The following is a 69,616-nucleotide window of genomic DNA, read 5'->3' on the forward strand; positions in this document are numbered from 1 at the left end:
GGCTGCTGCCATAGCGATGCGGGAGCGGGCGGCGGCGGCGGCGGCCAGCGGCACCGGCACCGGGACGGGCTGCGGCGCTTCGGCCCCCCGGCGCCCCCCAGGTAAGGGCGCCGCTCCGCGGGGCGGGCCGGGTGCGGAGAGCGCGCTGTACAGCTCCGCTCTTTTTTTTTCTTTTATTTATTTTCTTTCTTTCTCTTTCTTTCTTTCTTTCTTTCTTTCTTCTTTCTTTCTGCTCCCCTCTGCTGCCTTCCGTGTTTCCCCATCCTTTCCGCGTGCGCGGCTGCGGTTTCTCTGAGCGCCGCTTTCTCTAGGAACTTTTTCTGCCGCGAGCAGCGTCTTGTGCCGTCCCCCCTCCGCCCCCCCCCTTCTTTTCCGCGTGGAAATGTGCAGCGGGTGCAGCAGCAGCAGCGGTGCGGAGTTGGCCGGGAGATCAGGACAGGGAGAGGGTTGCGGTGCCCCCCGCGGGGCTTTCGTGCCGTCCGCGGCGCCCCAGCCCCGCCAAACCTGCGGGGGAGCCCGGCTCGGCCCAGCTCTCGCCACATTGCAGCAGGGCAGGCTCACGCTGTGACAACTTGAATGAGAGGGATTAAAAACCGATGAGGGAGATTTCAGGCGCCTCACTGAAACACAGTAAAATCCTGTTATCCCCAGAAGGGAAAGCAGCTCCAAAAATCCTCATTTTAGAATGAATTCCGAAGAAGGGGCTAGCCTTACCACAAACGGATGCAGTCTTCAGAACTCCCGAGAGTTTAATGCCTTTCGCATTTAGCGTTCGCTTAGCATTTGAACCGCACGCTGTGTATCCTGCGAGGCCTGTTCGCCCGTATCCTTGCGGGGACCGAAGCGCGGACGGGCCGGTGCATCCGCTGCGCGCCGTCGGGATAGCGGCGGTGCCCGCGCGGGAGGGGGCGCCGCTGCCGGCCCGGGGCTCGGCCCCGGGGCCCCCCGCTCCTCCCGGCGGCTCCTTCCCTCGGGTTTTGTCTCTGTTTTGGGGAGAAGCCCCGCAGAGGCAGCGGCAGGCTCCTGAAGGTGCCGCGGGCGCTTGCGAAGACGGGACCGCTGGGGAGCGGGAGTCGCGGTGCTGCTGGCGAGGTGCGCGGGGCTGCGGCCCCCGGCTGCCTCCGCGGGGTGAGGGCTGCTGCCCTGCGCGGGGCGGCCCGGGSAGGCCCGTCCCGCCGAGCCCCGACTCACCGTTTCACAAAACACCCGGAGATTAACTTTTGCGGCACATCCCAGGCTCAGAGGCTCTGTGTCACTCTCCCAAATTCAAGTTTCATGTCACGCGATCAGCACAGGATAGGTCATCCTCTAGCATTTCATGCTTTTGTATCTTGTTTTCTTTGGTTAGGGAAAAATACTTGGTTGTACCTTTGATTTAACTCTTAGGTTTACCTGCTAGAGGACAGGCAAGAGAGTTGAGGTCATGCAGGTAGCCTTTCAGCAGCAGCAAGCTGTGGGAAGAGGAATATATATGTATCCTTTTACTATTATTTGCCTGCCCTTTGAGGATTAGGTGGCACTTGATGGACATGCTCAGTTTGCTGGATGTAAGCTTGTTCTCATTGTGTGTCTTGGATCTCAGTGTTTGAGGAAGCCTGGGCTGTTGGTTGCTGGGGTTCTTTTATCTCCAAAATAATGTGTCTGGGGATTTTGTTTAGTCTTCTAATGTAGATGTGGCAATAATGCTACTGAATTTAATAGCTTATTAGGCATTAGAAAAACAAGTACATATTGAAATTATACTGGTCTCTTAAATTGCTAATGAATGCCATTAGACTTTGAGAGAGTTATTAATGTCTTCTCCTCAGCACCATAACATGCCTTTGTTCAGCTAAAAAGAATTCCTTGATTTCCTGTATGTATTTATTTCTGACAGTGGGACTCAAGCTTCTCTTAATTGGGGCCTTTTAAGGAAATTTGTCTAATGGCTGCCTTTGTTTTCTTGATGCAGGCAGTGCGGTCTGAGGAGGTCAGCTCACCCAGTCAATGTGAAAGCAAGACAAAACAAGGTGCAGCAAATGAAGGACAGGCACCAAGGTCTGCTGACGAAGACAGTGATGTAGATTTGAGCTATCACAGCCTCCGTCTCCATGCATACAGCATTGAGAGTATGACAACATTTCAGCATGGCTGTGGTAACAGCACCACCGTTACTTGTATAGTTATGGATAATAAAGAGCCCAAAAATCTGACTGCCTCAGTCAGTTATAATGGTGGATACAACACCAGCAATAGTCATGAAGAGGAAATACAAGATGATAAACTCAGCCCTTCAAAAATCATACGCTTTTTCTCAACCCCTAGGAAACGGGCTAATTCCAACTCAGAGAGGCCTCGTTCTCTGATTTTGATGGGCAACTCTTCTACATGGAATGCTTTGTCTTCCATTAGAAAAATGGGATCTTTCAAGAAGTTAAAATCTTCAGTTCTCCAAGGAATTCAAACTAGGGAATGTTCAGATATCTTAAATGAGAACAGTGTAGGAAAACATGGTTCAAATGGGGCAGTGGTGAGAGTTCAGACTAACAGGTATTCCTATTCAGGGCCTTTACATGATTTCCAGAATGCAGTGGATGGTTTAGCTTCTGATTGCTCCGATGCTGAGGAAAGTGATGATTCTTTTCTGAGGAATACTCATCGCTCACGCAGCATCAGGCGGGCTTATGGTGTTGGCCGCATAAATTTGCTAGACACTGATAAAGCTCAGAGTAATCACAACTGTACTAGACCAACATCTCCTGTCATCTCAGAGCCAAAGATCTGTGAAATTTTAGTGAAAGATTCTGAAAACAACAGGATCATCTATCGGAGAAGCAAAAGTTCAGATAATTTAAACTTCCTGAAAAAAAGCTCATTCAAACGAAAGTCCACCTCAAACCTCACTGACCTCCAGGTTACAAATGAAAAACAAATGCCACAAAGGACAGTAAGTGCTACTTCCGCTGACTCAGACAAAACCAGTGGAAACCCTGAGAGGAGGTCCAAACGATGGAAGAGCCCTATCAGGGCAAAGGATTTTGACCGAGTTTTGAAACTTGTAAGTAATGTTACAGATGTGGCATGGAAGAAGGATGGCCCTAAGAATACAGCTCCTTCTGCCAGTGACCAGTCCCAGAGAACAAGGCCAAACAGCAGACTGCACGATGACTATTCACGCAGGGTTTCCAGTAGCACAGATCACGACAGAAAGAGGTGCACCTCCCCAGCATCTAGCCCTGACTCCACCTTGCCTGGAACACCTTCTCTGCAAAGCCCCACAGTTCCTTCAGATAAAGAGGCTGAAATGAACGTAGCTGGTGCTGAAGACAAAAGCATCAGGACATCATCAGGTATCCTAGATTCTGTTAGCTTATCACCTAGTCCGAATGACATTGGTCCATTTCCTAATGAAGTGTTTTATATGGACTCGGATGAACCAAAATCTGCTCACCAGTTTACATGTGAAGCTGAAAATCCTCACGTTCCTGTCAGGCCAACTGCTCCAAAACCTCAAAGTCCCAGTGCAGAGAAAGTCAAGTGCAATATGAATTTCCAGTGCCCAAACCATCACAGCACATTATCCCTGAGCTCAATGGAAAGCGAGGAGAGAATGGAGGTACCTGGGCCGAAGCTGGGGAGGAATCCTGTTTGCTTCCAGGACTCTGTGCAGACTGTGTACTATGATGATGGAAATGAAGACAGTGGCATAAGCAGTCACTCTCAGCTGAGCCTCAATTTAGCCTCTGGTGCTGAAGAAAAGAAGGAAGAGGTAAGAAAGAAAGCAAACTCCTTTAGAAGTTATAGGTGTATGTATCAGGTTTTGTCTTTATTAATGCAAAACAACCTGAATACTGATGGATATTGCAGCTCGTTATTGCAAAATTATGCTGACAGCAATTATTTCTCTTAATATTCTCTTTGGAAGCTAACGTCAAATTATTTTCCTTTGTGCATTAATATCAAAGAAAGTTTTGGCAGCAAAGCTATTCATGTATGTTTTCAAGGGCAGTTTATTACACCCTGCAGTTATACCATCTTGTCATGTGGTCTTGACAGATTTTACCAGCCTAAGCAGGGTCTAGCTGTGTTTCTTCTGAGCCAAAAGATCTCTAAAGGAATGGTAGATGTTTAAAGTGGTATTGATTCAACATAAAATACTTTTCCTGTAGAATCCTTGCAGAACGTGGTAATATTTGTAGAGCAGCATGGTGTGAAAGATACAATATAAATCAAACATTCAGTTGTTACTGGTGTTTTCCCTGTGCAYTGATGGCCATGCTGAGTGTAAGCCATTTGGATACTTGCCTACATATTTCAAACAGCAGTACTTTACATGATGGGCTTAATATGTTGCCACTGACAAGTTGGAGAAAATACCAGCTTTCCACTGTCCCTCATTTCTAATTTCATGCTGTGAGTAGATGGCAGATGTACTGCAGCAACTCTGAGGTAAGTTCAGGGAATAAACCTGTGCCCTCCTCTAAAATGTTGTGGAAAAAAGCATGTGGGTTGGCACTGGAGCAGGTGCAATGATCTGGCAGTGCCAGTGAAGAGCTGCCATAAGTGCCCTGCACTAGTTTAAATGAACATGGCTCACCTCWGCCCTGCAGTATGGAGTTATGTGGTTTTGTGCTATTTAGAGTGATCCAGCGCGGAAGGGTTTGCTGTTCACTGGGAAAATTACACCAGGAGAAAAATCCCCCTAGATCAGTTTAAATATGAAAACCATTTACAAAATAAAATGTACGACTCTTTTAAGCCACCTCAGATTGACTAAATGTATCTCATATCTTGGGTATGAATGAGAAACAAAGGCTGTTATTACTACTGTTGCTCAAACTTCAGCCTTTCATGCTGTATAGTCTTATGATGTGTGTGAAGCCATCTTACTTTTTAAAGCCTGGCACAGTTTTTACAAACTAAATATAAACAGTTACAGAAGTTATAAATATTGTCATTCTGCTGGAGAAGAGCAAGTTTATTTACTATGATGCCTGCGACTACAGTAAAATTTGAAAAATAAACCAAATATGCATCAATGTTGGGGCTCTGGGATTATTCCTCATCTTGAGTCCCAGAGTTGCCACAGCTATCTGTCTTTCTTTAAAAACTTACTTCAGGAGTATATGCAAGGAGATGCTTTTACACTGCCAGAAGACAGGAGAGCCCTAGTGTGCATATGTATGTCAATTGGATTTCTCAGGAATAAAATGGGGTAGTTCTTCACTGGTAGAATTAATGCTACTCATCTACCATCTAGTGGTGATCTGTGTTCATGACACCATCAAGCAAAATCCAGCTTGTCCTTCCCCTTGTCTCCCAATAAATCAGTACTGCCTTTCAGAAGTTTTTAAGTGGGTACGTACACTGGTTGGATAAAAGTTTCCACAGTTTAGTTTTAACACTACGTTCTGTTATTACCTAGCATGAGCTTTAAACTTCCTCTTTATATTATATTTTAGACAAGCTGTCAGTACCTTGTAGCGCTCTCTTCAGTCACGTCTAAAGTATGCATTGTGCGCTGGTGGCAGCTCTGTGTTTGTATACGGGGTTCATGGCAGTGCAGGATGGAGCGCTTGAGGGGCTGGAGGGAGATGGCACCCGAGGGAGGGAGTCCTTCCATGCGTAGGACAGCAGTGAGGGTCCACTGCCCGCCATCCTCCACCGCCACCACGAGCACCCCGCTGAGTGTCTGCAGTCTGTGCCAAAATGACTGCACCGACCCATGTGGTGCACCTGCATCCAGCCCTGGTCCCCAAAAGCAACATCGCTTTTGGAGGTGGATGCAGGCATGGACTGGAAGATGGAGCTGTGCAGGACCGTGTTTACTGCTGTCTTACTGTGCAAGGAGTGCGAGCTGCCTGCTCTCTCTGCTGTCCAGGTGCGTCCTTATGCCACGAGCAACCCCAAAGCTGTGGCCCTCAGGGTGGATATGAGCTAAAGAGTGGTATGCTTTCTCCCTTCCATTTCTTTGGAGGGTTTCATTGCTCACTGACTCTTCCTTTACAGCATGCTTCCCTCAGCATGGAGGTAGCTTGGTACCAAAGATTCAGTCTCTTTATGCCAGGAATTTTTTTTAAATGAAGTTTATTCAGCCCGCAGGCACTTCTATGAATGCCACATATTCACACAATGAAGTCACTGGGGTTTGAACTTTTGACTATGACTTGTTTTTAACTCTACCTTACACATCCGCATTACAGAACTGTTTGCATCCAGAAAATTGTTTTTGTGACAGTCATTCTGAGCAATCATTTGAAATGTAATGCAAGCAATGCAAATCCAAAATTTGTAAGACTTTATCTGAACCTGAAATACACCATGTTGACAGACAAATCTTCACAGTTTCCACATTTCACGTATCTTCTTTTTATATGTATTTCATGTAAAAAACAGCATGTACTCCAGTACAGCCACTAAAAACTCTCGGTGGCTTGGAGACCTGGTTTAATGCAAAGGTTACAGCGTGCTAGTCAGGCTCAAACCTGTTCTCCTTTAAGGACTGGCTGCAGCAGTTGGACGCAAAACTAGTTGATTCCCTTACCCACTTATTTAGTAGATCAGTTGGCAAATGAAGTCTTTGAGACTTTGTTAATCTCTGTGTATTCCCAAATGTGGAAACTAAGTGTTTCCACCCTGTATTTCCCCAATAGCGTAAAGCTGATTTTGCAGTATTCACACTAGGGCATATATCCATTTGCCTGAATTGCTGTTACTTTTTTTTTTTTTTCCAATGTGRTTCGGGCTTGCGATCCTGTCCCTGCTGTCATTTTGTTGGTTTCGCCAGAATGCGAGATGTACCGAAGAAGTTCAGGTGTTCATCCTTCCCGGGTGCTGGTCCTGCCAGAGGTTGCTTCCCAGAGAAGAGCTAATTAAAGGGCGCAAGGATCCATGCCTCAGCTCTCCCTGAGCTGCTGAGGCGTGAGTCACCAGAGCTCCTCTGCCACAGCCCATGCCTTCTCAGTCTCTGCTTTAGGCCCGTGTCACTTACATGCAACATGTTGATTTTTAAATAGCACCAAGAGATGATTAAGTACAATTTTTGTGTTTAGACTGTTTTCTGTTGTCTTTACTTTCCTGAAGAAGATCCCCATATTACTGTGAATAATAAAAACTTAAACCCTTTGCTTTGACCCGGCGTGTGTCAGCTGCTTAGGCTACCTAAACAAAACACTCTTCTGAATTTGTTACAAAAAAGATAATCAGATTTTTTTATATATTGCCTAGTCTTTCAMAAGCTCTTAGAGCACCTGATATTTAAGTTGCCTTGTTGGCATCTGGCTTCATGGTACACCAGACTTTTTATAACTTAAAGACAGCGTCTTATCTGCATGACTATAAATGAATGATAAATTTAAATTATAGTGGTAATTTAGAGAGGTAACTCCACTATAATTACAGTTAAGTCACATTTTGCTTGCAGACTGTATTTTAAGTGTTGTGAGRTCTATCTGCTGACTTATTTATGTTCATGACATTTGAAAGTCAGTAGCCCCAATTAACCCATGTAGTGCCATCCCTGAAGTTCAGCTGTGTCCAGAGCCATCTGTCTGTCCCAACACGCTGTCGCAAACTGCTGGGCTTCAGCTGCTGCTATGCTCGTTCCCATACAGGTCTCTGGACTTTGAACACTGAGTGCAAATGGGTTAATTTGGGGGAGAACTTATGGAGRAAAAGAGGAAGAAGAGCTGTATGGATGGGAATAGAGAGAGGATTCAGCTCTATCCTCACTACTCATCCTCCCTACTTCTTGCTTCAAAATATGTCCTCACAGTGAAGGAGCAAAAGGGGAAGGCTGGGTATGATCATGTTCAATGCACACAGTGAGCGTGTAACAGCCAGAAGCTAAGAATGGGCATACTTGGTACATGATGCAAGCTCATAAGGACTGCAGGACTGGGCATGAGCAGATTTGCTGATGTTTAGCAGTTTTTACCTCTCAGAACTGTTTTTTTTTTTCAGATGTATTCATCTCCAGGTTGAGTGATTGCCTTTCTTGAATGAAAATAGGTGACAGGCATATAAAAAATACAGGAGAACACTTCATTTTAGGGGTATGAAGCCCATAATACATGCAAGAAACCTTTGGAGTAGTTTTGCGTTTGCCCAACTTATTTCCCTAATGCAATTTAGAGTGTGGCTTAATCAGCTTAATCTGTATAGCTGAAAATGTGATAAACTGTGAAGGGTGGTCAGGAAAGGTAAAGAGGGGTGGGAGCTTCTAAAACTGCATTTGCTACTACTGGGAGGCTTGTAATATGGAATAGCATCACTCAGTGCCACTCTAGTTAGTCTTAGCAACCCCGGGGTCTGGGAAGAGAGCAGAGGAGCACAGTGATCAGCTCTCACCACCATCCCTGAGGGCCAAYGAACGTTTAATTCAGACTGAGTGACACTGGATTCACACTCAGCCCTGAGCTACTCTGTACAAACCAGGGTGCACTTAYGCACTCTTTCCACCCCTCACAGTTGCTCAGAGAAATACTTCTAAGAGAACTTGCCCAGAGCAAAACCAGAAACCACCATGCATTGCTGCAAACCCAAAYGACAGAACTGATCACTGAAATGATGCAGAACAGAGCCCTCAAAGGACATTGTATCTTCCTTCCTGTCACAGCAAAAGACTCTTCCAACCAGCAGTGCCATCTCCCATTCAATACAGCCTGTAATCATTTGTTGCTCTGTCCTGCACTAGGGAAAAGAAAAGCCCCAAGGCAGTGGTGACGGCCATCTGAATTCCAGATCAGCTTAAATTTTAGACCAGTAAACGTGCAGTGCTGAATGAAACTGGCCGTTCCTGAGCACCAGGAGAGTAAAATAGGGATTACTGCTGTCCCTGCAAAGGGTCTGTGGATGCTAAAAGGGGATATTCAGAAAGACTCCATTGCAGTTAGCTTGGAGAATGCTACTCCCTTTCCGTATTACTTTCACGCTCCTCTGCCTTTCCAAAGCGCATTTGATATTTGATTCTGCTCTAGCTCCCCGCTGACATGTCAGTAATACCCAAGTGCTGCTCACCCTGTGATCACAAGCAGCAGTACCCCAGAGAGCGGAGCGGCGCTTCTGGCAAGGTAATTCAGTTTACATGTAGAGCAGGGTGTTGAACTGTCAGTACTGAAAATCCATCTCAACTTTAGGAGGTTGCAATGTCCAAATTGAACACTGGCAGCTTTACTGTTTTCCTTGAGCCACCTGCGCTTTTGCCTGCTGGCATCCGGAGGCTGCTGTGCTGCTCAGATTACAGAGGCTGGACTACTTCTGAGCGGGGTGTTGTGGCATGCTGGAAGAGTGGCCGAGCATTGGGAGTAGATAGAGCACAGCAGGCTCAAATCTTCCTAATCCAGGCTCAACCACAGCGGCCTCACCCTTATGCCATGGTATAGGAAGTGATAGTTTGCAGATTAAGCCCAAGGCAACTCCACCCTGGGCATGCAGACGGCTGCTGGGACCTGCTGGTGGCTGGGCTTGGGCTGGGATAAGGAGGCTGTACCCTATGCGGACGGCAAGAAGGGGAATCAGGGGACCTCGGCACTGGAGACATGCACAGACATTCAAAGGACTGTGGTGTTTTGTGTGTGCTTTTTTTACATAAAGTTCCATTTTCAGCCTGTAGTTATCATCTGGCTTTTGAGGTTGCCCAGCAGATGTTATAAAAATAGCAGGCAGCCTGGAAAAGAAATTTGTTTTACTAAAWAAAAAGGAAATGCATTTTTTAGTGGTGTTACATGATTTGGGGTATTCTGAGTCTTGATTTAAAATTATTTAGGGATTTATTCAGGGATTATTCATGTCTATACATCTTCTAAAAAGAGGCAGTACTACTTCACTCAAAAGAGGCAATACTACTTCACTACATTCTACATGCTTGCTGTTCTAATTTAGATACCAAAGTAAAGAAGAAGCAGGGTTAGAGCATCATCCAGCAATCCTCAAGTATCAGCCATCTGAAAACTAGTGTGAACAATTTTCTGGTTTTAACATGACTGCGTTTTCATATGACTGATGAGACTATTTCTGCAGAGCAAATTTATTGCTTGCAAACTCCCATATGCCAGTCAGAAATATTTCTTAGCTACACTTGTTTTTGGAAGCAAGTTAAATGACAGAAGCGAGGATGAAGGAAATCCTTGAGGTTCAAGAACAGATTTGAGAGTCATGAGATCTGTGTGTCATTTCCAGTTCAGCTGTATGCTTCCTGTGTGACTTAAATTATTTAACTGCTTTGTGTCTGCTCCTTATCTGTGAAATGTGAATATTATGAAGGTGAACTCGTTAATCTTGGTAAAGCACGTTGCTTGGATGGAAAGCATTATGCTTGTTGATTACGATAAGCCTGCTTTCAAGGATCAGGTTAAATGAAGCAAACCTGCATTAAAATTGCCTTAGAAATCAAGGGCCACATTTTGTTTGTGCTTGTATCCATATAACACTGTTTTTAAATGACGTTTTATAGGTCTATTGTTAGTTAAATCACTGCAATTGTTTTTATGTCAACAAATTCCAAGAGTAGAGCTAGATGTGTTTTTTTCTAAACAAGGCAACTTCTAAAAATGTGTGTTTTACAACAGTAGCTTGTTTTGCTAATGGGGACTGATTTTACCATATTGCAAAGCATAGTTTTTCCTGCATCGAGGATAGGGGCTCATACTAATATAGTGTAGCAATATTCCTGTAAGAGTCCCCCTTTGAAGCAGTGCTTTGCAAATTTTTAAAATAAGGGCCCACCCTATTTTGAAAAAAATGCACAGATTATCTTGCTATAATGATTTTAATGCCCAACCAAATAAAATTAATGCTAAATTTTGAATGTAGTTTTATTATTTTCATTTATTCTGCTTTGCTTGTTTATATAGGTATAAATGCATATGGTATACATAAATACATATGGGATAGATAGTCAATAAACTTATTTAGTGTCTTCTCAAAGGCTAATAAAAAGAAAAGATGTTGATGGCAGAGGAGGCACAGGAATGGAAGGAAGGAGGATATAGTGCAATTTGCATTCAACTAGAAAGGACTAGATGACAATTTTCTTCCTGTAAGTGAACTGGACTGATTTAATAATTCTTGTTAGCTTGTGATAGAAAATGCAAACACTGACTGGATCAGTGCATTTTTCTACCATCATTTCTACGGTAACAGCTGTTATGATGATACCACTGTTGAAAATTGTTAGTCTTGTCGGATCAGCAGGGAAATACTGGGTTAAAGTGATAACACTTTAGGATGTTTTTATGAAATTTGGAAGGAAAGCGATAAATATTTGTTCTCTGGAAGGCTGTATTGTAGCCAGAGTCTGATAATCTCTGTGTCTGTCACAATAGTGTGCAAATGAAAATATTGATCATGTCCATGAAACATATAACAACCTTCTGACCTCCACCAGTGGTGATGATAAATGAGCTTCAACTCATGTTCCCCCACTGCTATTTAACAACATGAAAAAGTGCAAAGGTTACCTTTTATCATGTAACTGGGTGGAGGCATGTTGCCTGAACTTTTAGTCCATTAAGTGAAGGTGATAAAATTATTTATGACCACTAGGTCATGATTGCTTGCTCCTATACATTTTTGCTAGCTTATATGAATTGAAAAATCCCTCCTGATATTCCTACTGATTTCCTAGTGTTTGTCCTTTCCTGTTTTTTACAGAAACACCAGCTATTTAATAGTCACCAATTATAATACTGGCATATATTTGTCATTGCTAACATAGTAAGTTCATATGTTTTTACATAGACTCCTGAATGCACACAAAAATGTATATTCATGTTATGAAACATAGAAATATCTACATGAAATAATAGCACAAATACTGTTTTTTTTCCTATTAGTACTCCAATTTCTGCTTTTAAGCCTTGTCATTTTTGGAAGAACGTGATTGATTATCCATCATAAGTTTTCACTGAAAATATCTAGTAATCAAGGCTGAAACTTCTCAGCCTACTCTTTTTTTTTGAATTATGTGTTTATACAAATTGCATTAGGAAGTGAATATGTATTTTGTGTAAAGACATTATTAGATTGTTATCTCCTTTCTTTGAATTAGAAAAAGRCTGCTGTAGTTAATGAGGGGACACTTCAGCCAGGTGACTCAAAAGTAGATAAAGAACATACGAAGGAAAATACACAGCTACCAAAGCAAGAAGCAAATACAACTTCTTGTGGAGCTAAGGGGGGTGGGGGGAGAGCAGAAGACGGGCCCATTGCTCTAGTGAACAACAGCTTCAGAATATGCTTGAGCAGCAGCTGTGCAGCCCCYGCTTCGCGCGTGGCAGCTGCCGCACTGCTTGCTAGCAGTGCACTGCTGCAGAGGGAAGGGAGGAGGATGCTCTCTCCTAGGGGCACCTACCTGCGAATTCCTAGCAGATGGCCAGGTAGAGACTTTGAAATTCAAACAATAGCCTGTACCATGAGGGCCACAGATACATGGCTTTAAAAGAAAATCAGCTTTTTTGAAGTAGGACCATGAATAAGCCTGAGGAACTGCTAATAGCCATAGCATAGACAAAAAAAGGCCCTGGCACATTCACCTATGTGGCAAGGAAAAAGACTTTCTAAAGAGATTAATGTGTCCCCTCATACTGCAAGACTTGTCCATGTTTATAAGTAAGTTATGAAATGTTAATTGTGTTAGCACAGAACAAAAGAGAGAAAAAAAAATTAAAAATCCAAATAGATAACGGTAGTGGTAGAAATGCAGATTTTATTGGGTGTGGAGCCTCAGTAACGTACACCAGCATGAGCACGTTTATAGAACTGTGATTTTATTTTCAATAGGGATTTTATTGGCATAACTACATTAGCAAAAGGTCGCACAGGCGTTGTTAGTTGCCAGCATAGTGATGGCAGCAATATATCAGCCCTCACAAGCAGCAGGTTGACCAGCAGTAGTCTGTGTGCAGGGTCAGATTTATGGCTTGGGCTTTTTCTGCAGTAGAGTATGTCTGTCAGGTGTATGATGAAATATCATTCATGTTTGATATAACTGTGTCAGCAGAAGTCCCCCCAGGCAATTTCAGGTACTGGTAAATTTTTGCCATTTCACTGATAAAAGTTGCATCCATTTAAGGAGCACTTTATCAGTATTGTATAGGTCAGATCTTATGCTGATCTAGAGAAGTATCCTTCTCTCCTTGGGCAAAGCTCTTTTAGAAGACAATTTTTGGTGCCGAATTTGTAAGATACCTAGTGTAATCTAAGAAATAATTGCAGAACTTGGCTCTCATCTGGCTATAAAAGCTGAGCTAGGACTTCAGTGGTTAAACATCTGATGCTGATCTTGCTTACATTGGTATTAATGAGTAACAGGGAATGCCAACAGCAGTAATACTCCATTAAATGCAACAGAGTTGTACCAGTGCCAGATCAAGTTGAGTGGGATCATAATCAAGTCCTTGAAGCTGCTGTACCTTGGTTGTGAAATCAGCCTGTGTCCAGACAAGGGGAGATTGGGTCCAGCTGGATTGGAGTCCCAGTGGTGTTGCTGGCTACTAGTAAGCTACCCATGAAAGCTCCCATCGCAGCCATAAAGATGTAGGCAATGAGGCAGTTTCCTAAAATCAACTACCTTGAGCCTTTGGAGATTTCAACTCATCTCCAGCTGCCACTTCAGAAACCTGGGGGCTTCTTGGGGGGCCGTGCAGGTGTCTCGACAGCCCAGGGCATTGCAGGTAGCAGCTGAAGGGAGCCCGAATCAGCAGTGTCAATGGGGCCCAGAGAGCACACCCTAAACTGCACACCCAAAAGTGGCACCTGGAGCTGAATTCAGGTTACCTAAAAATAGTGGTCTAATGCTGTTGGAGGTGTAGGGTAGCCAAGACAGCACGCACAGCTGAAAAGTATGGCATGAGACTGGTGGGAAAGCCCCACCTTGCTGGAGTGGCAGAAGGCACCAAGCAGGATTCCCCTCAGCGCCTAAATTAACGCTACAACATTTTGACAACTGATTCCTGCCCTTGGTGCTGGCTGGCTGAATTGCTCTGTAGGCTCCACTGACCCTAAAGTCTGGGGGCTCAGTTCAGTTTCCTGAACATAGGCACCCAGTGCTATTCAAGGTGCCCTAGGCAGTTCCCCCTCATCTCCAGATGCTGCTTCAGGAGGGCTCGGGCCTCCTGTAGGTCCTGCGTCATACTTGCATGACATATGACATGTGCAGATGTTTTAGATCCCCTAGATTATTTGAAATGGCACCAGGTGCCTATGTTGAAGCAACAGAATCTCACCCTGATTTTCTACTGACTACGAAGAGCTTTAGCGTCTAGCTAAAATATAGACACCTGTATTGTAGACATCAAAATTTAGGTGTCTGAATCTGGAGCTGAATCCTACCCTAAATGTTAACAGTGAGTTATTAAACAGGAACAATAGCAAATGAAAGTGTACCCTGGATCTAGGTAAATCTTCATTTAAAATGATTGTATTTGTAAAATACTGCTGTCATGAAAAGAAAGCTATGGAAATACAACAATTTAACCAGTACCTCATCTTTGGAATTTAGGTGTCCAGATAATCTTTATTCATCTGCATATAGTGCATATAAGTAGAGCTGTCTGTGTTTGCAGTCTCATAAGAATCTTAAATAGATGCAACTGAAAGGACAAGATGAATAATCTCAGTTTTCAGCATAGGTGATACTGTGCTGTTGCTGGACTAGCAAGTGTGAATTTCAGAAAATCCAGTGTGGACCCAGCTTTAATTAGACCTTTACTTCTCAGGAATGTTGAAATTCCTTGAAAATTTTGATCAACACTTTTAGTGTGTGGGTCAGTGCACATTTTGATTTTCATCTCACATGGAGTGCCATGTACATCTCTACCCGCGTCTACAGATGTTACTGGTAATTATTATAGAACATAAACCTCATTTCACTTATAGTGGATTAATCAAGAGGAGGTCATTTGAGGTCAGTGAAGCTGTACCAGTATAAAGTCAATGATAAGTGAAAATATCTTGAAAATTATTTGTTTGTCTGAATTTTTTCATTGATGTCAAGAATCACCCTTATGTTTAAATGTTTGCAATATTGGAACCTATGATTTCGATGCTGGATTTATTCCTAGTAGTGAGCAGTCACTTGAACAGGTCCTCCTGCGTGAGGAGGTAGGTGGTCACTTGTAGGAATGTGAGGTTATCAGTGTGGTTTCCTCCAATTTTTGCTTTGAGAGGATTATGTTCTCTGTTTTATTAGTATTCTTCAATGCAGACTATATATCTAAGCTTAAAAATAGAAGTCCTTCAGATCTGTTTATTGCAAAGCAGAGATTAATCTCGCTGTCATTTGAATCAGCCACTGTAGGTGGAGTGCTGCAGATGGAGAACAGTCCTCTCTTTGCAAATGTTATTGCTCAAGATAAGCGTGTAAAAAGCAGATTAGGAGATGTCATGTGACATGTGCTTTCCTCAGTCTAAAAGTACAAGATCATGGGATGAACTTTGCCTGACTGGTTATACAGAGAGTGTGTTCACATTTGTAGTTCCTAAACAAAAGACTTTGCAAAGCAAAAATATAAAATGACTCTAGTGAACTCCATTCTCAGCCACTGTGTGTGTGGAGATCCTTTACCCGTGTCTGATTCTGAGGTAAGAACCTTATTTAACCTGTGATTTGCTGCTCTCACCACTGAGGGACTGTTTTTAGAGGCTGGCTTCGGTGGAGCTGTGTTAGTGCACCAGCTGGGTAGTTGCTCTACTGAATTGCTTTAACTGTTAAAACTAGCCATGAGCTAAAATCTGCAGAAGAGTTGAAGCGTTACTGGGTGACAGGTGGATGCAACAGAGTTCAGAATTTATGCAATTGTTCGATTTAGAGTAAATTTCATGTTGTAAGTAAAATAATTTAATGTAGAACAGTGCACGGCTGATAATTTTTCATATCTTAATTGCAGTAATTATGTTAAAATGCTGAATATTTAATAACTCTGCCTACTAAAGTAGTGCATGCAGTGAAATTTGTCCTAAGCTGTCAGTCAAGAAAACAGCAAAATCTGCCCCCTATGAGGTGGCTTTCTAAAAAAGGCTAATCAGAGTTGAACTAGCCTGGTTAAAAATGGTATGAGGAGAAGAAGGTGACAGAAGATAAGGCATCTTTTACAGGCCTCATTGTAAAAGGCTGATTCTAGGCTATGGCATTGCTGAATATGCAGTGCTTGAAATGCCTTGATCTGGTCTAAAACAGATGAACAAAATGTATCCAAGTGACAATCAAAATGATGCCTCTATTTTTGGAATACATATTGGCTTTGAACATTATCATAAATGTATTTGGGCAGTCTAAAGATATCTTAATAAAGAACTGGTTTTTTGTTTTTTTATTTTTAAAACTGCTCAGCAGTGCCTTGGAGTTTGTCACTCATTCCATCAGGCATTCATGCAAACTGCTACCCAGCCCAGAAGCACCCATCTTCCTCTTTCTATTTCTTTTCTGCCCTTAATAGAGGAGCCAGGAAAAAGTCAAGGAAACACTGAGATTTTGGAAATTTGAGGGAAAATTGATTGTAAACTTTTCTGTAGAATAATTTTTCTCAATATAAAAACTTCAGGAGTTTTGCTAGAAAAGTTTAAAATGAGTGCGAGATCCTTTAAAATGTTCTCTCTGACAAGTATTTCAGTTGTGGTTATTTTATTTTCAAACTTGCAGTATTAGCAAAGTTATGACATCTATAGGTATTAACCTCTGCAGGCCAGATTTGCTGTTTTATAGAAATGACATGCTCATTTTTCAAGAATTTTGTCTAAAAACATTAGTTTTTGTCTGTATTTGTTTTATAATATTTTGTCAGTGGTTCTACTCTGTATGGCTAGAACCTTTCTGATCTGACAGAAAACTAGTTTTCCCCTTCCAAAGTGGCTCAACTCGCTAAACCAACTCACCCATGGCCACGCAATCTCTAGATCTGGCCCAGGAGAGCGCAAGTGAGTGTGAGGTGGGAGGGAGTGGGACTGCCCCTTTTGGCACCAGCTTGGAGTTACACAGGATCATCAAACAACTAAACTGCAGCCTTAAATTTCTGCAGTGCTATTGATTTTCATCGCTGAGCAGAGCTAAAGCAGAGGAATACCTGCTGGTTGAATTTTTTTTAAGGATGTTACATGTAGCATACTCCTTATGCACATGAGCAAAGTCCATGAGTACCAGAAGAGTCTTTATAGGACATTATTCAGTGAATTCAGTGTTTATGATAGGGCTGGTTGCTACTGCAAAGGTAGTAGTTGACTGATAGTCTTGTTACTAGCAATGCTATTTGCCTAAGACATGTTGATGATCAGGTGTTAACCTTAGCACAAACTGCATGTCTTTCTTTTGCAGAGTTACTCTCTTCCTGAATTGTCAGTTGCATTTATTATATTTATTGTAGCACTTTCTTTTTAGCAATGTTAAATTGATCTACCATATCAAAAACTCACAAATGCTTAAGTGTCAGAAAAATCTGTGGCTTATTTGACTTGTTCACATTTAAAAAGGTTGTTTCTGATGACCACTGGAAGAGGTCCCCAACCCAGGATGAAGAAAAGAGAGACACACAAAAGGTCACCCCCAGGAGATGGGGCTCTGGAAAAAGATCCCGGCCCAGACCTCTCTCAGACTATGGCCAAATGTCAATCAGAAGTTTCTCTATACCAGAAGATGCGGTTGCTGTGGAGTCTCAGAAGACAGACTGCATAGATGGAGAAAATCAGCCAGGATTGGCTTCTGTTGGGTCTGTGGTCCAAAGCAATACAGTAGACTACCACAGAGGGCGAAAAAGAAGACCCATCTCTGTGATAGGTGGGGTGAATTTCTATGGAAGCGGTCCGGCAGAAGAAATAGAAGGTCTGCTGACACAAGTAAGATAAGAGATGTGCCCTCTGCAAACTACACAAGACGCTTTCACTTCCTYGTCTCTGTCTTCAGCTTAGAAAATAGAATGGATGATTCCTTTTCTTTCTTCCCTGTTGTCAAGCTGACGTCATATACTTACACTTCTGCTTTCCTTGTCACTAATTACTTTCTCTTGTTGCTGAAAAACCAAACAGCATGGAATAAAACTGATACTGACTTTGAGATAATCTTGTTCATATTGTAAATTAACCTTATTTCTTTCTTGGATTGCTCATTATTTCTAGCATTGGTTTATAAGCTCATCTGTGTATAATGCAGCTGTGCATTTAGTCACCTTACAGTGTTTAGGCCCTGAGGAACACATGACTACAAACAATACAATAAATATGAAATCTGATTATTTAAAATTCTCCAAAAATAGGCCTGGTCAAAACCTATGGTGTTAGCTGTGGTATTCAAAATCTTGGTATTAGCATATCAAGCACACTTAAAACTAACAAGGAAGTTGCTTGAGAAAATCAGTAATATGAAATTAAGAAAATAATGAAATAAAGAAAGAATCTAAGAAAACTGATAATATAAAAAAGAAATGGAGTCCTTCCGGGACCAATGTTGCTTGCTCAAATATGCCTGTTCGTATACTGCTAAACTGACCTTATGGAACATAGGTAGCCTGTAAGAAAATAATTAGTGGTTCAATTTGTAATTGACAGGTACCTGTATACTTACTTGCCATCTCTGTTGCCTTGGCTAAGACACCAAAAAATAAAAACTTTAGATAAAGATAAAAATAGCTATATATATATATATTTTTTTGCTGGAGGCAGTTTTGAGCTGGTACAGTGCGTAGAGCAACGTCCTTTTCTGTTGCTAGTGGTGGATCTGTCTTGTAGTCAGTTATAGAGCTTCAGTCTCAAGGGCTTTTTGTAAAGTTGCATCGATCAGAAGTTCTCTGCTTTACCAAAAAGCTGGAGGGCTCCTACCTAAAGCAACTGTTAAGTTGATAAAGCAACAAAAAAAGAAACAGTATTTACATCCTAAAAAATTGTGAAGCTGTCTGATTCCAGTGGTTATTCATGGAATTTGAATCCTCTTAATTTTCCTCATGCTGCTCAGCCTCCTGCTGGGAAGTTCAAGGCAGTATCATTCATGGTACAGTACTCCCCTGACTGAAATCAAATGCTGACACAATGATAGGATTTTTAGTCTCCTGTGGAAAGTAATTTTTAACATGAACATTTTTTTTTGTCATATTGCACATTTTTTCTTTATAATTCCTTGATGAAAAATGGATCCTGAAGCAAAACTCTAACTCAGGCCAGTGAAAGTTTTACCTAGGCAGAAGCAATAATTTCAGACCCTATGTAGCTGGGATATTGTTTAATTAATTTTATCAATACTTATGCCTATAGTGAAGAGAAAGGAAAACTATTATCATAAATTATAGGCCATCTTAATCAGAAATAATAGATAGATTTCAAGGGAAGCTCTTTCTGAGATTGCAAGATCAGTCAACCAACTTTGAAAGCTGTCGCATACATTTTGACCTGCATTAAGAGTACCAGCAATATATTGTCTTTAAAACAACCCAAACAATCCTTGCTGTACTGTCAAAGTTATTAAACGACATCCAAGCCCTTAATTTACTGCTGAAAACAAATTAGTCTCTTTTCAAAGCTTGCTCACATTGGTTTATTAACCAAGGAACACGCATCAAGTCAGCTAGTTGAGTTGACTCTTTACTCATTCTGATGCTGCCATGAGGCTGGGGTTTAAATTAACACATTGCTGAAACACTATGGTCAAGGACAAAACTATGGAGCATCCCCACCAAGGGCACAGTTTCATGCCCAACGATGGCCATCCAAGGCCTGCCACTGAGAAACAGCAAATCCTTCTCGAGCTATGGAAGGAATCTGGACTGAAGCCTTACAAGAAAATTTTAATTGCCCAGAAATAAATATATATGTTGTTTAAATTAACTGGCCACTTACTTGCCTAAAGTAATTGGCATTGCTCCTATTAGCTATTTGATGCAATATATTGAACTTATTTTTTGTGTTGTGATTCAGTGATAGGATCCTGATATATTGCTAAAACACTAAGGAAAGGAGGTTTAGAGAATGAGGTTATAGTTAAATCATATTAAAATACACATTGAGTTTTTTTGGCAGTCATGTTAGAAAGTAGATTTGTAGCTAAAATGTAAAAAGGACTAATGAAGTAGGAATACACACTACAAGTATTTTATATGGGACTTTCAAAGACTGATCTTCACCTTGGTGATTTTTTTCTTAATAGCTTTGAAAACCCAGGGGAATATTTAAAAAGTGTAATGTTAATTCCTTTTTTTTATTATGTTTTGTTATGGTCTGACAGCTTAGGTATGAGAAAAAGTTTTCAAACAATACTAAATCTTTGGTTTCATAAGAGAGCCTCAACAGATAATTCATAAAAATACCCCTGATGTTTTGGGTTATTTCCCTGAAGGGTCTATGAATACTAACAACTAAAAGACTAAGGGAAGATCTAAATAAGATTTTCTCTGCAGTTCATATGAAGAGGTTTTGCTGTTTAATGTGGAATATTTATGCAAGCTCATTAAATCTGGCTAATAAGAGAGTGGTTCAGAGACAATGTAAAATTAGACTCAGTTTGCAAATAGCAGTGGTAGGTTCTCTAATCATAATTAAACAAATGAAAGGTTTAACTAAAGAAAATGGCTTCCAGATAAAGTTATGAGTAAATTTAATAGCATCTCTTTTTAATGAGACTCCTGGGAACTTCCAAGCAGAGGATCATTTAAACAACTATTTTTGGCTTTCTTGTAAAACATACTTATTTTGCTTAAAAGCAAGATATTTATTTGAAGAGAGAAAGYATCCCAGGAAATGAACACAACATCCCACTATAGACTTTTTGGTCATTTTTTCACTTTGAGGTTTCTCTTCAGTTGCATATTTACAACATCAGTGTGCATTGTGCAAACCGTTCTGGAATCAGATCCCAGAGCATTTAGGCATAGAGTATTACAAGCTGAAAAGTATTAGAGTGTATCCAATCATAACAGAAGGCTCTGGAGTTTTTAATAAAACAGAGAACCATAATGTTATAAAATATTGACTGCAATGATGATGGATATGGTGCGCAGTGTTTAAACAATGCTACAGGTGCTTGAAATAAGGATGTTTACTGCCCGTATAATTAGCTTAAGTATCTGAAGGAACCTCACTTCACACTGGGGTTTTTCCCAGTTGGACTTGTTCATAGCGTTGGTTATTAATACTGGATTTTCATTTTTTCTCTGTAGCCAGCAGCACGGCCACCTGTGCCAGCACACCAGGTCCCCCCGTACAAAGCGGTTTCAGCCAGGTTCCGGCCRCTCACCTTTTCGCAGAGCACCCCCATCGGCCTCGATCGAGTTGGGCGACGGCGGCAGATGAGGACATCTAATGGTAAGATGTGCAAGTCTTTATAACTTTCTAGAACTCAACTTTGTAACCCAGCTTGGTGAGGAAATACATTATAGCTTGGCAAAAAGAAAGGGTGCAAGCATATGCAATGACAGTGTAGTACACAATTTAGTTGCCTTTTCTTTATAACTTTCTCGTTAGTAGCTTTTCTTGCCGTGTCCATATAAAACTCATTTATCACATCCACTGATTGATAAATTTCTATGATTTATTCTTCTGTACCGTTTGCACTCCTGTATTTTCCACATCTATATGCATATACTTGCCTACAGATAATAATAGAATATGAAGGAAATAAGGCCTAAAATGCTTTAGTTCATACCTGAACCATGGACATTTTACCACTACAAGGAAGTAAGCTCACACCGCACAAGTTATTTTAACTTTTTTTCATTCATTCAACTTAATTTCATAGATAGGAAAGTGTTAAATAATCAAAGAGTTTGCTCCAGAGAATTGTATGCAGTTGCAGGTGCTTACTTAGGGGTGAGTATAGCCCAACCAGGTTTCTGATACATGAAAGACAGATTCTTGGAAAGGATTGCCTTTTTGGAAGCAGTACCTTTTATCTGACCTTCTGATATGCCCTGTGTATTTTTTCTTTATTCTGTTTACTGTTAACAAGCCATGCTATGTTGAGTTAATAGAAAGGCATATCTAATATTGGTGGAACATTTCTTGGCAGATGATACTAGAAAAATCTGGGTTAATACCATTTGTCTTCTTCTGGACCACAGTGAGAATCATCTGAAGACTTATTAATGTTTCACTGACAAGGGCCAGAAATAAAAGCAAAATTTTCTCTTTAGATCCTTCACTGTTAATAGTGAACAAAACACTGATGGGAACCTTGATTCTGCTTCTCTGTGTACAGAATCAGTAAGGAAGTCTTCAGTTGCCATGACTGAAGTGGGAAACTTAAATAGCATTTTCAATGTTTCTTTACTAAAATTAAACATATATATGCTTACTAGTCAATATTTGATCAGGCTTATATGATTCTAAGCCAAGTTTTAGCGGTAATGATATCCAGATTCTGCTCAAATAATCCCTCAGTCACAAATTAATTAATTTATATGAGAACATTTTAAAACTGCTTTTTCCAATCCTCAGTAGAGTACGAAGATTAGCCAGTTTTCTTCAGAAGGTACTCTTCAAGGAACGCAGTTTGAGAATTTCTGATTATCTCAATAAGATACATTATCTGTACTATAATAGTATTTTATTTTTATATTATATTAAAATGTTGGGAACTACTTTAAAACTCATGTCTGGAGTGTGTCCTTTTTGTATGTACCTCAGTATATTTCAGATTTGGATTAGATATTAAGATAAATTAGACATGTAATTCTGCAGCTGTTGCTGAGAGTACTTGGTATCTCGRTCCCTGATTCCAAAAGCACTGCTCACTGAGTAACATGTTAATTCACCAGTCTGGAAAAAGGAGACTCTTTAAGTACACAGAGTAGGAATTTCTTTTTCATTTTGAGCTATCCTTTCCGTTTCATGTTTGGAAATAACATGAACTGACATTAGTTAACCTAGACAACTGCCTGAGACTAATTTATTTCCTGGTATTTAGCTTTAGAATGACTGTTTTCCTAAATGTAAGCATGACAGATAAAGAAAGCAAGGTTTCTGATCCTTTTCAAGGTAATAATGTCAAAGCAATATTGATTATACTAGATGTGACTTTTGTAACTCATTATAATAAACACAGAAGTTGAATAAGAAAAGCTTCTTAAATCAAAGCCCTGAGAGCAAGTGGGGAATAACATGGACTTCATAGTCTAATGGCAGTTGCAAAGATCTTTTGAATAGCTCCAGTGGAAAATAACATAGTTAAGTGACTAGTGCCACACATTCTGGTCTCTTTCCTTTTTCCCTTAAATTCATGAGGCATTTCCTTGTCTTTGAACATGTGTGAGTTTTTTGTTTGCTCATTTACAGTGAAATTTGATAACACAAAAGCTATTTATTATAGAAAGAAATTCTAAACTCTAGCATTGAAAACCAGAGGTATCTTATTTTAGTTGCTTGATAAAGCCTAGTACAGATGCTATCTGTCTACTTTTATAACAACGGGAGATAGAATTGGAGATCTAAATTGTTAGAAAAACAGCTATTACAAAACAGTAAATCATGATACTGTAGGAGATGAGTAACAGCCAGCCAAGGCCTGGGGGAAACTTCCCTTGAGACTAATACTGCAACTCTTGTGCTTGAAGGGTTCCAAGTTTTCAATACCAGGTATCAGATGGAGAGCTTACCTGTCACAGTAGAGCAATCTTTTATAAGTACCTTAAAAAGTAACCCATTTTTTTCAYGTACAATGGTGCAGGACTCAAATTTGGTGAAAATCATTGGTGAACTCCTTTAGATAGGCTCAGCTCTGAGTGAGCGGGTTGGGATTCAGCTCAAATTTAAGCCACCTAAATTTAGTCTAAGTCTAGGTATCTACATATGAGCTAAACATTTGAACACCCATTACAGGCAGTGGAGGGCTAGGGCTAGACTCAGTCACCTGCCCCAGGTGTCTAAAGCTGTGGGGATGCTCGAGATACTGTCGTGGAGCTTGCCCATATGACAGAGGACCTATGGGAGATCCATTTTCCTTATTGAGTGGCAGCTGGAGGCCGGTGGACTATCTGAAATACTTAAAATTGTACTGAATATCCATGTTTAAATGACTGATCTGAGCCCCTGTCACGGTCCACGAAGCTCAGAGTAGGTATCTGCTTTAGGATGAGATGAATTGCTCTCTCAGCTGTTTTGTTGGTGGCAAATCTCTGTTGACCACAGTGAGTTTAGATGCGTAGTTCAAATGTGGATTCTAGCATTTGGATTCATAAAATTAAATGTCTTTAATTCAAGCAATATCCTCTCCTGGATGTGTGCCTGTACTGTTAAACTACCACCAAAATTTTCCCAGTTCATCCAGGTTGGGTGCCTGAATAGATTTCAGCTTGTGCTGAGCACAGCTCAGAAACTGAGGAGCAAACAAACTGACTGTTGGGGAAAGGAGGTTTTCAGGTTTTCTATCCCTATCACTGACCAAAACAACGACAACAAAAACAAACAGATAGATTATTGGCCATGGAAATGAATAAACAAAAGTTATTAATCACTCCTCTAAAGAAAACAGTTCCCTACTTGCTACCTTGTCCATGCTCCCCCTACCCAAAAGAGAGAGGATGAAAGCAGGACAAAATGCAGGAAATGCTATTTCCAGTTTACTGCATTGAGTACCATATTTACAATTACTAGCAGGTGGATGGCATGTGTGTCTGAGGCCAAAGTGGTGTCTGAAGAGCTCAGGAGGCAGAAAGACTCGGTGATAGGAACTTAAGGGCATCACAAAATCTACCAGCACAGACTAAGAAGTTCCAGTATTGCTGAGGATGAGAAAAGTGTCTGGCGGATGATGGCTGTGTGATCTCTTCAGGGACAGGAATCTCAGCTGACAGGGAAGTGTAGAAACTCTTGTGGCGAGTAATGCGATTGCCGGTCACTGAGACGGCCAGGTTTGTGGTGCAGACAGGACCAAGCAATCTGCTGGGAGCAGCTGGGAGCAGCTGGGGCATGAAGGAGATGAGCTCTGGAGGCAGAACTGAAACTGTCAGGTGAAGCCTAAATACCAGGAGCTCAATGGTAGCCACGTCTGAAATGCTCCCCATACCGTGTGCGGTGTCAAACACAGGCCTTCATGCACTGTTAAGAAAATTGTGTAATTAAGAAGGAGATTTAGATTATTTATGAACTGGGAAATGTTTCATATAAAAAGATCCTTTATTTAATAAAGGGCATTTTCTAAACCAAAACAAAAGCAGACTGCTGACATGCAAATCAAGAGATTATAGAGTAGTTTCTAAATGAAGAACTAGGGAAAGGCTGGCAAGGTGAAATAATACACAGTTTGGGACAGTGCATCCTTTAYGGACAATATCAATAGTCACTGCATCATCAGATGAAGAATGGGGCAGAAGCTGACAAAGCTCACACAGCAAATAGTCTGTAGCAGCTGAACAAACCCTGTTTAAAGAGGATGTAGAAAAACAGGCAACCCTGCCAATCACAGTGGAAGTTTAAAAGGTAAGATGGAGAAATACACCTATTTTTAAAGAAGCTAGTTGACATAACAGATATATCAGAAATTTAGTGGAAGGATGATAACCAGCAGAGCATAACCAGCATATTACCATTGTGCAAACTGTGCAGGAACAATGAAAAAGGTTGTACCAGTGAAAGAGTATCTCTTATATATTAAAGAAAAATACAAGTCAGATCAGATAAACAAGTTGACTGTATCAGCAAGTGTCACAGGATCCGTGGACTGGAATTCCATGCCTACACAGGGAAAGTATAGTATTAGGATTAAATTACAAACCACCTCAGATCACCAGGATGGTGTTAGTAAATGTGCCATACTTAGGAAACCGGAGAGGTTGCAAAGGCAGCAAGCACAATTATAAAAGGAGACTTAAATTGCTGTTGTTTGTATTAAGTGTTGTCATTGGGCACAATGCTATGTTTTTAGGTGCCATAAAAGACGACTTCTTGATGCAATTAGTCGAGAAACCTACAAGAAGAGAAGCGATTCTTGACTTTTTTCCTGTGCTGTGTGTAGGATCACACATTAAAGAGCTACTCCATAAGGGTGGAAGCTGTCTTATCAAACTGTAGATGTCTACAGCTGAGCTAGTTGATTGCTTCCATAGTTATGGCTTCGGTGCAGTTTATTGACTGAATATAGACAGATAACGAATTTCACCCTCTGTGTCCCTAATGCACKCAGAGCCAACAGCCTTGCAGGAGTGAGGAGAGTCAAAACATCCAATACAGTAGGTGTTCATTTAAAAGATGGAAAGTAGATAAAAATGAGAAAGCTTGTTGCAAGGAAATTTAAAGGAGTAGCCAAAGGTGCTGTATGCTGGCAGGCATATTAGACACTTAGAGCAAATTCATATCATCTATCAAAAAAGACTTTGGAAACACCAAAAAGGGTTCTGTCATTAAACAGCAGGGGAAAGGAAACTATTAGAAGGAAAAAAAAAGGCATCCCTCAGATTGTTGAATTGTATCCAGATAGAAAAAATCATAAGCTCTAGCAATGTAAAAATACAGGAAGGTAGAAAGAATTTGCTAAAGGTATAAACACTTAAGTCCTTTTTCAGAAACATTAGAAGTGAGTAGGCCACTAGACAGTTTGTAGGTCTTGTAAGTGACTGAAAAAYAAAAGCATAGTCAAGTTAGATAGAGTTTAGAGGTCTGCTTCAAAATGAAATATCAGTTGAAGTTTTAGAATAACTAAATGAATAGAAATAAATTGCCAGAACCAAGACTTCTAAAGGTATTTAAGAATGAAATTGCTTAGCTACTGTCTCCAGCATGGAATTTATTGTTTAAAATTGCATCAGTACAAGAAAACATGAAGGCAGCAGTGTGATGACCATTTTTGAAGAGGTATCAGGAGGGATCCAGTGAGCAGCAAACCAGTGAGCCTGACCTAACAGTACATAGAATGTATAAAGAATATATATAGGACTTATAAACTGTAACAGAGAATAACATCAACAGACTGATGGATCCTTATGATAAAGAGGAGTCAATGTGCCCTTTGTAGAGGAAAGTTGTGCCCCACAAATCTATTAGGTTTTCTGAAAAAGTCACTGAGGTTGTGAACAGGATGATTCAGTAGTGTACTTGGATCTTCAAAAGGCCTTTGACAAGATTTCTTACAAATGTCTTTTAATAGGGGCTTGGGATGAGAGGAGAGATCTCATGCACTAACAAATGTTTAAGCACTAAGAAACAAAAAGGAGGAAAGTAGTCAGTTTTCTGAAGGAGAGAGTGGAGGCCTGTGAGGGACTCTGCTGGTCTTCAGATGTTCAGTGTTTTCACAAATGATGTGGGAGAGAGAGGTATAGAATGAAATTATGATTTTTGCTTATGTGCTAAATTATTGAGGGTAGTAAAATCACAAGCTGAGAGTYGCTGAAGGATTTCTCAGTACCGAGACATAGTGCAGTGTGGTGGCAGGTGAAATTCTGTGTTGATAAATGCAAGGTAGTGCACGTGGAAAAAAACATGGCTAGTATGCTTACAGAGGAATGGACTTTGAACTGGATATTGCCATTCAGGAAAAAGATCTTGCAATTCTGGTAGGTAATTAAAATGTCAGTTTAGTGCTTAGTAAATAGAATGGCAGGAATTTCTAGGAAGGGAATAGAGAACAAAACAGCCTGTAATTTCATGGTGTGGTATGGGGGGGCATCTCCCCAGTCCTTTCTACCTTAAAAGGACTTTAGTAGCACAAGAGAAGGTACAGAGAAAGACAAAAAGAATAAGGAAAACTACTCAACACCTCTGTGTGAGAAATGTAAGAAATGACTAACCAGGCTAGGGCTCTTCATCTTAGAAAAAAAGGCAGTGGGGGAGAAACACCTATAAACTGATGGCATAGGAAAAAATGAGCAGGTAATACTTATTCGTTGTTTCTGATAATGTAAGAACTAAAGAGCACCAACTGAAATGGTCAGGTAGCAGGTTCAGAACAAAAGATAGTCTTCATATGTTGTAAAACTAAATTATGAAGCTAATTGCTACACATGATATTTCAGATGCCAAAATTTTACAGGAATTCAGAATGTGATTTGAAAAATTCAGTTCATTAAACATAAAGATATGACCTCTGCTCCAGGAAGAAGCTGAATCAGATCTGTGAGTAGCTGGAATTTAGGAAAGTATATCTGAAGAATACCATGACATGCCTCACCTATTTTTATGTTCTTCCCTAGCCACCTGCTACTGGCCACTGTCAGAGAGTACTGGGTTGGAGGAACCTGGTCTGCCCAAGGGTGGAGGGTCCTATGTTACTTTTTTCTGTAAAGTCCCATTAGAATATTGAGGAAAGGGATAAAATAGGTTTTATTGCACATTCTGTATGATAGCAGACTATACTTACTACAGTCTAAGTTGTTTAAAGCAAACAAAAAGTACTATTCAAACTTCCCCACGTTTGTTGTCAAACCACTGAGCAGCGGGCAGTCACTAGAGGGGTATCTAGAACCAGATTTTGTTGAAGTGGTAAAGTAGCTTTTAGCATTACTATTTTAGTATCTGCAGCCTTTTCAGAGTGCCCTACAAGTTGGATAAGCCAGCTCAGCACGCATTTGGACACTATAACTGTGGACTGCCACTACAAAGGGAAGTCTGCTCTTTCTCCTGTCCCTGGCTGATCCAGCAAGGAAACAAACTCACCACYAACTTGCCCAAAATAAGCACTTTTGCGATGGTTCAGCTTATGGCTGCACAATTGCTGGATGTGACTGTGCAGAGGAGGGAGAACAGCTCTCCCCTTCTGGCAGCAGCCCACAGTCATACTGCATTAGTCATCGTGCAAAAGCACACATTCCCTGCCATTCTGCAAAAATCATACAAAATGACTGTTTTTCAGAAAATTTTTTTTAATGTCTCTTCTATAAGAATGATATGGGTTTTGATCTAGCTTTCCTTTTGCAATACAGCTATTTTTCCCCTACAAGTAGGAATTTGCCATGGCAGCAGGCTTTTGCCCTGGCTGATTGAAAGGGTGAGCCCTCTGCTTGCAGGTCCCAGGATCATCAGCACTTCCATCCCCTACATGAAGGATTTTTTCCTTAGCTGGTTTCTGTTTGCTGGGGTTGCTTTTATTGATTTATGCTGTGAAGAATAGGTGGGTATCTGTGTATAAACTTCTCATAATATGCAGTAGCTTATGTTTACCATGCTATCCAACAAGTCTCCTTGCAGCAAGAAATAATAGGGAAGTTCGGGGATTCAGGAAAGAGCTCCTATCGGTCTCCTATCAAGTGCAGCAGAGACTGGATCTTAGTAGGAAGATGGCATTAATATTGCAGCATAATGTCTGGCATTTCATTCGCCTTCTGAGGCAGCGCTCCGGGAAACCATGTGATGTCAGTGGGTGTTGAGAGATTGCTGTGTGCAAAATGCCTCAAGGGTTTTGTGAACATGTCGCTGGAGGAGGCAGTCCCCAGTTAAAGGGCAGGCTCAGCTGAGCAACACAGTTTGCAGGTAAAGAATGATCCATAAAGGCTATAGAGCTCTCCAGATCATAAGCRTAGTGCCATGCTTGGAAACAGTGCAGACACAGGTTGCAGCAGGCTTTGTACTCTGCCTCTGGGAGCAACTCCTGCATTTGCTTCCAGTGCGTGAACTGATGCAGTTTCCTTGCAAAACTGTGCAGGATGCAAGGGTGGTAGACGCTGAAATCAGGTGAATGAATGACCAGTGCTCTGACTGGGTCATTTGCGGTGTGTGAATGAAAGCTGAACTATTTGGTTACCTCCCTACTTCATTCTCTATTTTCTGGAGCTGGATTAAGTTGGTAACTTGAGAAATTATCTCCATCCTTTCTTTTTCCCCTCAGTCTGCTGCAGCCTTAATATTTAGGCTGTCTGTGCCCTTAATAAAGATATTCCATTTACCTGTGAAGCAAGAGAAGTTTTAATAGCTATGCAAAAAATAGCTTCATCTTTTATTTCTCCTGGCATTTTTGCTGTTACAGTATAACAAAGCTAGGCTGCTATTCAGAATGGTGTTGCAAAACAAGGAACTCCCTGTTTCCTTCCCTGTGAACTGCAGTGATTTGAATATAGATCGAAATCACATTAAGCTGCTTTAATGAAAAACGAATGCACTCCTTGGCATTCTGCGTTAGTGACATTTAGGTGCTCTCGACACATTCTCTGCAGTCTCCGCAGCTGCTGTGCGGGAGGCTGCAAGCCCAGCCTGGCTGAGGCTGTGTACGCAGGTTTTGTTTCTTTTCTGCAACTTCCTCCCTAAGGGCACCCCATGATGTCAGCGAGCCACCACGAGCCCGGCCAGCCGGAGCGCACTCGGCTGTCAGTTCCCGAGCAGGCTCGGCCCCAAGCGCGCGGGCAGGAGCTCCAAGAAATGAATAAGCTGTTTCTGCCTTTTCAGTAGCTCAGAGCCTTTGTGATTCTCCGTGAAGCCTTTAGGACTAAGCTATTAAAGGTCAACCCCTTGCCCTGTCTATTGAGCCTGACGGCAGCATGGTAGCCAGGGGGGGCATGGCGCGATTTTGGAGCCTGGAGAGCCTTCAGATGGGTACGTGTGAGTAGAACATGTTCGCTATCTTTTTTTTGCAGCGTTTCTAGATTGAAATGGTAAATTGTGACAGTCAGGGAGCTTGATTGTGATCGCAATTATATTCTGTGACCCGCCGGAGTCAGTAGAGTTACACTGGTGACAAAACTGTTAGGGGATCAGAATTGGTCCCACATTGTCTTTTAAGTTTTTGCATTCCGTTAGAGCATCCAGAAAAGCCCTAATATGCTTCTTTCTGTCTGTAAACAATAGAGGAATGGATGCAGAATGCAAGGCACAGGTTTTTGCTCGAGTCTAATTACCAAGACAATGTAAGCTTGTTGATTTAGGAAAGAATAATGAACAGTTATCAGTCCTGAAATTACAGTCATTTTTCATCTGTAGCTAAATGAATCAGGAAATTTTGGTGTGCCATCCTTACTGCAACAAACCCAGAGGCAGTACTGATGTTACAYTGGGGCTGTAGAAAGGACCACCGCGATGAAATTTTGTATCGATTTGTAAGCTAAAAATTGATTTCATGAATTGTTTCTTTGCAGGTTTTAAATAAAGGATTTTCAGTTTTACAGGAGTATTTTAAAGGTATATCTGTGTTCAGATTTGGGAGCCTTTTGGGGAAAAAAATCTGTTTTCTTTAATAGGAATTCAGCATCCTCTCTGGTTAGATAGATTATGCCATTAAAGTGAGTGTATATTTAAAATGCTGAGGAACAGAATGGAGTTGTGTAATAACCATGTTCTTTTATATAAAGAACAGAAGATTCTTCTAAAGAACAGAAAATTCTTTCAGTGTTTTAGTTAATCTGTGCTGCAGACAGCTTTGATTTCTCTTGAAAATTAATACCTAAAATGAGCAAAGATGCTAGCTGTGCTATAAGCGCCCACAGGGAGAGGGTTGAAATGTTTCTCCCTATATGGTAAACGTATATGATAAATAACTGGTATGCTACAGTGTGTGTAGGCACCTACAGTTGTGTAGATGTGTGGAGTCATCTCACACATGCCCAGTTCAGAGCCAGGCACATAGCCGGTACCCAGGCTTAAAACAGGCTAGAGAAGAGGCAGGGTCACAGCCCTGCTGCTCTGCCTTGCGGTAAGTGGAAGTGGGAGGTTAAAGAATTCAGCTTAAAGATCCCTTCCCTTCACTTGGGAAAGGAGAGAGACACTGTGCTCCCTCCCGCAGGCCGCATGGGAACTCATTCTGGGACACACTAACCGTTAAAAAAGGAGTTCAGTGCTAGTAGCCCATTGTGAATCTTATTTGTGATTGGATTCAACATAATTAAAACTATTTTTGAGCACTGTGTGGTTTTCAAACTATTTGGTATTGATAGCCTGGGCAGGTTGTAGGAATATGTCATTTGGGATGAATAAAGGAGGACCAGAGAGTGAACTCCACCACCGGACCACTGGTTATGAATGTTTCTTGGTTATGAGCTTACCCTCAGTTCTGTTTTGGACCCCTACAGCTGGCTTTCTAAGGCAAACCTACTACCGAAGGGTCTGACACTGAGCAGTGTGGACATGAGTCAGTATTATTTGGCCTGGTACTCTTCGTTTACCAGTGCAGAGATAGCCAAAGGTGATCTGCCTCTAGTGATGTAGTCCCTAATGGGCTTTATGAAATTTTATACAGTAACTTCAGGTTTGCATAGTGCTAGTCACTTAAACAGCGTTCCTCTTGGTCTGTGTGGATGCATAAATAAGATGAAACTCATCTTGGTTCTGGCCCGTATTTCTTTACAAAGTTACTTTTGCAGTCAGAAAATGTACAGTTGTCAAACCAAGAAATTTTTCATGATTGGGGTGATTAGAACAATTTGTTTTTTCAGGAAGTTCTGTCATGTTCAGCCTGCACTACCTGTTCCCTCTGTCCACTCCGTCTCTCAGTGATTTCAAAGTCTTCCTCAGCATATAGGACACCTGGGAGAACCTGGATCGGAGTAGTGACTGCTTTTTGGGCTGCCCACCCCTCTGATGGTTACCCGCGGTCGGGGGGCCAGTTACAGTCTGGCCTGGGGAAAACATGTCGAGAACGTCACAGCACCATGCGGGGAACTGAAAACAGCCCCTCTGACTGCTGGTGGCCTATTACAGCTCCCACATTTACAACGTGGGAAACTGCATTAATACCTCTGTTCTGATTCAGATTGTTTTAGATTTACCCTGGGAAAAAAAATGGTTGTAGTTCTATTTTTCACACACAAAAGAGGAGAATATCTCAGTTTCATCATATGCTAAATGAGGATTTTACAAAGAAACATAAAAAGTATATCAGGACTGAAAAGCAGTTTTCCTGAGAGCTCTGTTCCCATATACATTTGCTGTTATATTCATAAGAACAAAGGCAATTCCTAAGTGATTCTACTTTTACTGTTTATGAATGTGCACTGGTATAAAAATGATTAAACAAACAACCGTTTCACCTTTGTTCTAGCTGCTGCAGATGGTGGGACTGAATCTTCGGCTTTGGTGGATGACAATGGCAGTGAGGAAGATTACAGTTATGAGGATCTCTGCCAAACCAGTCCGAGATACCTGCAGCCTGGAGGAGAACAGCTAGCAATTAATGAGGTAAGATTCTGGGTTACAATCTGGTATGGTGAATCTTTGCAGTACTGTAGGGATGGAGCATGTGTTTTCCGCAGATATGAGGTTTCATGTTAATAAAAAGCGTGGTGACTGTAACCATCATAACTAAGAATCCACCAGCCATAGCATCTGGTTTCTAACGGGGCCCAAGAGCAGATAGATGCCAAGAGAAGAGCATGACAATACAGTTTCGCATCTTGACTAGGACTAATCTGGGAGCTTAACTAGTTAGCTCAGCTAATGGGCATGATGTGGGATTCTGATTGTTCTCAGACTAATAAATGTATGTACAGATTTCTGAAAATCCAGAGTTTTGGTTTTGTCCTGTAATGGGATTAATCTTGGGGGGTTTAGTGATGCATTTTGATCTTTTTAGTAGTTTATAAGTAGCTCATTGTTTATCCTTTGCCCATCACAAACTCTTTTTCTTCCCATCTCAGCTGATAAGCGATGGCAGCATTGTCTATGCAGAAGCTCTCTGGGACCATGTGACTATGGATGATCAAGAACTGGGCTTCAAAGCTGGAGATGTCATTAGAGTCCTAGAAGCTTCCAACAAAGACTGGTGGTGGGGAAGAAATGAGGACAAGGAAGCCTGGTTTCCAGCTAGCTTTGTCAGGGTTAGTAACTCTGCACTCTTTTGCACCATTGTCACATTTGATTCCTAGCAGAATTAACACAGCAATGACCATGGCATGAAATTTAAATGAAGGGCCTGATCCTTAACATCTTTGCATCTGAACATCAGTGCTGCGACTCCTAATGACTTCACAGGGGAAAAAGCAGTAAAGAATCAGACCCCAAGGTTCTTTAGCTCCTCTGAYACCTTTTAGTCTCACTTCTTTCTTTGTGTAGTCCTTTTGTAACCAAAGGGATTTCACAAGAAATGAGGGCAGCAGAAAACTCAACCAGAAGCAATCAATGTACACAGAAAGGACACAGCAGCTTTCATAAGGGAGTAGGGAAAGCTGTGCTGCATGCCATTCTCTTCTTATACTGCAGGGATTTCTTGGTAAAATAGTGTTGAAATTATTATCTCAGCTTTCTGTAGGAATCTGGTTCACAGTGAACTCCTTAGACCTCTATCAGATTATGACAGTATAACTCTTGAGGGATCTAAAACTGAACTGTATTTTATAATTTAATTTAAAGTACTTTTTGAGATCCTAATGAAACTTGGGCTATGCTGTATTAAGTACTGCACAAAATTCAAGAGATGGTTCCTGCCTTTACCCTTCGTAAGTCTCCAAACAAAATGGGCAATCAGACGAAAGTGGAAAAAGGAGGTGCTGTTATCCACATTGTACAGATAGGCACCTGGGGCAGAGGGAAGCTATTTAAAAAGCGTTTGAGTGACTTGGCCACTTTGGAAATTTTTGCCTGTAAGCTGACTTGGACAAAATTACACATACACTATTAGTTAGGATGAGAAATAAATGTAGGTTCACAAAAAATACAGGCAACACAACATGGTGTCTCTGAGATGCTGTCAGTAGAAAGCCATGTATTTAATCAACTAGACAGAAATCTCAAGACTTTATTTGAATAGCCAATGAGTACAATGAGATCAATCTTGTTGTGGAACCCTCTCGATAAAGTAGGAATGGGAACATTTCTCTAACAAGTCCTCTCTTAACTGTAAGAAGTTTGCGACAGTATTGTCACGTTTTGTAACTCTTTGCTGCTCTACTCTAGTTTGCCTTGTTTGTTCTGACTGCAGCTGCGAGTTAATCAGGAAGAACTGCCAGAAAACTGTGGTAGCATCCAGGATGAAGAACAAGATGCAGATATTAGCAAGCATCGTCAGAAGATGGCAGAAAACAAGGATCAGATGAGGACCAATGTCATACAGGAAATTATGAACACAGAACGAGTCTATATCAAACATCTCAAGGACATCTGTGAGGTACGTGCTTTAGGGGGTGTTCTACTGACTTAATGTGAACAAAACTTCCCATATGAGTTGAGAACCGAAGTGGTTTCTCTTAACAAAATAATCCCAGTTGCACATGTGAGGCTGCCAGTGAGAACCTTCTTGTGCACTGTTCTGTCTCTCTTCTCTGTAGATTGCCACAAGGCGCCGCTTCCTTTTTAAAAAACATTCCACTTTTGGCATGGAAAAAGTGCTTTGCTTATCTGACCACTATCTCCATAAACATAAGAGAGAGGAGGTCCAGTTTATTTAGTACTTTTTATCACTTGGTTTTGATAGAAAATTTTCAGTAGTAAATTTTATTATAGTTCAGAGATGAAACATTTTGAATGTAAGCTGGAAGGAGAATTTTTTGGCTAGTGATTTTTGCTGGGAGCTTAGTAGCTATGAAGAAATCCTTAATCCCTTTCCATGTTTGAACTATAAAATATCAGGAACACAGTGTTTTTCTTCTGTTGTTTGCTCAGTTTTTCTTAGAGGACCACACTTGGACTAGGAGCTTCTTAAAACTTTCACTGAAGTTTGCTTCTTCTGAAATGGACTGTGATGCAACTGACCTGTATTTGGGCTGTATTTGTGATTAATAAAAGCCCTTGGAAGGGTGCTAAGTAGCCRCCAAAACATTCCTTCTACCTTCAGTTTGCTGGGTCTCTCTCTGTATTTGTCATGTTGTCATCCTTTAGTCCACCACTCATAATAAGATTCTTTAATGGAAAACAAGGTAGACAAAAGGTTAAATTCTAATATCAGAAGACAAAAGTGTGGTTTTTTAGATCAGACCTTTTTTAATGGATTTTGAAGGAATAAAAAAGGAAAAACAAAGGACAAAATTTCTTGTTACTTTGCAGGCTATTCTTAAAAAAATTAAATGTGAGTTTTGTCATTTAGATGCACTCTTTACTTCTGCTAGAGTAAGTTTGCTTGGATATCTGAAAGATCACAGAGGAATTTGTACATACAGGTGTGTCTCTGCCATGGTTACCTGGGTTCTAGGACATGACTTTCATATTTTACTGAACTATTAATTCTTAAACTGATATTAATTATTAAACTTCTCTAATATATTTCTCCTTTAACTCTTTTTTAAAAGCTGACRTACCTGAGTTTAGTAAACCAGAGCTAGCACATATTTCCAAGTGGGGAAATGGTGTTCCACATTCAACCTGTGGGGCAGAGATGGTCTGCTTTCCTCACAGTGAATCAGTAGGGTGGTGTAAGCAGGACATAAGGCTGAAAATACACTCAAGTAAGACTGAGTCAGAAAAGATACTGCAGATGCTAATCCAAATTTGCAAGCTCTGCACAAGAATGAATCACTAGGGGTGGTGCAGCCAGGATCATAAAACTGGTAGTATACCCAGAAAAATACTTTAAGTTCAAAAAATTATCTGCAGTCCACATTTACAAGAACTACACAGATCATTTTCCTTGTTGGCGTCACCCTCCTGAATGGCAGTAAACCCGATAGCTAGCTTATATACAGTATAGCTGCTGCACAGCTCTCAAAGCAGATGGTTGTGGAGAAGACGGGACTATTCCTAACAGCGCCAGTAATATTCAGAGTTGCTTCCTGGAAAGCCTCACTGGAGCAGCTGCAGGCTTTTTTCTKCTGTCTGCACCCAATGAGATTTGGGAGAAGCTTGCCTGAGAAATGCCAGACGGAGGAACCTGGCAGATAACTGTTGGTGCAGCAGTTAACCTTTGCACCATCTGTACCCAGGCGCCGTAGCTGCTACGAGAATATGAGCAGAGTAGATGTTCCTTGACCTGCAGCTCCTGCACTGTGTCCTACCTCCACCCTTCGCTTCAGCAACAGGGATCGAGGACTTGCGGCTGCGTGTGGCAGCTGCTGCTGAGTATCTGAGCCCGTTAGAGCCCCCGATCTTTCCTTCACCTCGTAGCTATGTGAATACTGATACGATCTAATGTGGATTACTGAATGCAGAGCAGAATTTGCCCGAGGGCGTTTTAAAACTGGAGGACTTGGCTAGGTAGCTACTTAAGGTTGGATACAAATGAAGTGAACTGGACCCATGTGATGTCCTTACAGGTAAAGAGAAAAAAGTGGAGAAAGTGATCATGTTTTTCCATGCAGTCTTGCCAGTATTATTAACTCCTGACAATGAGATATGGATTTTACCAAACAGTAGCATGCTGAATGTGTTGTAACATGTTTTTAATTTTGCTTCTCTGGCTTAGACTGGGCCCTGCTTACATACCGCTAAGGAATCAGCATGTTAGCCTTGGCAGAAGTTGTCTTTATATTAATTGTTTAGGATTTCTTCTTACTCACATAGAGAAGAACTGTTATGGCACAAGTGAATTACAAAAAAAGCACAACAGCTAAACTAGTAGTACACATGGGGCCTTATACCAGGCCTCCCTCTGGCTTGAAAACAGGAAGATGCAAATGAGCTTTATATATTTTGAAGGTGTCTGGTTCTCTGACTCATCTACTGTACTGTGAAATAGAGGTGGGATTAGAAAAACCGGTAGTGTAACACTTGAACACAAACCTGAAATTGCACGTCCAGTTTTGTGTGCAGGGTTGGAAACCAGACACCTGCCCTGAGATCACGGCATCTAATTCCTGCCAATTTAAATGGGCTTGTTCAGAGTAGAACCTGTTTATATATCTTCAGACTTGATAAAAAGAGGTTCTCTTATTTCATTTCCAGGGTTATATTCGGCAGTGTCGCAAACATACAGGAATGTTCACTGYGGCGCAGTTAAGCACCATTTTTGGGAACATTGAAGATATTTACAAATTCCAAAGGAAGTTTCTGAAAGATCTTGAGAAGCAGTACAACAAAGAGGAACCTCATCTAAGTGAAATAGGGTCATGCTTTCTTCAACATGTATGTCACAAAAATTCATTTTATTTATGACATGAACAAAATATGATAAGAAAAAGCTAAGTTACCAGATAAGGAGGTGATTTTACTAACTTATCAAGTATTAAACTATGCATAGATAGCATTTTAGAATTCAGAGTGTTTACAATTAAAGAATTACTGAAATGTTTTAGATTTCTCCTCATCCCTGAGTAAGAATGTATCTCTGTACACATTTAAGTTTCCTTTTCAAAATTATAGTGATCACAGATGAGCTGGACTATGTCCAGCACTCTCAAATTGTTTAAATAGGCATGCAAAAACTGTGTAAAAAAAACCCAAAAAACAAAAAACAAGGAAAGGAGGTGGTGGGGAAAGGCTCTGTGAGTCCATGAGAGACACTTGCTGAAGCCATAGCCATCAAGGCTTTCTAATTTCCMAGATTCCCTAAAGAAAAGGACTTTTTAAAGTGAGTTTGATTATTCTGACTCAATGGAGCCTCTATTTTTGTGTTCATACAAAGAAGGTACACAGTTTTAACCACTACAAAGTAGATTTCTGTGTAGTTTCAAACCTGACTTTTATTCATTTTGGAAACAATTTAGGAAATTAATTAATTAATATAACTGCATATAGTAGATGTTACAAAAAATCTGTCAATCTTTATAGACAAATACTTTAGTCAAAGCTTTGACTTTTTTTTTTTTTTTTTTTTTTTGGTAGCAAGAAGGCTTTGCTATTTATTCAGAGTATTGTAACAATCATCCCAGTGCCTGCATTGAACTTTCCAAGCTAATGAAACAGGGCAAATACCGCCACTTCTTTGAGGCCTGTCGCTTGCTGCAGCAGATGATTGACATTGCCATTGATGGTTTTCTTCTCACGCCTGTTCAGAAAATCTGCAAATACCCTCTGCAGCTTGCAGAATTGCTCAAATATACCACTCAGGAGCACAGGTGAGAGGATTAAAAAGATAAATCCTAAACAGTAATAACACCTAATTACTCAAGCTTTCTGACAGAAATAGGCAACACTGAACAACACTGAGCCTTTTGAGGTCAGGAACAAAACTCCCACTGTCTGCTATACTACAAGTGTTCCTCTTGGAACCATCAAAATATTAACAAAAATAGTATCTAAAGTGTAGTACGGGGGGACTGGCAGGGTGCCAGAGAATGAGGAATAAGCAAGAGAGGGAGAAGGAAAAAGGCGCTGAGGAGGGTTTTGTAAATCAGAGTGAAGAATGCCTATGTGTCCAAAGAAATGAAGAGGGAAATATATAGAAGAAAGGGGGACGCTGCGTAAACTTAGGACACAAGAAAAGGTAAAGAGGGTCTTAGAACAAAAACGCAATCTGAGTGAGTTTGTAATTCTTTCTTTGAAATTTAAAAGTAATAAACACTGCAGAAAAAAAAGATGTTGTAGGAAGAAAGTTTCTTAATCCCAGTGAAAAGATGTAGTTAGAAAATGTGGGAACATAGGGAGAATGAAGAGGGGGAAAAGCTAAGAGAGAATGATCAATAAAGGGAGAGAGCAAGTAACTTAAAAGAATTTTGTAAGAAAACATTAGCAAACTGTGGTTATTCAGATGCCAAGGTATTTATACATTCTTTCTTGCTATCTTCTAATGAAAAATGCCTCTAATGATAGGGACATCCTCCAGCAAAGCTCCCGATAACTTCACAACAAATACTCATCGTCCCAAAAACATACAGAATATTTTGGGATCATCTGACCATGACTCAAGTCATGATTCGTATGGATAGTCATCCATATTCAGGATTTACTTTGTTGCCACATTCCGGCTTACTCCTTGCCCTGTGTACCCTTTCCCAGGGATATTCCTGATATTCAGCTTTCTTGACTTCTTAATTGTCCTGATGTCTCTTCCCCTCCTGATTTACCCCAGAATTTCCTTAGTACTCCCATAAAAATTTGCTATGAGGATCCTTGTTATCTGTTCCTTGTAGACTTCTTTCTATCTGAGTCATTTTGTCAACTTGGTATGAAGATCCCAGTCCCTCAGAACTGAACCCTCACTAGAACACAGCACAGTGTTCCCTTTATCTCTGCCTAAGTTGGGTCTTTATCACTGATTGTAAATAATGAAAATCAGAAAAAATAATAAATCTGGGTGGAGACCATAACAGAATAGGAAATGTATCATGAAAAAAAGCTTCTCAGAAAAGGGAAACTATTAATATAATAATTCTTCCATTTAGGTGACTAACACACTGACTCTTGTTACACAATTAACCTATATAACTCATATACTGTTTTCGGGTATTAAGTTATGTAAGCGTTATCATAGACCAGAAAACCATAGGCATTATTCTGAGTGTGTGTGAGACACATTGTTACCATACGATCTAAAATTCAGAATTTGATTTTGATTCTGAGGACTTTTTGTTAATTTAAGAAACAAATGACTTTCCACGCTGTCACACTGTCATGCTATGAAGGTTCGATAGCAACGACTGAGACAGTAATATAATAATAATAAAAAAGATGTTTATTTCCTCACACAAGTTCTTGGATTAGTAACATCCATTAAAATAATGCGATTACTAATTTAGAAAGGATAACACAAAACCATCAGTTACTAATTTAGAAAGAATAACCCTAAACCGTCGATTACTGCGTTATTAATTGGAAGGACTGCTTATCCCTGCTTGAAAGCTTTCTTGTTCACTCTCCTAGTGAGAGGRCTCTCAACCTCGAGGAGTTACCTTAACCCAGCGTCCCAGGAAAAGGGGAGGGGGGGGATGCTCACGGTCCAGCCGGAGAGGATGGTCAGGTCACGTTCCTGTCCCTGCTCAAACTCTCCTAGCTCCCATCGGCTGGGGCTCTGGGCAAGCACTGCTTTTGCTGACTTTTAGCAAGTTTCGCAATCACAGGACTGTTTGTTTGTCTGCTCGGGAGGMCCCTGCTAGCGAGGCAAGACCACAACACCTCCGTACTGCTTCTCCCCTCCCCGGCGGTCCGTGCAGATTCCAGGTGGCAAACCTCTTCAGTCTTGTTAATGCTGCCATTCCGCAGCCTTGCGCATGTCAGTCCTTGCGCATATCGGTTGGTAGACTTCTTTAGTCCTGTTAAGTCCTCTGTTCAACAGCTTTGCGCACATCAGCTCTGGTGCTGTCAGTTCTTCTGCATATCAATTGACAGACTTCAGTCCTGTTAACTCTTCACTCGCCCATCACACGCCATGTAATTATACAAACAACCCAGAACCAGCCAAAGCTGAACTGAAATTCAAGTGACCAGTTTTATTACGAAAATAGTTTTTTGTTTGGTGTCTGCTAGAAAGCTTGGGATGCTAGAAGATAAAGGGAAACTTAGTCTTCTTCCATTGCTGCAAAATATTTGTTTGCAGTAAAGCCCAGACATTAGATTTTCAGCTGGGATAAAAATGAATTTCTCCACTGAAGTTGCAGGTTATTAGCCTTTCTAGTATACCCATGGGTTGATTCGCTCTTTGAATAAATTAAGATTTTATCTTTAAATGTCTGCCTTTTTAACTTATATAACCGCAAGAAAAACGTTCCATTGTGACCCCCGTGCTCAAAGTCCAAATGTGGCCTGAAGCAATGTTTCACGGGCCAAAGTCTGCACTTTTTTAACCTTGAGAAAACTCCCCTTGAAACAGTGGGATTTTTGCTAGGGGCCGTAGTCGAGGAGGTATGAATTACTGACATTCAGATGTGTAATGCSTCTATTCAGTTCTGCGGGGGACTTGGAAGCCCAGCAGCAAAAACTAACATTAGTGGCTGTTTCAGTGCTCATAATTTTAGGAAGATTATTCAGTGAACTCCTAAACATGTAGATACAGTGATAGCAAGGTCTGACCACCTTCCCCTCGTACTGCTTGCTTCCCTCTTTGGTGGCACTACGTACGGAGATGCCTTCAAACACACACATGCTCTCAGCACACACGGCTGCTCACAAACACGCATGCCCACGCTCTTGCAGAGCCTTGGTAAAGCTCCAGGCAGCTTGTTTTTGTAGCTTTAGAGTGATGGTCTATTGTTTTATTTTCATACGATGATTAAAGACAACGTGCACAGCCTGCCGTGAAGGCCACAGGTTATGCAACCAGTGAGGATTTATGTACACACCAATAAAGAAAGAAGGAACTGAGATAAGGAAGGGCGAGAGTAACAGTGTTAATATCATGCAGTCACGCTGTGGGACATCTCCCTGACATCAGGAGGATCCTGTTATTGTTAATCTCACTTTTTGTATACAGCGTGGCAGAAAAGAGTTTCCAGAGATATAAATAAGAAGAGAGTAACACGCAGGGGAGAAGGGAAGCGCTTCCATCAGCAGCAGCAGATGAGAATAGGAACTGAGACAGAAGCAGATAAAAAGGCCAGTGAGGCTGACCCTCCTTACAGGATTTATTTCTAGCTCATACTGTTTTCTCTCTCTGGCTCCATTTATGAGTTGTTCTGATAAAGGAGGGGAGGCAGCTGCTATGCTGGGCCTCTAAGGCAAGAAATAAGTCTGTTTCCTAACCTCTTCTCAGACACTCCGTTTGAGGAAGGTGAAGGAGAGATGGATGCTTTAAAAAGGGGAACCAAAACCTGCCTACAAGTAGGGGAGATGCAAACGTATGTGAGGAGTTCAGGGAAAGAGGGAGGGGAGGAGAGCAATGGAAGGAAGGCAGGAGCATGAGGAGCCTTGCAGTCATCCTGGAGCAGCTGGGAGGAGGCCGTCTTGGCTCTCACACACTGTGAAAACAGGTCACTGTCAGCATCTCCTCCTGTAATTATTCTCTTTGGTGCTCATGTTCTTGAGACCCTCACTCGCCCTGTTGAGGTTGGTTTCCTTATTTTTCCCTCCTGCATAGTGTTCTCTGTTCACGTTCATTGACTCAGTCATTGGGAAGCAGAAGGAGAAAATACAGGTGTTAAACACGATTAAAGGGATGACCTTTCCAATAAATTCCCTCTAAAATCTTCTTTATAAACAAGTTCCTTTGGTGAAATGTATGCGTCACTGAGGTCAATGAGGGTTTTACCATTGCTTTCTAGAGGGCCAGTGTTCCGATTCATAAATCTACCTCCTCTGCCTCCCTGCACTACTTTAGTAATTTGCTCCTGGACAAAGCATAGCAATATAGTAGCACTGAATTGTGCAGACTACTATATGAGCTTCAAGATAGCTGAGAATCAGCTATCTATCTTATTTAAGTACTCTGAGAAGAGGCATTATTGGGTAGTGCAGGCTAATATACTTTAAGCACCATGTTACAGTTAGTAATTGCATCATATCCACTGCATAAGTGATCTTTGAAATGTGCCTACATTTCACAGTGATTATAATGACATTAAAGCTGCATATGAGGCTATGAAGAATGTAGCGTGCCTGATCAATGAACGAAAGCGAAGACTGGAAAGCATAGACAAGATCGCACGTTGGCAAGTATCTATAGTAGACTGGGAGGTAAGTGTCGGCCTGTCCCTTTCGTGGGCAAAGGTCCTGTGTACGGTACCTCCTGTCCTCTGGAGGATGTGTCTTGCTGTGCAGGGAGTTTATGGTGCCCACATTTCAACTGGTCATTGCTCAGTTAAAAGTCCAATTGCCTCATTTGCAGTGATTGTTTTACTGATTACTTTGTTCATTACTCAGGAAGAGCAGCAGATATTGCATGTACACATGCACTTGAGATAACACTGACATGCAGAAAATGACAAAATGGATTTTTTATGTTAGAGCTGTAGACTGTTGTTTTGACTTTTGGTAGTTTTATCAGAACTTGAACATGCATCACTTACTTTAATAATTAGAGTTTCCTCTTGATTTATGCAGAGATAAAGAAGAGCAGAATCACACTCACTGAGTTTGGTTGTGCAAGATTATCTCCATTCTAAGACACTTTCAAATCTAATAATAAAAATATAAGAAAATTTAATGAACATAAGACTAATTAGTAAAATGAGAATGGTTAGGCACCCAGTAAGATCTTAAAATATTATTTACTTACTACTATATACAAATATGTATTTTTTTAGGGACCAGATGTGTTAGCCAGAAGCTCAGAACTGATCCACTCAGGAGAACTGACTAAAATTTCAAAGCAAGGCAAAAGCCAGCAGAGGACTTTCTTCCTTTTTGACCATCAGCTTGTGTTCTGTAAGAAAGACCTGCTGAGAAGGGACATCTTGTATTATAAGGATCGTATGGACATGGATGAGATGGAACTTGTGGACACTGAAGATGGCAAAGACAAAGACTTTAACATTAATGTCAAGAATGCTTTTAAGATTATAAACAGAGCAACAGAAGAGATTCATTTGTTCTGTGCAAAAAAACAAGAGGATAAGAAGAGATGGATGGAGGCGTGTGAAAATGAAAGGAAGAGAGTTCAGGAAGATAAAGAAATGGGTAAGTGCAAGGTTTTCCTCTCAAAGGCTGTAACAACGAAGGGGAACGTTCTTGCTTTTCTCCTTTCACGCTCAGTGCAGGTGCATACTCTACCCTCTGGGATTGTTGTCTCTTTCTTACCAGACCCGAACTTCAGCTGTGTAAATGAGGGCTGCTCAGGTGTGTCTTCCTTGTCATCGAGGGGCAAAGGCTCAGAGCAGCTGGCTCTGACATCCATGACACAAGCGTAACCGATGTGATTCTGCTACTTTATGGAGACACTTCATAACTTTATGAGATATGACAAGATTCACTTCACAAAAAACAGTTAATAATAAAATTCCATGCAAAATCCCAGTGCTATTGTATGAATCGTTGGCCCCAAACATCTATTCTTAAGAGACACTTTATTATAAAGCCAAGCAGCAATAGTCGTAGGTTTGTGCTGTCCATGTTATATAATGGCATCTCCTGTGCGCAGGATACCAGTACAGCTGCATAATGTCATTAGTTACAGACCAAAGAATAGCACCATCAGGCAATTTACAGGGAAACAAAACCCCGACCTTGTGTGAACAGGGAAAAAAGTTAGGATCTTGCAAATTCTAGGGTCAACTTTAGTCCCACAGCCTGTGGAGCAGTCTAGGGACAGTAACGTTTTTGTGAACATACGTTTAGAATTGCTACTTAAAATTGTTACTTTCATAGTTTCATGCTGAATATAATAGCTTCTTTTTAATACGGTCAGTGACAAAAGGTCCAGCAAAATTTCGCTGGGAAAACACCCATAACAAAAAGCAATGGTAATAACATAAAACTATTTTTTGCATTTCTATAGCAGTAAGGCAAGTTTGTGTGCATGTGTGTGTGCTGACTGCACAAGAACTTCTCCCTTTTATAACATTACCTTTAAGAGGAAGAGAGCGGCAGAATTCATAAGTAGCACTCTTCAGGTTTTAGATGACAGCAGGTTAAAATCTGTAGTGCTCTGAAATGGATGACGTAACTCAGAAATTATTAAAATTTTTAAAAGATGCCAAATCTCATGTTTCATGTTCACTCAAAACATCTGTTCGTAAGAAATACGAAGACAGGAATAACCCTTAGGTGAATACTGCTGATTTTAATGGCTTCCTCTTGTTTGATGCTGTTGTAAATATGACAAAAATAAGGCCTCCTCCAAATATATTGTAGATAGCTGGTAGGCTGTTATTTTGTGTCTTGCTGGGCATTATTCGTTTGTGGCTCTGAAGTTATGTTTCATTTAGTTCATAAAGATAAACTTTATGATCAAGCCATCATTTAAAAATCCAAAAATAATAATGGAAATACTTTCAAATTATACCAGTCCATATTCTAAAACCAGTCTTTACCTTTCTCCATTGCACCAACTGTTGCAATTAACCCCAGTCATCTTGTATCCAGAATAAACAGTGAAGCAGCCACACTTAAACTTTCCCCAAACTTTTTAAAACAAACTTTCTCCTGTGCTGGACATCCCCGTGTGGCATTAGAAACCTGTGGGGCACAACACTGATGGTTTTCCCAATGTGCTCTGTGCAGAGCTTGTTCACAGTTTGTGCTCAGGGCGATGGGTGTTGGCTGCGTTTCCCAATTAGCCTAAACAGAACTCTAAAAAGTGGCTACTGCAAAAGGGTGAAGATGATTGGAAGGTAATAAAGCAACGCGCAGGATCCAGTGATGAGTGTCCAAACTATCGCACTTGTCATAACAAAGTTACTGAAAGCCTCAGCTCCAGTGGACAATGAGAACAGTAGGTCAGTCACACTGAAGGGCAGGGAGACTCTGGTTGCWCAAAGTGCAACGTTCCTCCCTCTGTCCTATTCCTCTTCTCCTGTCTCTGCAGCTCCATGGCTCACACCTATCTTCCAGATATTGAATATGCACTTTATTGAATGRGGCTGAGCAAAAGAAGATAAAATGCAATCATTTTCCATTCCTCATCGTTTCTGAGGAGCTTTCCTGAGCTCTACAAATCTGTATCTACACCTCTTTCTGCCATGTTTCCTCTCTGGAGTACTGGGAGAGCACATTGGGCACCCAAATTTTCTGTGTTGCGATGCTTCTGACATTCACACTCGTACCTGCTCATGGTAGCAACAGGTCTGTCTTGTGCAGGCAATGGTGTGTTACCATTCCTTGTAGGTGGTGCTCCACCAGAAAACCCCAAGCATGAGGAAACTGCAAAGGTGTAGCAGCTACAACCCTAAATATAATTATTCTACTGGGACATCATGAAAATCAGGATGGTCACCCCTTTTGAGATCACCCTCAAAAAGGGTGGCGCTTCAACAGTGCGGCAGCAGCAGTGGTAACAGTGAGGTTAGTAGTAGTAGCACTAACCCTTATTTAGGGCTAGGTCACAAATTTCCATGGTGATGAGGGCAAGTATTGCAAGGGAGGGTCCACACTGCTTTCTGTTCTTAAGGCATTGTGCGATATAATGAAGAAAATCACTGTATGATGAGAAAATTTATTTCCTATAATGTCACATAAGCACATGCAGCTTTTTATATCCCTGAATGCCTGTGTAAAATCCAGCCTTCCGGAAACTATCGCTTTTCAAGTGTAACAACTGATTATTCAGATTTAAGGTACCTGTTCTCACGTCAGTATCTTGAACCAAAAGAAAGATAATTGAGTTGTAGTAGCCAATGTCCATCTGGTCTTGTGAGTCCCAGTGAGTGGCTTGGATGTTTTCTCCATTACACAGCAGACCCAGATTTGTTTTTTTTGGCATAGCTAAACATTTCTGCTAGCCAAAACCAGTGGAAAGGTGCCAGTATTCTCAACCTCAGGTTTAAATTTGTCTTGTTGGTTTTATAAGCAATCTTGCTCGAATTGACAGGAAACCTCTAACCATCAAAGAACAGCTCTTCAAACTCAGAATTGCAAATGGCATTTTACTTCTATTTTCAAAGATGCTTTGGTGCGGGTCATTGTCTCCCAAACCATATCAAACTTTTCTTAGCTTCTATGAATGTATGTGAAAAAAGGCCATAGCCAAAAAATCATTCTCCAAAACCACTAATAGTAACCCTAAGAAAATGGTCTGAACTTTGTTGATGAAATTGCTTTTTTCTGTTTTTTTAAGTATTTTTTTTAAATTTTGGCTGTTTCCTTGTTCTTATGAAGGAAAAAATTGCAGAATAAAAGAGAATAAACTTCTGCAACCCCAAAATTATAGCTAAACATTGTTGTATTATATATACTTGCTGATTTGTAATAACTTCTTTATAAGTTCAGGCTAAAAAAAGTAAAGGGAATTTAAAAAGTATAGAGGAGTGGAGGAAAATACAAAATGGAACTCAAYCAGCAGCTTTGTTCTTCTGACTTTGCATTGCAGTTTCTGTGCTGCCCTATTTTCTGCTTGTGCTAACATAGCATATCCGTGAATCACGTGTCCTGTGCACAGGGAGAGGAAACTAGAGTGCCTGTACTTGCGCCCTAGYTCACACCACTCGCCTAGCGACCTTTCATAGCAGATGTCTGGCTTCCCTGTACTCGGCACATGTCAGTCACCCCTATGACATGACACTAAATTGCTCAGGGTTGACCACATACTGTAGCATCATGTCAGTCATACAAGTATGAGACAAGTAAAGGAGAAACAGGGCTGGGAGGGAGGCAGCCCTGGTGTGATGCAACCACAACCGCCTCAGATGCTGCTTCGGTGCCTGGCAGGTGAGGTGACACCATCTCCTCTGAGCAGAGGCAACATGCCCTCCTTAGCCTTCTGCTGCGCTGACACTGGAAACTCCTCGCTCTTCATTGGCACACACGCAACGTGCTGTAGGACAGGGATGTCCATCTCATATCTTGTTCACTCAAGGACTGTGCAAAGTAAAGACAATTCCTGCTTTATGCCAGCCAAAAGCACAGACTTAAGTAAAGGCTCAATCTGAGATAATACCTTGGAGTTTGTTCAGTGCACAGAAAGCTTTTTCAGCTTTTAAAATCAAATCTTTTATTCCATATGGATCAGCAAATGAGCTCATTAAGCACAGWGGGTGTAAGCAATGAAAATGTGGAAGAAATATAGGTAGTTTCCTCTTATTGAGCAAGGTGAAGATTGCAATAAGATTGGGTATTTCAAACATGAATGTATCAACAGTTTAGTTTTCTTTTTTACCAAATTTGCACTACTGCAATACCAATGACTTCAGTTTGTTAACACAAGTTAGCTCAGAGTGAATGAAAAGAGAAACAGATTCTGCATTTTTTTATCTACTACTTGGTGGCACGTAGCTTCCAGAAGTGTTAATTTACATTTKTTTCATTTCTAGTTATCTGGAGTTATCTATAAAAAGAACATTTTCGCTAGTTAGTTCCCCAGTGATTACCATTTGCTGGAATAGAAAAACAAGCTTTTCCCACTAATCTATTGGCTAGTTAATGTTTCTATTGTTATCCTAGTGAAAAAGTTTGAATCTTTAAATTTATTTGACAAAGTAAAACATGCTTTTGAAAACTTAGGGTATATTACTATTAAGATTTACTTAAAATGACTAAAAAATTGTTAAAATAGTTTATTTACCAGTTCTAATTTAACGTAATCAACTATTAGATACAGTATTTTTATACCAGTGCCCTTATTTGCTCTTTGACATAGGAATGGAAATCTCAGAAAATCAGAAGAAACAAGCCATGCAGAATGCCCGAAAATCAAGGCATGGAAAAATTAAAGGTGGGTATTTAAGAACTGCTTTACATTCTTATTGTATTCTGCTGTGTATTATATTAGAAAGTAATACAATCTGACTATGGTTGAGTTTTTTATCTTTTTAAAAATTTGCATTGGTTTAGATGGAATTCAAATATTTCCCTTAGCCTGTATTTCAATTTCAAATACCTTTATAAACTATCTGCTGAATCAGCTTCCCAGTCTCCTTCAGACAGGCAAGTCAGTATTATCTCTTTATTAGAGAAGAAACTTAACAGATAGGGCAAGTGGTTTATTTAAGGATGTAAGAAAGTGTGTGCAGAGATTAAGTTAGAAATGAGAGTTAGTTTCCTTCCATTGCTCTTAGTCTGACAGCTTGCTCTTTTTTAGTAATTCTGTGCTTTCTGTTTAAAATATCGTAGTGTTCTTTCTGGAAGCCACATGTTGCTGTATTGATAATAACACACTTTAGATGGCTTCTTTTTATCCTCCTGCTAATTTGATTAATATACATAGAGATGGACTAGCGAAAAATGGAAAAAAAGCTTTTTGTTCCTTTTCTCTCTCAGAAAATGTGATTTTGTTCTTTTCAGTCTTAAAGTCAAATTTGCCTAAATTTCTGGTGTGTTGAGTGAATAAACTGAGCAACTGGGAACAGATTAAGTCTGAATTTAGGAGAAAAGGAGTTTGTATTAGGTAGTCTTCTGCTTCTTGTGATCAATATTATTAAAGCATTTTCTCTTTATCAGTCACTGGATGCCTATAAAATAATAGTGAATTATGAACCTGTCTGGATTATCAGGGAGAGACTGGAAATAGAGATCAGGAGATTATGTTCAGAATGCACAAAGGCCAAAGTCTGAGAACATTAGACTGGAAAAGTATTCTYCAAATTGAAGAAATGTATTTTTATCATTAGTAATATTTTACCCAGTCTTACCCAAGAGTTGGCTACAATGGCAGTCTGTACTTTAAGTGTTTTTCCTTTGAAATAACAAAATTTGTGCCTGTGCAAACAATATTGCCAGGCTTTGTGAAACAGCTGCTTATTTTTTGATAATTCTGTAATGTTATTTGTACTGGTATTATTCTCTTTCCTTCTTAAGCCAACTCAAAGCAACAACAAAGAAGTCTGAGATTAGAAAGGGTAACATCTAGTAGTGCTTCCATTCAAGATTATGATGGATTTCACACTGACTTTACTGACCATTGGATTTGTCCCCYGCTATTGTGCTTAATTTTTCCCTGTGTTGGTTACTTTGCTAGGTGTCTCATACACGTCTGTAAACCATTCCTTTTGCAGGTGTAAGCTATAATGGGTGTCCTATGCCTCCTCCACACCAAAGCTTGCATCCCATTCATCAGCGCCACATCACTGTGCCTACCAGCATCCCGCAGCAGCAGGTTTTTGCCCTGGCAGAGCCCAAGCGGAAGCCATCGCTCTTCTGGCACACCTTCAACAAACTCACCCCGTTCAAGAAGTGAGAGGCTAAGGGCCTTGGAAGGACACCAGCATGGGGGGAGAGTTATTCCGGAGAAGAACCTTTGAGACACAGTTAAGCTTATTTGAGCTCAGTGAATCCTCAGTTTTGGAGGGAAAAACTTAGGCTCCCTTGAGCCAGAAATACCATCTTTGTCTGGAAGAAGAGTGAAGTTCATCACCAGTGTTCGGAAGCAATGTTGGTGGTGTCAGTGRGCATTGCTGATGAAGAGCAAAGTCCCTTCTGATGAAGACAAACTGCTGTTGTTCTAAAGCAGCAGTATTTGATCTCTGTTTCTTAGTTATCTTCAAATAATGATGGAATTATTCAGGTCATTGTAACATTTCATTTTTCTTGATCTTCTACTGATGGCCAAATTTAGGTTAGGGAGGAATTTTTCCCTAAGGGTATATCAGCAGGGAATCTTAGGGGAGTTTTCTCCTTTTGGAGCACTGAGCAGGGACCACCCATTAAAATCATGTGGAGAGATCCCATATGATTGATGTACTGTTGCAGAATTTGGCGGACCTTAATCCTTCCTGTCTTTTTCTATTAAGTTGCCAAATGGCAGGAGAAAGTCCCACAAGGCCTTATATTCCAGATTGGAACAGGGAAATTTTGTTCTGTCATGTAGAAACATGAACAGAGTGCAAAATGGACTATAAAGATTTGTGCATTTATTGCATACAAGTTAAAACAAGAGGAGCCCACGGCCTCTCTGATTACTTTCAGTCRTAGCAATATACCATATGCATGTACACTCTTCAGTATAGAGCTTTTATATCACTTTCTGTGCACTTCTTAGTCTGGGAGATGCTTCTTTATACTTCTGATATGCTTATTTCTCAGTGTAAAAAGTATTTTTTTATTTTTTAATGGAGATAATGTGAATGTACAAAGTTAGAGTTGAGAAAGTATGAGAGACTGCTGGCACTATAGTCTGTGTTACATAATTCTCACACTTTGTACTCCCTATTCATACAGCTTCACTTAAAAAATGGATGAATGGTACTATAAATCTCCATTAAGTTCCTGAAGCAGTCTGAATCTATGCTTCTTATACACAGTCAATTGACAATGGGTTTTGACCAGTTGTTTCTTCACAAAGAAAGAGAAATCCTTACTGGAATAGACAGAGAAATTGTGTGGATCAGAAATGGATTTTTGTCTAAGAACCATCATTTTGTATTGGAAGGGGAAGGACCTGTCTTGACTAAGGTCAGCTCTGGCTAGCGTCTGCAATACCTAATTTGCCCTAATTTGCCTATGACATGAAATTGACTTGGGAGAATAACTTTTAAAAAGCCACCGGGAGGAAACAGGATCTTGACTTATGCAGCACTGATCATTTCTGTTTGATAATTTTCATTAAAGATGGCAAGACTGTTGCTAATATGGAAGGAAAGAAAGACTCCATATGTTTCAGAACTGATTTGTTATGAATGTCTTTCAAATATTTTATCATATGCTGCTGATTAGGGGCATTATCAGATGATAAAGACAGATCCAAGAGTATTGTTTGACAATGGACACGATCAGCTTTGTCATGAATCTGTAATATATGAAGAACAAAAAGGGGCTAGAGGCCAAGCATCTTACTAACAATGTAAAAAAAGCCTTATTTTAAACATGTATTTGTTCCTACTACTATTGTTACCTCTGTGTTTTTATTTATCATCAGTGTTGTGGAGCCCACTAGTCTGATGATTTTGTGATTTGATAACTTTGTGGCAACTTCTGCAAAGCCCAGGTTTATAGTTTTGATTTTAAATGATGTCTGACAACTGTACATTTCAAATGCCTTGTGTATATAGCTAGCTCAGCAATGATGCGAAGTCTGGTGATGCTCAATTGTATTGTTCACTGCACAGTGAACTTCTTTGCTTGTGCTTTTCCATAGTGATGGAAGATGACCTGGAACAACTAAGAACTGGAAATATACATTTACTTTTTCAATGATCCAGTTTAGAGAAAGTACACAAGAAAGTTAGTGAAACAGCTGGCTGGGCTGTGTATTTCTTTTGATGTTTAAAACAAGCCATCTCCTTTCAGAATTTTTTGAAAGATAATTCTAAATGTTCAATTTAAACACAACGAACGGACTTCCAAATGAAGGCATGGATGCATGTTCTTCCTCTTAAATGAGCAACCCTTTTATAAGTGTTTCTTATATACCCATTTTTCTGGGTACTTGCCATGTTCAGGCCTGCAAACCAAAGTGGTGCACATACCATGGAAGTGGAGAATTTTTCATAATCACATTTTGAAAGATTTGTTCTAGATTTTTAAAAAGGTCTGAAGCTGTACTGCAGTGCACACCCCACAGCTTTCCCAGCTGGTCAGGTTTCTCTGCCATGCTCAGTGGGCCTGAAGACATTATGAGATCCACACTTACTTACATACTTGTCTTTGATAAAACCTTCTCCATTTCAGGGCTAGGTCCTGTGGGATTGTTGGAAAAAATATAGGTTTCGGGATGTATTTTCTGACATGTCAGTGCCCACAAAGGCTCTTTCCGTATAGTAGTGCTGGTGCCTTAGCCCTAAAAATGAACAGAAATGTTGGCATGTGGTTTGGGATGTGTCAGGTTTCTTCTGAAGAGAACTTAATTTCAGAGAGATGAAAAGCAAGTGTTTCATTGTGCAGATTACTCAGGAAAGTTTTACATATAATATCCTATACGTAGATGTGGTTGTTTATAATATTCTCAGTGTCTTTATTTGCAATCTGATTTTGCAACAGGTTAAGAGGAGACCAATATGATATGCATTTTATTGGGTTCTTTATTTATTGGTCAGGGAATGTGCTGGCCGTGCAGGGAAGACTGATAAAATATAACAAGACAGGACAAATTTAGACTACACCATAATCTTTTGAACAAATTGTAGTTAAATGAAAACACTCAATTCCATTATCCAACAATTAAAGAAAATATTTACTGGGAGGTTCAGCCTGATTTTAGAGTCTGTGGAGAAAACAGTTGCAAATAAAACATAAAAGTTTGTATTTTAGCAACTGTTCCCTTGAGCAAAACTCAAAAGTCTTGATCCTACTTCTGATGACAAAATTTGCATATCATCAGAAAAGCGTGAATGCAACAGCTGATCTTTTTCCTCTTACTTTCACAAGCTTTAAGTTACTATCAACTGTTCTAGGGCAACTACTAAGCACAGTTGTGCCTCATTTAGATAAAGCACAGCCAGAGCCTTTCTGATGGCCTCCTGAGCAGATAACCTCAGACTTTAAGCATGAGATGCAGTAAAACATAATTGTCCTCAACTGTGTTCCTACTTGGTTAGGATAATGCCAAACCATAATTGCATCTAACTCAGAGCATTTGATGTACAAAATAATAAGATTGTTTTACAAGTGGCTCTTGCCATGCTAAATTTCACATTGAGTTTTAGTGGTCAGTGTAATAAAGGAGTTCAAAGACAGACTACTCGAATGTTCCACATTTTAGTTGTCTTTTGAAAATAATCATAACAGAGTTTTGGAGCCAAAGGTCTTTAGCCATAACTAATACAATATCTTTCTTTGACTGCCTTTCTCCTTTTTTTCTAAATGTGTGGCATTTGTATGTAGGAGATGCCTCCTGAATGAGCTCTAATTTAAAACTATTTGTTGTAAATACTAGGGACGACTTGCATATATATTTTATTTTGACTAGTGTTTTGTAACATTCTATCTTGCGTACACTGCTTTGTGCATCTTACCATCTGTGTGCTGTTACACATGTTGTAAATCAAGTGTTATGGCTACAGAGCAGATGAATTGGCTGTTGACAGCTGATGTACATGTATAGGACTGCAGTAACTTGATGTGTATTTGTTCTGAATTGCATTACAAGGTTTATTTGCTCTTGGAACATTGTATGTCAAATGAATCTATTTTCTGGAAATCAGTACAAACTTACATTCCCATTACTTTTACTGTACGTGCTTTAATTAAATAATGTACAAAGCTGAAGTTGCTCAGCTGTGTTTTATAAAACTTTATTATGCAGTTTWAAAAATTTTTTTTATGTCCACAGAATCTCTTCTGTGAGGCAAAAATGTATCTGCCATATTTATTTTATTATTTTGAAGCAAAAAATGTCACACCCTCTTTTGCTGTTTTTTCAGTAACAGCTACAGTACTTCCCAGCCCTAATTCATTTTAACAAACTACTTAACCTGATTCTGGGGTTGAACTCTTCATCATTCAGGCAAAAATCATCCTTGTTACTGTCCCAGCCATAGGCATCTACCATCATTGTGCTTGTCTTCTTCCCGGCAGACAGTTCCTACAGTACCCCTTGGAAGTAAATGTACATGCAGCTTCTTGTATTAATAAAAGTATTGCTAAACAGAGGATGTTGATTTAAATTCTGTAATTTAAGTAAGGAGGTTTGAATTTTATTTTCTTTGGAACAAAAGCAAAACCTTCCAAAAGGGTTCACCCAAACAGAAAGGTGTGTTCTGCAAATTTGTAGGAAAGAGGCAGAGAGCACATACATGTCTGCTTGCTAGCGCAATTGTCAAAGTTGTCGGAAATTCAACTTACTGCTCCTGACTGAGAAAAGTTTTTCATTTCTGATCATTCTGACAGAGCAGGGGACCTGATTTGCTGCATCTGAAAGGTATGCATGTGTCCTTCCTGCTCAAAGTTGTGTTACAAAGTATGTGTCTGAAACACGTTAGCTTTAACAAAACACCATTTTTTGCTGAAGTCTTTTCATCAGAAATATTTTGGCAAGTTCAAAGGCTGGCAGGATAGTTGGGCTTGCAGACTCATTCAGCCTCCTTTCAATGTCCAAGCTTTTATTTCCATTTCTTGGTTCACCTCAAAGTTCAGAATTTCCCAGGCCTCCCAAATGTTATTGCTGCAGCAAGGTTTGTGTTAAGTGCTCAGATATCAAAGGCACACTGTGAACACTTAGGCGGATTGGATGACTGAAAAATACATGTTGAGCAAACATCGAAGTAGGATATTGTAATCTATGCACTTTCTAAGGAGGCTGAAATTCATCTGGTCATGCTGAGCTTATTTGTGCATTTTGTCCCATGTTCTGAAATTCAGGCTCAATCCTGTAGACTGATATTGTCAGCTTCTAAGTTCTTTAAGGGCTGATCTTTCAGGTGGAGCTTTTAGTTCATACAGATATACACAGCACTGGTTGGTTTGGGTTTATTTTAGAGGCTATATGATTGTCATTGGTTGGTAACATAGACAAGGATTCAGACCTTTTTATGTCACAATATCAAAGCGAAATGAAAAAGTTAGAAATGGAAAACAGCATATCATGTGATCTGTAAGGAAAACAAGTATTCAGTGTGTTTCTGAATATTTTTCCAAATTTAGTTATTCTCTCCTGATTAGCTGAAGAATCTGTGTAGTGAGAATGATGAGAACATGTCAAAACTGTACAAACTGGCAGCACAACTTTTTTTTTTTTTTTTTTTTTTAATCTTAGATCAGTGTAAAGTTTAGTTTAGTGGAGCCAGGACTGACTTCTGTTTTGCCAGGTGAGCACCATCAGCTGGAAACTCACATACTGTCACTATTAAATATTTAAAAAAATAAGAGTGTGTGTGTGTGTGTGTGTGTGTGTGCATATACACACACACACACACATATATACTATTTATAGACTCAGTATGGCACCCCAAGATACGGCTCTGGTGGCACTTCGGTGATAACTTGATCCACACGCAGTCGCACCCTCCCTGTCTTTATGTTACATCTTATAGTTCAATTGCGTGTCTTGGTATGAGAGGCCTAGGCAAGGCTTTTCCTGAGTCATTCTAATATTTTAGGTATTCAGAGTGGCCAAGAGTGTGACAGACAAGCCACCCCTCAGCCAAGTGAAGGTTCAAACACTTCTGCATCACTGGAGTCTGGTGACATCAAAGTTCAGCATGGCAAGTCTGAGACAAATGAGGTCAGCAAGGAAAGGGATCCTGCCGCCCTTTGAGGCCTGATCCTCACTCAAGAGAAACACGTGATGATGTAAGATTTATCGACTCTTTCTCCTTGCTTGTCTTTTTTGGGAAGCTGAAACTGCTTCAGGGGAAACTCCAGGTGTTCCTGAGGGACATGGCTGACAGAACCAGGGACACTCAAAATTCCTCCCTGTTTCCGGGATGTAGGAAATAAGAAGACAGTAGACCCAATCTCTACAGTGAAGTAAATTGTGACAGTAGGCAAGTTAGCTGGGCACTTAGCACTGGCCTGAACCTATGACTATGCCCCCGACTTAGGAGATACTTACCCATGAAGGACTGAAGAACTGTCTAGCAGCTGCTCTGCTAACAACRTTGGGTATATCTTCTCTGGTCAACCATCTGTCTCATGGCCATTACTAACATATTCAGCTCCTAACAAAGGTAATTAGCACAGCGGTCAATCTAWGAAAAAAAGTCTGCATTTCCAGTCATTCAGATGCAACATTTAGGAGCAAATGATGACCTTCTGCTACTGTGTAATTATTCCAAGGTATTCTTCTGTGATAACAGCAGTGTTTGTCTTCAAGGCTATTCCCACAACACAGTTTTCCTGGTTCCCCGCTAAAAAATCATCAGACTGGACTGACTTCAGACAGAGAGTCCATCAAGATAGATGTTACTAATGATTTATGTCATCCTTGCCTCTGTGGGATAGACTGTGGTTGTCTCTGCAAAATTCATGCCTCTTTTGGGGCAATATCATGGCCCTGAGTGCATCCCCTGCTCCAGCAGGTTTGGCTGCTGGGCTGGGGCCTGGCTTGGCCCTGCCTCGTCGCCGTGGGCTTGTTGGGGACCGTGGGGCCGGGGCTGCCCCAGCTGCCCCTGCTGCCCTGCTCCCACGCGGGTGGTGGGACGGGCCCTGGCAGCGAGGCCCGGTCCTGCCACCATGGGGACCCCCTGTTGATACCGGCCCCAGGAGCTCCCGGCTGCACGGCGCCAGGATGGACAGGAAGGACTGGCAATAAAGCTGGATTTTCTGCATGGCAGAATGCATCACTGAGGCCAGAGCACTAAGCTGGCAGGACCAGGACGTTTTAATGACTCAAACTTTTGAAGGGTGAATGGAGACAGAGGATTAACAACCTTAGAAAACTTCAGATGGTGCCTATCTAATAGTTAAAGAGAAAAGGAGTGTTGGTCGTTGGCTCCCATTTCTTCTTCTCATTAGCACAGCAGTGAGGCTAACCTGGCTAGAGAAGTCCATTCAAGGAGAGCAGCTCATGGCTGCACATTGTGCTTTTCTTCCTCAGCGCGCAGTATACGTAATATCCCAGATACAAACCAGGGCACCATAAAGCTTGTAATATTTTTTATTACCACAGGGTGGTGGTGAAGACCTTAGTAAAACTACTCACTGCTCAACGCTTATCTAGTTGTTCTTAGTCATTTTATACTACTGAAGAAGATGTTGCCTGATACCCAGATCATACATGTCCTGTCTTTGTAGTGTGGGGATCTGTTTGGACACAGCGCTTTCAGCCACTTGCACCGACTGGGTGAATTAAGGACACTTCTTGTAACACATTAACTCCTGTTACTGCCTGTTCTATCCGTCACTGTTCATGATCAGCATTTATGGAGCTGCTGTGACTCTCAGTTGCCTTACTTTTACTACCCCTTAGAGATCAGCAATTGCAGTAATTTCAAGAAGACACAATTAAGAATCAATTTATAGCTTCCTTGAATTTAGTCACCAATAATATATTTAGTAGCACAACAGCTTTGACTGCTGCTTGAATGGCCAGGTGGGTATCCTGCTAGCTAGGCATTAAAAGCTCTTTGTCATTCAGTTCACTTACTTCAACTCAATTTTGTTATTTCTTTTTTGTAGTCTAATATTTGTAGCCTAATATTTGTAATGACATGTCCACGGTGGTATTATTTTTAATTTCTTTAGCCTCTTTGCCAGGCCTTCCTCAACTTCCACTGTAAATTGCTTGCTAACTTTATTAAATTTTTTGGAGCACAATAATGGCTTGAGACCGGCCTTCTGTCCTATAGACCAACCAATAAATCAAAAGCTAACATTTGTGCAATGTATGTGTATAACTGAACAAGCAACTCAAAGCCTTATTAATCCATTTTAACAACTTTCTTCCACATAACAGTGGTAAAAGCCAAAGTGCAGAGCACTTCAGCATAGTATTTAAATAAATAGAAAGATTCTTGTTTAAACCTCTGTTTTAATTATTGAACAGCTCTCAAAATTAAATCACTGACCTTTGAGAATTTAGTGACCAAACAAGTGCTTGTCCTAACAGTACATTTGGTGCCTGCATTCCTTTACATGAAGGTTTTACACTCTGGCGAAAGATGCCCAAGAACAGCACAAGTACACAGTGAATGAGGTAAGACCAAAAGATCCTATTGATGATGATGATGATGATGATGATGATGATGATGATGATGATGTCATCTTGTGGTGAGGAGTGCATGTATGAGGACCAAATGTCTATTCCTTAGGTAAGAAGCACTCCCTTAGATGACTGGGAATGGAGTTTTCTGTCAGGAGATGGGGGTCAGACTTTTCCATAGGGCACATCATACCTTAACGGCTTTCCACAAAGCACTTCTTCCTTTTGTAGTCCTCTAGCGTCTTTTGACTAAGACAGCAAATATTTACATAGTACAGAAGTAGTAAGAAAAAGTTTGACCTATTTTCTACTTCCTTCATTGCAAATTAGCAGCAGCAAAGAGGGATTTTGCTGGTGTGTGATCAAACATCAAACATCTCTCTGCAGACCAGTGGCAAAGCCACCATAAATAACATCTCCAATAATTGTTGTAAAATTGGGAATATTTCTGGAAACAGAATGAAAAGTTATGGAAAGTGTCCCAAAGTTAAGACCTTTCCCTATAAGTCAAGTTAAAAGAATATTGAGGTTGAATATTCCCAACAGAGTGTAATTATTCTTAATGAGAACATAAGAAGGTATCTCTCTTTTTACATTGTATCTTGTATTCTTTATTCTGTAAGCCTGAGAAATGATGGTGAAGACACTAAAAAGAAGACACCATTTGCTTAGTCAGTGCTAATTAGTATTTCAAAAGAAATACTGATCTTAATTTTCATTAATGAAAGAACTGATTTAAGCCAATTATATAAAATTTACTCATTCTGACCATCATTTTTACTTGTATAAATAAGTACTTAACCTATATAGCCTGAGCTTCTGCGCATTAGAGATATTTATGCATATTAACTCCAAATAAAATAGACATTCATTTTGTTGTTATTTGATTTTTGTCCCTGAATCTAATCTCTTCCCATTAATTCCCATTAAACCAGAAGTGTCCAGAAGAAAGTATTAATTTACTTCAGCAGGCCTCTATTAAAAGCCATTAAATATGAGAGAATGTCTAATGAAAGGATAAATTTAAGCTGGCTTTATGTAAAAAGCTTTTCCTTGATCCCTCACATCTTTGCCCTCATCTCACTCTGCTCTGGCTCTGACCCTCTGTGAGGCCATGCAACTTATTAATCCAGAAGAAGACTAACTTGGCCAAAAAAAAAAAAAAAAGAGAGAGAAAATGACTATGATTATTTTGTGCTGAGTTAGTTAGTTGACTTGCCTTAGCTCACCTCCTGCAGGCACCAGAGCCAGCTCCTGGGAGATGCAGAAGCAGCGCTGTGCAGCCATGAGCAGGCGCTGGGAGAAATGTGGATGGAGCAATTGGCATTAAGACCTCAGCTTCTTCATGGTTATGAGCTGTTGGACTGCCTCAATTATCTGATATTATTTTACTCTTAAAGAGCTGTTAGATGGATACTGGGTGATTAATTGCCAACACTAACTTGGCAAAGCCTGGAGACCAGAGAGTTCTTTACAGACTCCAAATGCATAGGTACTGTTTGGTGGCAAAGCCTTTGAAAGAGGAAGCAGGGAGCTGAAACAGGTAGACAGGCCTGCACATGGCTCTGAAAGGCAGCACTAGCCATGAAGTAGCTCCTCTTTGGCCACAGGTCTGGCTAGAGGAGTCTACAAAGAGATTCCTGAGAAAGGAGAACACTATGTAAGCTAAACTGCAGCTCAGAGAGACAAGACCATGTACAGAATCCTTGTGCATGAGCATGGCATCACTGATCCAGCCTGAGTCACCCCAAAGATTTGAAATTTTGACTATCCACTTGGGCTTAGGACAGCAATAACATTGTTGCTAGCACACTTCTGTATAGACTTGCCAGACATCAGGGTTTCAGGATATYGGTCAGTGTAAATCAGATCCTTAAAAGTTCTTTGGCAGATAGCTGGTGCAGCAATAAATTCCTTGATTTAATTGCTGAAAACAACACTGATGATCACTTTTGTCTAAGTTGCCATTTGATTCTGCTGTTTGTTTGTGTTAGGTTCAATAAAATCTATGAAATCTGGGCTTCATCAATCCACTTCCGGTTTAGATAGAAGAAAGTAAAACTCTATGGGATGCACCAAACTTTGCTGATTAGATCCTGTGGATGTCAAGGGTCATTCTAATCCTCCTCAAAGCTTTTGTGACTTTTAGCTGCTTACCATCTACCTGTGTACAAATTTCTATTTCTTTGCAGAGTTACTTACTTCCACGAGTCACACTGCATAAGAAAATATGAAACAGAACCTGATGCTGCCAGTCATAGGGAATTAAGAAATATTTTAAATTGTGTAAAGTTGAGTTAAAGTTTCAACAGCATGATGAAGCTGTGACTGATATTCCTATTAAAATATTATTTGAAAKAGCACTCAGCAGTCTCCAAGATTGTATCTACTCCTATAAAGAGACCTGTTAAAAAAAAAAAAAGACGTGGTGAGAATCCATTTCCTCACCCCCACCCCGCAACCCCTTCCTGAACTCACAAGCTCACAGGCTAAATACAGGAAGAGAGACAATGAGGTAGATACAGGCAGATCTACTTTTCCTTTCTTAAATCTTTCAGCCAAAATCATATAATCTATCTAAAGAATGAAAAGTTGGATTATACTGCTGGCTATTGTAGTCAGCACAGAAGAAACACAAAAACAGGACATCTGTACCCGAGGGTATCCTGGCATCCCTGGCAATCCTGGACACAATGGCATACCTGGCCGTGATGGACGTGACGGCTCAAAAGGCGACAAGGGGGATACAGGTACTGTGTTCAACATAAATGATTTGATGTATGAAATTGAGTGCTAAAAGTTGCCAAAGCTGTCTGTAGTCACAGTGTGTTAACAGGATTATTCTGCCTGGCCTTCAGAGCACGTCACACATTCTTCTATTTTCTTGTTTGAAGAAGGAAATGTAAGGAAAGACCTAAGAAAGAGAGCAACATAGGAAATACTATTGAGAGATCAAATGCCAGGACAAGAACAACTTAAAACAAGAAAGACTTTATCTTCTATTTTGGGAACATTTTCAGGTCTGTCTGAAAATTTTAAAGCTTGCAAAGCTGCTATTATATTTACAAGACAGCAACTATGTTTCTGTAAAGAACTTCTGCAACAAACTTCAAGCCCATCAAAAAAAAAAAGCAACTGATGTCTTGTTTGGTATAATAGGAAGGGTGCAGCCACAACAAGATTTCTCTTTCTCACCTAAATTTTACATTTGTAGGACTTGATTCTGAGTGCATTTACTTGCTGTAACTCAAGAGCCATTACACTAAATTTCAGGAATGGAGACTATCGAAAAAACAGTGTTGGACTCATGCCTGCTGTACCAGGCTATAAAAGAGATTTGAGTATGATACTGAGACAGAGGTAACCTTCCTAGCTTCCTAAAACTCATCATTGGTACTTCAAGCCTTGGGATAAGGCTGGCATGTTCACCTGTGTTGGACTATCAAGGCCAAGGTTCCACAAGATGACAAATCTGTGGACATTGAGTCTTCATCAGAAGCGTCACAACCCCAGAATGTAAAGCACAGGACAAGCGCAAATCCRCTGCTTCAAATTTGTTCACAAAATTTTGTGGGGCGAACTTTTCCACAACAGGCTTTGTGTGTCATCGTGCAGGTGGCATTATGCATAGATCCGTCACTGCTGTTGTGAGCCTGGCTAACCCAGCAGCACACTCCAATCCAGATCATTCCTTCTACAGAGATCTGATCTTAATGATTGTGAATCACAGCTCTTTTCTGTAATGTACATAATCTAGTACATGAACTAAACTGAGGTCAGTGGTCTAAAAGAAATTAACTTTAAACATGCTTAAGTGTTCTACTTTGCCTTTGAAGCTAATGGAAATCTCTGCTTTTTACAGATTGGGCTGCTGATGCAATCACAAAACCAAAAGCTAATGAATTACCTTCTTCACCAGAAAAGCATACGCCTCCATAGAAAATGCATGCTGCAGAATCAGTGCTGAAGATGTAGTCTGATGTGCATTCCTTTGGTGGTAATGCAGGCRAAGCAGGATTCTCTACCAGATCCTTTTGCCATCCCTTCACTCTTCTCTTTTATACAGCACAACTGTTTGTGTGGCTACACAATCATCTAGATCAGCTGAAAAATAACCAGCACTTCTAATGTGGGCAATGAAGAGTTACTCACTGTTTACTGCCTGCCCTGGGTGACTGAAAGACAAGTCTACCCACTTTAGTATTTATCTCACCAATTGCTAAAGAGTTAAAATCTTTTGTTTGGAACATGATCTCCTGTCAAGCAACTGCTCACCTACTCCTTCTGCTTTCAGTGTCCAAGCCTGGCTGAAAACAAAACCTTTTAAAATCTAGAAACAACAACAAAAAATTCCATTAGCTTCTTATTCAGCAGATACAGTTAATTGCCTTCTATTCTTATATGCAGAAGTTTAGCAGGAATCCAGGAGAGTCTGAAAAATAGAAAATTGGAGCTTACTTCTTTTCACTTCTCTTACAAAGTCCCTCACTTTACTTCAGTTTCCATTAAAATGTGAGAGTCATCACATGATACCTGAGCACAGGTTTTTGGTAGTCTCCAAATTTTTTTCCTAAATTAAGCTATTGTGATGACTGTACTGACTTTTCTGTGTTTGAACAAATTGGGGTGACTGTACCATTCTTTATATTGTATATTCCACAAATACAGTTGCAGCTGAATACACAAGATTTAGTTGTACTCCTTTTCAAGCCAATGGAATTTCAAGAGATGCCGGACTGTGCCCATTGCGCAGAAAACTGCTGGAGAACTGTCATCTAGCCCCTATTGCTGTGAAAGGGGAGGAGAGCCACTCTTGAAATATAATTGCATCCAAACTGCCAACTCTTTTTCTTCTGATGTTTTCTGGACACAATTATAGGTATTTGCTCACCCACCTCTTGGTCATCCATGATGTTATCACAAAGATGATTTCTGTAACTGTTCTCTTTAGAGCAGTGGAAAGTCTGAGATTTGCTAAGTACAGGGATTAAGGGTGTGAATGTCTTCTTCRAATCTACATACAGTATTATTCCATTAGGATACTTCATCACTGTTGGCCAAACCACTGCAGCTGTCTCCTTGCAAGGGGAGTTAACCACTGTTTCACTGGTAAGCCTCCTGGCACTGTAGCGCTTCCTTCTGAGTGTGGCTTCCTCACTCCTTTTCCTGACAATATCTTCCATGGAGAGAGGCAACAACAGGATCTGATGTTTCACGCGCTTGTTTCTGACCAGGATATAGGTCCTCTATGTATTTCAATACCCTGCTTTTTTAGGCCAAGGATTCCTTCTGTCTCCAAAAGCACTGGCCCCAACAGAGCCGTTCTTTCTGTGCTCTCTCTTTATCTCCCCGTAAGATAAAAGTTTCAGAGGTGGCATCCAGTAAAGGTCAGCAATAAGACTTCTGTTTACATCACTGTTTACCCAGGCATGGAGATGAAGGATCACAGCAAGATTCAAACTCCAGTTTTGTAGCAATTTAATTGTTTAATGAAGATGTGTTTTTCTCTTTTGTACTAGGTGAAGCAGGACTTCCTGGATCTCCAGGGAAAGATGGTGCAAATGGAGAGAAAGGAGAACGAGGTCAGAGAAAAAGAGTTTCAATTTATTAGTTTTCTTTCAACTGCTTCCCCTGGGTTTGTGAGCACTCAAAGTGCTAGACATTAGGATTAGCTGAAGTACCTTATAGATACCATATATCCATGCATACAACACACGTAYAGCTCTTTAAAAATCTTCATCGAGATGCAGTAGAGGCTGCACATAATCCCTGATAATACAGAGGGAAATTTATCACCTCCAGTTATCCTGCTGCCTCTGAACACCTATACACACCTTTCCCATCTCTGATCTCACCATCGGCTGCTGAGGAAGACGCCAGAACTGCAGTCACCTCAGGAAAAAGAGACCCCTGCAACTATGTATGTATTTGCAGGGAAAGGTACTTTAAAAAAGGAATTACTGAAGGCATGAGTCATACAGCTGAAAATATAATAAACCTCTTTATACAATGAGATGAATTGGGTAGGTAACAGAGCCAAAATCTGACAAGGGAAGGGACCTATTTCTAGAGTACATATACGTAAAACACATAAAAGACACATAAAATATTCCCTTCCTGTACTTTTTCCATGCTTTCTGAAATCACAGCACATGCAGACACTCTGGGGCTCAGCCAGCAGCAGTAGTAGTATCTTAAAATATATGCCCATGAGACACCAGTCCCAAGACCCTGGTTTAAAAGGGCTTCCAAGACCTTCCAAGACAAGGGTTGCCAGATAACCTATATAATCTGGGGCTCACCACAGACCTATTTCTTGTATTTCTGTGGCCTTTCTCCTGTCTCGTCATGGCAGTCACAAACTTCTCCAGAACCCCAGTAGCCCAAGCTACCTAGAATGCTGGAAAGTAGGTACTTCACTGCTTCAGCCAAACTATGTGCATACAGAAGCCCGCTGCATTGGATGGATGTACATGTGCAGTGACTTGTCATCATAAATGCAGGGAGACAAACTGGAGTCAGTCACTGTGCAAATGGTATTGCATCATTCTGCACAAATTCAGTAACTCTGAGATGTTGGATTTGTGAATTCTCAGACTAATTGTGCATGGACAATTTATATATGCAAAAGCACAGAAGTCTCCAAAATACACAGTACCCAGGTTCTGCAAAATCCTTAAGATGACCCTGAAAAATAAAACATGGTACATAGGCTTCATCACAGGCTGTGGGAGCTCACTGAAAAAGCTGAGTACGCACTTAAGTTGCTAACCTGTGTGGAGCCCATGCTTGCTTCTGCCACGGCTTTACTGCTCAAGCTACCACATGCTGCAGTCACACTTCTGGCTGCATGAGGGACCCTTCTTTATTTTCCTTCTGGAATAATCCACTGAGAATGCCCTGGGTTTGTGCCAGAGACAGAAGGTACACACTCTGCACAGGGTTACCCTGAGCCGCAAGGGAGTGATTACAGGCTACTCCCTATCTCTCAGACTTTTCTCCAATGTATTAGAAAAGACCCCCATGCTCAAAAGAGTGTGAGACATGAGGACAAATGTTGTTTAAAGTTATGAAGGCTACTTTCTCTTCCTTTGAACTTATCCCATTAGCTCTGTGCGGCTTCTCTCAGGGCCTCAGTAAAGAATCTCACCTGTCATGTTTTCAGTTTATTGCTGCTGTTAAATACTCTCAATAACTTCAAAAAGGTCAGAAGTAATGTAAATAGAGTGTTATTCCTACCATCTAAAACTGGGAGCTTTATGCAGAAATGATCAGATGCTTTTGCTGAATGATAATAATAGAGTACATGAACATTATAGTATCTTCTGACATTCAAATCTATCAAGGGCTAATTGCCCTTCACATCATAAGACCTTCACCTGGGAATCTCTGCAGTTATTGGCGGATTTTCAAGGATTCTGAGCTTCAGTGCAAGTGTGAGTGAAGGATAAATGGAGCGTGTGAGAGGAAATAACAAGGACAAAAACCCTTTAGTTGCACTTCAGTAGCAATCTGGGTAACTCAAGCAAAGCTCCATTGTGCAGAAACTATAGAAACACGCAGCAAGTAAGTACTGGGTGTCACCTTGGGGAGCAGATGCCTTCCCCTTCCACCCAATAGGTTGTGAACTGTCTACTTTGTATACCAAAGGCTGAAAACAGTGTCTGGACACATGAGGCTTGCACTTGAGACCATCTGAGCTTTCAGTGCTATCATCAGTCTGTAGACAAAGTGAGTGATCACCCATTCCTTTCTTTGAGCTCATTCTTGCTGTTCTCAGCAGCTGCTTTTTAAGGCAATAGCAGGTTCATCAGATGTTATGTCTATCCTACACTTACATGTATGACATACTGTATGTACAGTAAGTGCTGTATGCAAAATGATGACACGCACCTATACATATGTCTTTGTGCTGAAATTCATGTTTTGCTTCACTAATCCAGTGGAAGATAACAAGAAAATGTCATTTTTTTTCATTTAGGAACCAATGGGACTGTTGAAGAGAAAGGGAACAAAGGAGAAAAAGGAGAAAGAGGACKACCTGGCAAACTGGGACCAAAAGGAATTATAGGGTCAGTGGGTTACAAAGGTCAGAAGGGAGAACTGGGACTGCAGGGGCAAAAGGGATTAAAAGGAGACATTGGGTCCATTGGTCCAAAAGGGACCAAGGGTGAAATTGGCCATCCCGGAAGAATTGGTTTGCCAGGGCCTATTGGCCCAACTGGTAATCCAGGTCCTAAAGGTAATACTGGCGATTTGGGGCCGCAGGGTAATCCAGGAGTTCAGGGGGAAAGAGGCTTGAAAGGGGACAGAGGAGATAAAGGAAACATTGGTGCCACCGCAGTCCTGCCAAGAAGTGCTTTCAGTGTAGGCCTTACAGTCACCACCAAATTTCCCCCTTCTAATCGCCCCATTAAGTTTGACAAGGTGTTGTATAATGGTCTAAATGACTATAACCCAACTACTGGCAAATTCACCTGCAAATATTCCGGCGTTTACTATTTCACCTACCATATCACCGTCTACTCAAGGAATGTCAGAGTAGCTCTAGTGAAAAATGGGATCAAGCTGCTGCACACTGTGGACAGATATCAAGGCGCTGAGGACCAGGCCTCCGGAGCTACCATCCTTGAACTTCAGAGCGGAGATGAGGTGTGGCTGCAGGTTCACCCAGGAGAAGCTTTTAATGGGTTGTTTGCCGATGCGGATGACGACACAACCTTTACTGGATTCTTATTATTTAGTAACTCTGATGTGCTAGGGTCACTCCCATTACCTGTAGCATAAATCCACGTTCTATTATTCTTTGACTCGGGCAAATTGTTGTTTGAGTCCTATCAACCTGAGTTTCAGGATGTTGTAAGCAATGGAGGTGCTGTATTATAAGCAGTGCTGCTTTACCTTAGAATTCTTCCCCAGTCTTGAACTTCCTAACAGTAGTTCCAGCTTGCATTTTGAGCATTTTTTCCTAAGGAAACAAGACTTATCCAAGAATGCTGTATGGCTATGTCCCCAGTTCTTCCTAATAAAGTTTTAATCTCCTGGCCAATTTCAGTTGAATTCAATAGACAACAGAAAACATACAGGGAGGTATGCCAAAGGCTAAAAAGGAGAACAAGGACTGACTTGTTAAAGGCCTTGAGCAAGGATGGGACCAGGTAGAGATCTCCCAGTTAGGGAAAGGAGAGAGAACCTGCTAATRCCCCAGCGGAGAGAAAATGAATGAGAATTCAGCCATTACTCATTTTGTTTCACAGCAGTGGGCTGGCCACTCAGTATTTCTGTGTTGTTCAGACAGTCAGAACAGCAAATTGTAGCTATGGAAGGAACTGAAGTCATCTCAGTGGAAAGGTGTAGGATCACACTACATGTATCTGTAGGATGGCCAGGCCTCCGTATGCCTGCAACTGCTCTTTGTTTAAGGAACAACTTACTGTGCTGCATTTTTCATGATTAACTGTTAAACACACCTCAAGACAAGAGAAATAATCACACTCCGAGGAGTTTGTATTAAACTCCTTTCATCCCAGTCACAAAATATATGTTTATTTATTAAACTGTTCTAATCTACTGTTGTCAAATTTGCTTTTTAAAAGAGACAAAATAAATGGGCTTGCACATTTTTTGCCTGCAATTCCAGTACAATCRGTTCTAATGAATGGCTTCTGTGTAAGCAAGGGCAACTCCTGTGTCTACAGTACTGGGCTTGATGCAGTATTGGTTTGGTAACTTACTACAACTATACAGTGGTAAACACACCAGTTCTGAAGGACAAATGTTTTAAAAGAAAGTGGGACCAAATTTTCTCATATGATCATCAAAATATTACGGTACCTTTAAAAAATATCATATTACCCATATTTGAATTTATAAATGTGAGTCCTATTAGGAGTTCTTTAGATTCTTTGCCTTTGACTTTCTTTAGATTTCATATATCACAGACATACAATTTCCCTTTCATATGTCATTGTGTRAGACAATTTTCACTCTTCTGGCAGCCTCAGCTGTTCAAAAATCATTATTCAGACTCTAAGCATGAGCTTGGTTTCAGATGTATATTTGAGTTCTTTTGCCTTTTTTTAGAATGCAACTATTATACATCTTCAAACTTTTGAATTCATGCACTGTTGTAATTCTAGCAGCTGGAATTTAAGAAAAATGCTGTCACAAGACCTGTGATAAAACTGCAAGTTCTGGCAATTATGAGATGCCATTTGTCTATACATTATGTAGTAGTTATTTCCAAGCCAGTTTATATCTTTCTAGGTGGTATGTGTTGATGGAGATGAAACTAGGTTGGTTTGCACCATTTCAAAATAAGTTTTAAACTTGGGTTTAGCAGAGTTTGACACCTCCACACAGGCTGCTTGCTTTTTGTCACAGATCAGTTTTGGTGCAGCTGGTCTGAATTTTTAAACACAGCTTTTAAGTATGGTTCTTTGCCCTCTGCTTAGCTGGAGGTCTGAAACGGAGCAAAATGAAGTGATAGAAGGAAAAGCTACGTGGATTCTCTGACATGAATAGATAYTTAATGACAAGTGCAAAAATACAGCATAATGTTGCTAAAGCAGAAGTACTTATACACTATACTTCAGAAATAACAGATGCAAAACAAAGTCTCCAAACTGAAGTATAATCTTCTTCAGTCATCACTAGAACAGCCATACTGGAGAACTGCTCCATTTATTATTCCCTGTGCCATAAATCTTTAATTTCTGTGAATTTTCTCAGGTTTTCCCTCCTTTTTACCCTAAAACTCAAATATACGAAAGAGACGCCCTGAAGCCTCGCTCTGTTACCCTCGGAAGACAATAAAGCAGACGAGTCTGTTGGCACAGGCAGGGCAACATCACGAAATTCTGTGCAAACACGATGTGAAAGAACTAGGTCCGACTTCTGATTACCTCTAATATTGCCGAAGAGGCAAGGGAACACGAACAAGCCCTTGAAGCCGTTGAATCCCCGCCGCCCCGCCCCCGCGCG

The 69,616-nt window shown here is 40.6% G+C and overlaps 2 protein-coding genes across 5 annotated transcripts; both read left to right on the forward strand.

The window, feature by feature from the left end:
- Positions 1-2,335: 2,335 nt before the first annotated feature.
- Positions 2,336-50,296, forward strand: SPATA13 (spermatogenesis associated 13). 4 transcript variants are annotated; one of them, XM_026065914.1, is made up of 12 exons: positions 2,336-3,748; positions 17,443-17,805; positions 21,111-21,255; positions 32,840-32,976; positions 33,435-33,614; positions 34,715-34,900; positions 37,606-37,785; positions 38,485-38,717; positions 43,077-43,206; positions 43,776-44,148; positions 48,761-48,839; positions 50,122-50,296. In XM_026065914.1, exons 1-12 carry the CDS (start codon positions 2,351-2,353, stop codon positions 50,294-50,296), a joined length of 3,579 nt encoding a protein of 1,192 aa, XP_025921699.1. In that variant the 5' UTR covers positions 2,336-2,350. The 4 variants fall into 4 exon arrangements, with proteins under 4 accessions (XP_025921699.1, XP_025921700.1, XP_025921701.1 ...); XM_026065915.1 differs by lacking the exons at positions 2,336-3,748; positions 17,443-17,805; positions 21,111-21,255 and adding an exon at positions 30,337-30,402; XM_026065916.1 differs by lacking the exons at positions 2,336-3,748; positions 17,443-17,805; positions 21,111-21,255; positions 34,715-34,900 and adding an exon at positions 30,337-30,402.
- Positions 50,297-61,217: 10,921 nt separating this feature from the next.
- LOC112966128 (complement C1q and tumor necrosis factor-related protein 9A-like) lies at positions 61,218-67,420 on the forward strand. Its single transcript, XM_026065913.1, has 3 exons — positions 61,218-61,383; positions 64,153-64,215; positions 66,615-67,420. The coding sequence occupies exons 1-3, from the start codon at positions 61,218-61,220 to the stop codon at positions 67,418-67,420; spliced, it is 1,035 nt and encodes a 344-aa protein (XP_025921698.1).
- The last annotated feature ends 2,196 nt before the right edge of the window (positions 67,421-69,616 follow it).

The sequence above is a fragment of the Apteryx rowi genome, unplaced genomic scaffold, assembly GCF_003343035.1.
Source record: "Apteryx rowi isolate R43461 unplaced genomic scaffold, aptRow1 scaffold_233, whole genome shotgun sequence".
Taxonomy (NCBI): Eukaryota; Metazoa; Chordata; class Aves; order Apterygiformes; family Apterygidae; genus Apteryx; species Apteryx rowi.